Source organism: Acartia tonsa, chromosome 2 (assembly GCF_053477335.1).
Source record: "Acartia tonsa isolate MP-2025a chromosome 2, ASM5347733v1, whole genome shotgun sequence".
NCBI classification, from domain to species: domain Eukaryota; kingdom Metazoa; phylum Arthropoda; class Copepoda; order Calanoida; family Acartiidae; genus Acartia; species Acartia tonsa.
The window spans coordinates 59,614,949-59,687,037 of record NC_137261.1 but is presented as its reverse complement, the minus strand read 5'-3'; the positions used below and the strand labels follow the sequence as shown (position 1 = coordinate 59,687,037).

At 33.2% G+C, this 72,089-nt stretch overlaps 2 protein-coding genes across 3 annotated transcripts; both read left to right on the top strand.

Annotated features, from left to right (window-relative positions):
* Positions 1 to 32,756: 32,756 nt before the first annotated feature.
* Positions 32,757 to 35,379, top strand: LOC145312255 (uncharacterized). Of its 2 annotated transcripts, XM_080151487.1 has the most exons (4): positions 32,990 to 33,146; positions 33,912 to 34,081; positions 34,115 to 34,198; positions 34,554 to 35,379. In XM_080151487.1, exons 1-4 carry the CDS (start codon positions 33,099 to 33,101, stop codon positions 35,284 to 35,286), a joined length of 1,035 nt encoding a protein of 344 aa, XP_080007613.1. In that variant the 5' UTR covers positions 32,990 to 33,098; the 3' UTR covers positions 35,287 to 35,379. The 2 variants fall into 2 exon arrangements, with proteins under 2 accessions (XP_080007612.1, XP_080007613.1); XM_080151486.1 differs by having other exon boundaries at positions 32,757 to 33,146; positions 33,912 to 34,198.
* Positions 35,380 to 39,157: 3,778 nt separating this feature from the next.
* On the top strand, positions 39,158 to 42,437 carry LOC145312252 (2-iminobutanoate/2-iminopropanoate deaminase-like). The gene is made up of 6 exons (XM_080151483.1): positions 39,158 to 39,347; positions 39,752 to 39,821; positions 40,287 to 40,303; positions 40,729 to 40,863; positions 41,681 to 41,722; positions 42,253 to 42,437. The coding sequence occupies exons 1-6, from the start codon at positions 39,270 to 39,272 to the stop codon at positions 42,334 to 42,336; spliced, it is 426 nt and encodes a 141-aa protein (XP_080007609.1). The 5' UTR covers positions 39,158 to 39,269; the 3' UTR covers positions 42,337 to 42,437.
* The last annotated feature ends 29,652 nt before the right edge of the window (positions 42,438 to 72,089 follow it).

Here is a 72,089-nt window from a genome sequence, read left to right as displayed (position 1 = left end):
CAGATATTTACAAAAGCGTAAAAACTTATAATCCATTGTCCTTTATCCTGTGCCAATCAATGTATAATTACTTGGATGTTGCACCATATTTTCGCCTACTCTAATAATATTGTTCTTCCAACTGACTTATAAAACGATACAGTCATCCCACCCATTCCTCTATTAATAGATAAAATAACTGACCACTAAATAAGGGCTAAAGTAGATACCTCAATTGACAAAATTTCCCCGTGTCATAATATCCACGTATATTATAACCATTTCTCTACCGCTAAAATACTTTGTGTGGCCATTTAATCTGTTAAGTTTGCCTCTGGCTAACATTTTATTCTTATCATCATCCGGTCAATAGTATACCTGCCTTGAAGGGAGGGGGGGAGTTAAAGTTTTTTTTTTCATTTAAAGGTGTAGCAAAAATAATCAAGTCTAAAGTGGTTGAGTGTCTATATGTTGTGAATTATCCTATTTTGAAGTATTTGGTTGTATGTATTTGTGATAATTTGTGCTTGATACACCTGAGCTGGATCTTTAAATCGTTTTTATAGTGCGCTGAATCGGGGCGATTCAGAGGTGATTTGTAGGTGCGCTGGTGGTTAGCCACAGCGCGCCTATAAAACATTGATATTTAAAAGATTTTCGGCGCGGTGTTGTTAAATCGCTTGCGACACTCAAAAAAATATCGATCCGCGCCAGTACAACTTTATAACATAAGCCGTGTCAGTAAGGCATTTTATGTAAAATTCCGTGTCAGCATGGTATTTTATATAAAACATTAATATATAATTTATTTTAAAAATAACTATAAAAATGTTTTCACAATAGTTTTGCAATAAAATATTAAAGTAATTAAAAAAAAAATATTTATTTATTAAATAAATCACCCCGATTTAAACCGGCAATGCCACTCGGTGAGTGGCGTTGCCGCGCCGGGCCCGCGCCACTGCCCGATTCAAATCGCCCATGCAAATTCGATTTAAAGATTGATATTAATAATTTGATGGTGCGCCAAATGAATCGCCCCGGTTTAAATCACCTATAAACGATTTAAAGATCGAGCTCTGTGATGGCTGGAAAAAAAAACGTTATATGATTATTGTGTGAGGGTTCACGTTGACCCTTGAAAGGTGTCATAGGTGTATAGGGTAGACTCATCTAATAAAAATTGCACGGTGGGAAACAGAAAAGTACGACGAACCCCAAACTGTCCCAGTTTTGCGCAAGACGATTCCTGTGACGTCATATAAAAAGGTGAAGGGGGAAAAATCTCTTCCCTTTTCTCCCATCTCTTTTGAAGAGATTTTCTTCCCTCCTTCCCTTTTTCTTTCCCGAAACGTATATGACGTAACTGGAATAATTTTATAAAATACACTTTTTCAAAATTAAAACAAATTTATGGTTGGGGGGAGGGGCGGTTGAATGGTCGCTACGTATTTCAAAGTATACCGCCTTTAATAGGTTTAACCAATGAAACATAAAAGTCTCAAAGATAATTAAATAACATTTTATAGTGTCGTAGTACATTATGACAAATAAAATAAATATATTTAATTGTTTTCTATTGGTGTGGCAGGAGAGGAGCTGGTAGCAGGACTTTACAATTGTTATGGTGCACTTTTCCTTCTGCAACAATCAGGAGTTGCTGGATATGTAAACTAGCAAAACTTCAAAGAATAGTTGTTTGTCGCATCGATTTACAAACAGCTTTCAGGTGAGAGTAAAGGGTCCGAAGGCCCGGGCTAATAAAACTGGTATTAATTCTTAATTTTTATATTTGCGGAAAATTGTTTGTAATATGAGGCAATTCATAATTTTTCAGTATGCCTAAGAACCGGTTCTAATCCAGTGGTTATTAATTGGTTTCAGAGCCATACTGGAAAACAGTTTTAAGAGTATAAAAAATGATCAATTAGCACATCTTTTTCGACCATTTACCTTATACTTAAAGTTCTGATTTCATCCAAGTTAACAATTGACAATACAATGTACTTAAATGTTAAAAAGTTACTTAGTGTTCTTTCAATTAAACTTGGATAAGCCCACCTGCTGCAAAACTATCAAGAAGGGGAAAAGGTAACTTGGTTGAAACAAGAAAGACACATTGTAATATTGCATAAGCAAAATCTGCTAAACATCTGTAATATGAGATATATTATCACTTATATCTTACACCAGATTTTCATGTTGTCTAATAAAGTGTCATAATATCCAAGTATATTCAAATAGGTTATTCACTCAATTGACAATTACTGACTAAAACTAGAATATGAACACAAATTTAATCTAGCGTAATTTGTATAAAGTCAAAACATGAAATTCAAATAAGTTTTCTGTTTTTTTAAATGAGCTTTTACTCTTATGTGCTTAACAGTGTGTCATAATGTCCAATTTCGTTATTTAAAATTATAAATCAAGCTTTACGAAAATGAGATTCTAAGCTTAGAATGAATAAAAAGAAAATTTTTAGCACAGAAAATCCTACCTAACCCCCTTATAAATATTTTGAGGAAAAAAAACAAAATAATTTTATTAAGTCATGTTAGGTTAGGTTATAGTAGGCACAGGGTAGCCCCGCAGGTTTAGGTGGCTGTACGTAAGGGTTACACAGGGTTAGGGTTAGGCAAGAAAATGAGGGGGGTTTTGTGCTCGCTACGAACTTTAGGGGAAAGCACTAAATATTTTATCTAGTAGCAATGTTCCTCTAATCGTAATTCGACTGCAAACATTCTTTTTTGCCCTATATGCCTATTTTGTATAATATTAAGTATACCTGGAATCATAGACGTCCAAGGGGGGGGGGGTAAAGGGGTGATTACCCCCCCCCCCCCAAGTAAAAAAAGCCCCTGCCTGGAATAGCCCCGAATGAGTGCTTTGTAAAAATAAAACTTCCAAGGGGTAAGGAAAGTTATAACTCCCCACTGACTTTAACCATTTTGTTAAAAAACATTAATATTATTTATCGCATAATAGCAAGACAGCTTTCCGCAGATATCAGAATGAAAAATTATAGGAGTAAAATCAGTTTTGTTAGCCCTGGCATTATTTTTTATTTGTATATATGTGGAAAACTTTTTGTAATACAATAATATAAATGCTGTTTCAGTAAAATAATAATAGCAATAAATTGAAACGGTTGGTGGTATATGTAAGCTGAATTCAAATGCAACAATTTAAAAAATTTGTTTAAACGTTCTTCTGTTGCATGTACTGTGTGACAGGACTGACATTATAAAAAAATAAATTAAACTGTACAACACTTCACACCTACAAATACAACATAAAAATAAGAAATGCATAAAAATAAGGATTATTTCAATTCAATTTTTTTTTTTTTTTTTAATTTTGATTTAGTAGGAATAAAAAAGTAATTGAGGTAGTGAGACAAAGTGTTTTGAAAATCAGCTATGTGACGTCATAAAAATGAGGAAGATGAGAGGAAAAACCCCTAAAAAAGAGATGGATAATCCCATATTTCTTATGACGTCACATGGCTGATTTTTGAGACACAAATAGAGTTATAAAGAGTTGAGGGAATTTAAAAATAATGAATTTAATTTTATTTGGAATATTTAAAAACATTTCAGCAACAAATATATAGCATGTATTTTTTTTACTTGAAAACAAATAAAAACAAAAGGTAGACAGACATATGTACACCAGGGAACTAGAGGGATAATCCAATGGACGATAAATTTATGTACAATAATGATACAAAAAATTATCCCTTCTGTTATTTATAATTAGTGGTTTAAACGTTTGGGCACTCAACTTAATGAACTAACCAAATGAAATTCAATGAATTTTCCCTAAGTTGTAGAATCAATGAATAAGAAAACGTTATTATGAAACTTTGTGGACTAGTGTGATAAGCAGCCCAATGACCACTTCCTCCCTGGCATATGTACACAGTAACACAAAAGTGAATAAAACACAGACAGGAAAAAAACAAGAACAACTAAATTACAAAGTAAAGATTTTTGGCAATTATTTTAAGCTTGGAACAATGGATATAGATTATGTGTTAATATTACGATAGGGTAAAAATTGTCATCAATTTAGGTCTCAGGTATTAGTCAGTTTGGTCATCCAGCAGAAGGTAAGGGGTGGGGTGGATGGGGGTATCATTATTTCAGAACTGTATTAGAGAACATGAAAATCTGGTGTAACATCCAACAAATATTATATTTATTTTTTGGAACTTTTATTAACAGATCTATAGTATAGATGTATATGCAGACAACTACCTCCCTTTCTTTATCAAAGACCTTTTTCGTCTGCTTCTAAATTATTTTAAGCTACTTGGCAGTGGTTATACAGTGTGTTTTTTTATGAGAACTTTTTTGAAAGCAATTTTACCCCACTTAGAGTTATCAGAATTTAATGATTAACGGCTTATTTTCTTCGTTTTTTATAACCATTTATAGAACATCAAAAAAATATTTCAGTTTTTATTAAAAAAGTACAGTAAAATAAAAAATTCAAAACCTGGGTGTCAACATCTAAAAACAATTTTAGCGCATTTTTCTCATGCTCAAATCTTCTACCCTTTGCAAGTATGGCTGCAAAACGCTTCAAAGTTGAGATCCAGAGTTAAAAATTGATACAGATACTTTTGGGGAGATGTACTAAAACATATTAAAGTATCAAGGCCATATCTCAACCAGTGAGAGAGAACTGGACCCCCAAAGTGGACTACTGAAAATTCAATAACTCTAAGTGGGGTAAAATTGCTTTCAAAAAAGTTCTCATAAAAAAAAACACACTGTATAAGCGACACCATTGGTTGATTTTCAATGACCCATTAGAAAGGTTGCACAATTCGGTTGCGATGGGGAAATACAGTTATTTAACCCTTTCTCCCTCTAGTGTTTTACTCTAATCTTTTATTAACAAAATATTTTCATTTGCATTTGTTGCAGGATTTAATATAGTTTACACAGAAAATTATTTACATACAAAAATAGGAAATGGGATAACAAAACATTATTAATATTATTTATAAAAATACAGTATGTTTGTATGTCTTTGCATTTTTACCCAAATGATCTCGCCAACCGGTGGACTGAAGTGATTATCCTTAACAGTGAAGACTCTTATACGTCCTGAGAAGGTTTATAACTATTTTGGAGGGAGGATAAATTGACACGTCAAAAATAAATCACTCTAAGAAATGTAAATGTGTTTTAGAATGGACCAACATATGCAATATGTAGAGCAGCTTTGCTGCCAAAAAAATAAAGAAAAAAGATTTGCTTTGGTATGAAAATTTCCCTTTGTTGTTTTATTCCTTGCATTTTTGTGAGATTATATTCTTATACACAATATGGAATGTATAAAAAAAGAATTGGTCAGAAGATCACTGGATAAAGGAACAGTAAAATAAGCATAAATATTAGTTTTAACACTTTACAAATAAGCATTGCATAATAAAAGTAAATAGGTTGTCTGTCTGTATTTTAATATCTTCATAACCATTTAGGCCATGGAAAGCTAGTAACTATTAGGGGGAAATGTGTCTACACCCTTCTACGAGAAATAGCCCAAGACAAAAGTAGACTCTTTAGTCTTTAGTAGTTTAGCAGCTAGTGGTGATTAATATAAACTTTTAGGTACTAAGATTGTTTCTAAATAAGTTAAATATCATACAATTAAAGGATTTGTCAATTAAAGGGAGAAATGAAATATGAAATAAACAATAGGTAATAATATTGGATGGTTGTGATGAGGTCAATAACATCCAAAAATTATACAATTTCATGGTTGTGAAGTAACTCGACTTTTTAAAGCATAATATTAACACTGAACCCCTGAACATATTTTCATAATCTACATGGTATATAAGAAACAGTGGTGGCTAATCGTGTGGAAAGATATATTCAGATTCAAGATTGCATCCAAATATTATTGTAGTAACAGATCTATAGTATAGATGTATATACAAACAACTACCTCCCTTCATTATTCCAAGACTTCTATATTATTTTCTGCTACTTAGCTGTATAATATAAGCGATAGCATTGGTTGATTTCAATGACCCAATAGGAAGTTTGCACAAGTTTGCGATAGGGAGATACAGATATTTAACACTTTCTCCCTCTAGTGTTTTATACTAATGTTTAATGGTAGACTCTTAATAATAGATATAAACACCTATAGATATCTAGATACTGAGGAGAAGTTTTTAAAAGCTTTTCTATAAATTGCGTCGGTCCGTCCGTACGTCCGAAAATGGATAGCTTTTTTCGTTAATTTAGGCATGTTAGAATTGTCCTATTGATTTCAAACTTTGCATGGTGATTCCAATAGCAGTTAAGTACGATTTAGAAAGCATAGCAACTCTATGTATAATCATTACCAGAATGTCCGTACATCCATTTTAAGCATGTTGATTTTTCACTTTTTTAACAACAAATTTGTATGTGATCTAATTATCCGATTGTTCTGATCCAAAGTTGTTGATTTATCATTGTTTTGACAAAATAACTTTAAATGCAGTTAGCTTTAAAAAGGTGGAAAGCACATTCTTTGTCCGAAAATCGATAGTAAAAACATTCAATTCTTGTAAATATTAACAAAAAAACTATTTCCTGTTTTCTTGACTAATTATTACTTCAACCTCTAATATAGTAAATCTATTATCTACAGTTGGACTGATAAAAAACAACATACATCTTACTTATCGCTTCGGTTAAACACAAAGCAGAAAAAAGATACAAGTCAATTTATTTTCAATTAGATTTTATGCTTTACTTAACAGAGAAAAGTTTTTTTTCATAGTATGGACTGGAATCATGTATCGTATCGTTTTACAAACAATTTTCGACGAAAGTTGAAAAAAAGGTCATAAAATTAACAGCATTATTTCTTATAAATATAGTATATATGTCCAGATTCGATATAATCTCGCCAGGGGCGTCCAAGCTTTTTTGTTTGGGGGGGGGGGTAAAATGGCAATTTTTTTTAATTCACCCCTTTACCCCCCCCCCCTTGGACGTCTATGGATCTCGCTAACCACTTGACCAAAACGGTTATAAAATGAAAATTATCAAAGGAAAGAAAGGAAGAACCCTGTGAGTGCAGGAAAAAAAAACTTTTACTGGTCACATGGGGCGAAGCCCCTAGTACGTATATAATGTTTTAGCCAAAACTAGAACTATTGGATGTATGTTTAATATTCACAATGTATTCCACCTGACCAACTTTTACAACTATATATCAATTTAGTCAGATATACAGGGGTGTATGGATAGAAAATAAACAATAGTTTTACAACTATATATCAATTTACTCAGATATACAGGGGTGCATGAATTGGAAAATAAACAATAGTTTTACAACTATATATCAATTTACTCAGATATACCGGGGTGTATGGATAGGAAAATAAACAATAGTTTTACAACTATATATCAATTTACTCAGATATACCGGGGTGTATGGATAGGAAAATAAACAATAGTTTTACAACTATATATCAATTTACTCAGATATACAGGGGTGTATGGATAGGAAAATAAACAATAGTTTTACAACTATATATCAATTTACTCAGATATACAGGGGTGTATGGATAGGAAAATAAACAATAGTTTTACAACTATATATCAATTTACTCAGATATACAGGGGTGCATGAATTGGAAAATAAACAATAGTTTTACAACTATTTTTTTAGTTCGTATTTTACTAATTTTATCATGTATGATTTTTTTCTGTAAGAATAAATCATTTAAACAACAACAACAACAACTATATATCAATTTACTCAGATATACCGGGGTGTATGGATAGGAAAATAAACAATAGTTTTACAACTATATATCAATTTACTCAGATATACCGGGGTGTATGGATAGGAAAATAAACAATAGTTTTACAACTATATATCAATTTACTCAGATATACAGGGGTGTATGGATAGGAAAATAAACAATAGTTTTACAACTATATATCAATTTACTCAGATATACAGGGGTGCATGTATAGGAAAATAAACAATAGTTTTACAGCTATATATCAATTTACTCAGATATACAGGGGTGCATGGATAGGAAAATAAAGATTAGTTATTTATTGCATTATATTATAACCACCTTTCTGCGAACATAAAAATGTACAATTATAAGATTAAAGCCATTTTTAGCGCAAAGAGGCCGAAAGTACGGTCTAACAAAACTGGTTTTACAGTTATGATTGTATTTTTATATTCGTAGAAAACTGGATATAATACATAACTTGTTCTGTTCAGTATTCAGCAAAACAAAGACTATCCAACAACCATCTTTAATAATAATCTATGATTTTTATTATTTGTAGTATTAAACAAAGCATAAGTTTAATGAGTGCACTACTGGCTGCTATTTGAAATAGGCGTCTGAGATGTTTTGTGAAGATCCTCTTTGCCAATTCTAAGTATTCTAATAATACTTATATGAAATTATCGGTATGTTTTTCTGTGTGAGTGTAGCTTTAGATCTTGCTAACAGCTAAGGTGGATTCTTTAAAAAAAATCGTGACAAATCGTCCAAAATCACATAAAAAGTGTACAAAAATTAAATAAAATCTTATTTTGTTTAATTTTTGTAGATTTTTAATGTGATTTTGGTGGATTTTTCACGAAAACAATTTTGCCCCACTGCACTGAGAGATTAGTGGGGCAATTTTTTTTTAAGAATCCACCTCTGAACCAGCATGGTTCTGCTTTACAGTGAAGCTTCTTTTCGGTTCACGGAATGTTTCATGCTATTACTACCCTCCTAAGAGACATAGAAATAATGACCCGCCAAGATTATTTTTACTTTTTCTTTTTTCATAGAAATTTAAATGGAGGATCGACTTCCCCCCCCCCCCCCCCCCACAATCTTCACTCAATTTTCCCACGAAATCTCTAATGTCGTAGCCGCTAGTTCATTATGTACCTATATCTAAAACAAATTTAAAAAGTTTATTTATCCTTTATTTGTGTAGATGATAGAATGCAACATATTCAGATTTACCAAAAAATAGCACAAATATGATAAATCATCCATACGAATATTGTGGTTTTTTTTTAAATATTTATATTCTAGTGAAAACAATGAAAACCATATCAATGAAAACAAGGCTTAGTAAACAACCAGTAAGAAAAGGATTATACAGTAACAATGCTTTTAAAATTGAAATTATTGATCAGCAGAATATTTTCTAGAATAAAAACATTATATCCTGGATTAGGTACAAGAAAATCAAAACATGGAGAGAAGGGACATTGATATGAACACAACGTTTATGAAGCAAATATCTCACTCATTTTTTAAGTTAATTAAATTGATTTACTTATATTCAATTTTGATTGGTTGGTTTAAAATTGTTATACTCTTTACAAAATATGGAACAAGTCCCATAGTACAGAAATATTTTAATATTACATTTGTCAAATGCTTTGTTTATGTCTAGCTGTTGTTAATTAAAGTTGTTGTTTTTTAACAATCCATTGTTTTATTTGTTTATTCTAATATTTTGTTCTCCCTCTTTCTCTCAATCACTCTTTCTTTCTCTCTTCCTTTCTCTACTTCTCGATATATCTTTTTCTCTCCCCAAGTATCTCCCTCTATTTCTATATGAATCTGAATTCTAAATCCTTCTTCTAAGTTTTTTCTTCTTACTCTCTTAAATTAAATATATACATAGTACTGTGAAAGAAGTAAGGGATACTATATGAGATTTTTTTGGAAAATAATGTATAATTATCTCATTTTTAGCCTCTAGACTTTAGGGACTTTGTCCAGGGAAGGAGAAGGGGATCAAAGGATACACCAAAAATTGTTTTGTGAAAGATAAATAATGTTTTTGTAGATGAAGAAAGGGAGAATTTTCTTAGTACATAGTTTTAAGAGGTATAAGATAAACCTTGCAAAATACCATAAATATAAAAAAAGAATTAATTGTACAATAACTATTTACTGCTTACGAAATTTCAATAGACAAATAAACACAAACCAGTCTTACTTTTTAACATAGGATTAAACTATTTAGATATTATGTTAAAAAAAAAAAGCTGAACAATATAGTAGCTTCTAATTTGTACTCAAAAGTTACAGGAATCATATTGCTGACGTGTAGCAATAGCAAGAACAAACAGCTAAATATTCTTATAAAGTATATTAATTCAAGACAAGATTAACATACAATAATAATATTAATATTAAGACAACTGTTCACTTTTATGTTCGTGTCGTGTTGCAGAGCAATGTCTTGCTCCGAAACGGTTGACACAAGAACTAAAGCTAAACTATAAAATACATGCATTGCTCTTAAATCAGGAAGAAAGGGACTATACATCACATTTCTCCCTGGCTTTAACATGAACCTGGATTTCAAACTGTAATATTTCAGATTAAATATAACAATAGGTTTTTACATGTTAATTATCATAGATATTATAAGTAGCGTTGAACGCTTATTAAATAGATAATAGTTGATCTGGTATGACACCTGCCATATTTTTTTGTTTTTTTATATATATTTTTATTCCAGATCTTTAAACACTTCGTATACATTTTTTTTTTTATTGTGGTTCTTTAGAACTCTTTTTTTTTGTGTTTTTTTTATATTCCTTTTTTCTTTATGTGTTTTTTTTTTCTTTTTAATATTTTTTTAAGAAAAAAACATTGATTAACATATAATCATTGAAAAATGCATTGATTAACACCTAATGCATTAATTACATAGTTATCATAAATACATGATATAAAATTAACATTGGTTAACATATAACCATCAGATTTAAGCATGGTATTATAGAGCATTAATATGAAACATTAATTTTAAACTTTTTTGAGACTACTACTGCCTCAACAAATATTAAATACATAAAATTAAATAAAATATGAATTAATACACATAACTATAATTATTACTTTCTTTTTCCAGATGTTCTGCTCTTCTTGCCAGATTCTTCAATATCCATAGGCATGATAGCTTCATCATCATTCACTCCAAGTTTTGCGGTCTCATCACACAAGCCGTCTTGAGACATCCTTGCCTCAGTATCACCAAGCATATGAAAACATCTTTCAAATCCACTAGTAACCGCAACCGAAATCGAGGTTGCAACGTTATCAACCTCCTCCTGATTATCCAAAATCTTTTGATGCTTACGACTAACCTCCTCTCCAAATTTATCAAGCATCATCAATATTCCAGGCGTGTGTTCCATCCTCATTTCCTCCCTCACTTGTTCATCAACACGCCATTGCTGATTTGACAATTCAAGGTCCAGACAAACAGGAATGTTCGGATTTAAGGGCTGATCCATCTGAACACAAACAGGATCCCCAAACCGAGTAACCAATTTGAAATCACCTTCGAACCACTCATTTACTTTGTGTTCAGGATTAAACTTCCACTCAATATTGATTGTCAACAAACTTGTATAAACTTTTCCATCCAACTCCAATCTAATTTCCTTTACTACATTCTCTAAAGTGGTATCTGGATCACATAACAATATCTGCTTGGCTAGAGTCGGACGGAGACGCTTGCAGCGCATCTGCATTTCCCAGGTCAAAACTCTTGCATCTACTTTATCATTCAACAGACTACCTGCATATGTGGCACTCACCAGGTTATCAATTATTTCTCTTTGACCATCCAATCTAACATAACGTATCTCAGCTGGCATCTCTCCACTGGTGATTAAACTCACCGAATTCACATTTACAATGCGTGGAATGTAGACTGATAAGTTCATGTATTCATTCACCTGAATAGAGTCAATAAACACTTTAGCACTCAAATCCTGTTCAGACTTTCCATCAAGCCAATCTTTCTGTAACTCGAACAAAGTTGTGGATGGCATTTGCTTCAGAATAAAGCTTACTTTATTCACGACATCTTTCCAATGTGCCAGGAGCCGGATAGCTGACACAACCTGCGTCTTCAACCTCAGATCAACGCTATTGCCCACCGTTCTCAACACCGTCTGAAGACTCATTTTACCATCTGCAGGTATGACGTCAATTTTTGAAAGTTGATGCCAATCCTCAAGTTCCCCCATATGTTTAATTATGGGTAACAATTCGCCCAACGTTTGACAGCTTTTTCTCTCATCTCCATCCAGGTATTCAATCTTAGCAAGCAACACCAAACTTGGTAAAATTTCGCAAACAAGCTTAGAGAGAAATATGGTTGCACTCAACTTATTCAAACTAGTTGTCTCGTTCCATGACAACTTTCTGTTTATAGCTTTAGAATGCTCACCAGCCGCCATCAGGTTGAGGTGTCTTGAATTCTGGCTGGTAAAGATAGGGATCCTGTCCACAGGCCAGTCTATGGAGTTGATGCATCTCCCCATCTCTAACTGCACCGATAACATGTTTATTAAATTCAACTTAAACCTTGGTTCATTATCAATAAGACGAGCTAAATCTGCCAGTGGCATGTCCTCACTGCTCAAAAATATGTTCCTCGTCGCCCTGCCCACACTCAACGTGGGCAGCTCAACGCGCGACATTACCAACACCAGCCGGGATGCAGAGTTGCTGACCAATGCAGATACCGGTAGACCAGGTTTGACTTGATTTCCTTCATTGACAGATTGTTTGTGGCGGCCATCTTCTTCATTGCTCAATAACTTTTGATTCATTGTTGCCGCCGTAACCAACCTGCAAAAATACAATATAATTAAATTTCAGCATAAGAATTTAAGATCTAGCATTAAATTCTTCCTCAGTAAATCTTTTTTTATGACACCATGAACAACAACAATACAACAATGCCAACGTAGGAATTATACCTAGCAACAACATTAACACAATCAAAACAAACTTGGCAAACAATGGTAATATATCTTTGAACAAATGTTCTAAACCAAACCAAGGACCTGTAACCTGTTCGAAAAATGACAACTTATGATCAACAAAATCCAACTTAGAAGCTTGTCCATTAAAATCCTCAAAATCCTCTAATCCCTGATATTTAATAGTCTTATTAAAATCAGCAATAAACACCTTTTCATCGTTCAGAAAAATCTTTTGTCCCACATGTTCTGATTTTTCATTGGCAATGTGCAGAAGTTCGAGTCCCTGCCCCTGATTCCCAAGGAACAAATTAGCTGTTAACTTCAAAAATACCGGACTTTGCGAACAATTTAACAATTTTACATCCTCTACTGCAACAATCATTCTACTATATTCTTGTATTCCAACTGTCTCACCTTTATAATCCACCATCAAATGTCCTACTGCACATCCATAATCCACACTTAACTTTACTGGAATTTCAACCGCTGTACACTTTTCATACTTAGCAATTTCTCCCAGGTATATAATTCTGAACCCATGATGCATCTGTACATTTGATCTAACTTCTGTTTGAGCACATCTAGAAATACTAAAAAGTTCCATCATCCTCTCATTCCTTTCTCTGCTAGCCAAAAACATAGCATTCAAATCAAATCTAGCTTCCTGTTTTAACAAATCCCCAAAATAACTTCTAACAGCCGCCTTCGGTTCCTCTAAAAACTTGATACCCTCCAATTCTGTTACAAAAATGTTGAAATCCAGATGCTGCAAAGTAAGTTTCTCTGTTCCCATAATTTTAACTAAAATATTCCTTTCCAAGTTAGAAACAAAAAGTTGTTCATTCCATGTAGTTAGATTGAATGTATCTTGAAAAACTACCTTAAAATTACTGGCCGGTTTTCGTACTACATACGGAAAATATGGAGAAGTTGATGTTGCCCACAAATGATTATCTTCAAAATTCGCCACAATTGTCTTTTTATCATAATCCATAACAACATTTCCCTTGATCAAAACGGGTGTATTTTTTACTAAAATATGCAAAGTCCCAACAGCAAAACCTAAATTAAACCACATATTGTGTGCGTATATTCCCAGTGTCTTGCATTGAATATTTTCACCACCAACATCCCAGAAAGGTGACAATGTTCCATTAACTGTGAAACTGTGAACAGTTGGCAAGTCTATGTTTACTTTAAAACTAATACCATCATGCTGATACTTGCCAGAATGAAAAATCCTTCTACATTCGTCCATACTCAACTCTACCTGTTTTTCATGTGGCACGTCTAGTACGTGCACATGACTCGCGGTACCGCAAAACCAGTGCTCCAATTTTAGTCTAACCTCACAACTAATGGCTTCTGACAGTATAAAATCGGTTTCTGCTAACCCCAATAATTCCACAGATCTGACCGGTTCCATCCTATCATGCAAACAGGCAGCTGATCTAAGTTCAACATTACTTATTTGAGAACAATCATAAGCTGCTAACCGTGGATCCTGTGACGTATACATACCACCAACAACAATCAAACAATAAACCTGCATCACAACAACAAATAACAAAATATCCAAGTACCTGACTCCTCTATCATCCTTGGATTTCTTCACAGGTACTGGTCCAGCACGTCCACTCTTTGAACTACAAGCGTCAGGCGACCTCTTGCGCATACCACGATCTCCATCTCGTCTATTCCGGTCATGTCTATCACCACCGCCGCTTCCTCTCTTGTCATCACGCTCCCTACGGTTTTCGTGGTAATCTCTTCTCCTGCAAATATTATACAAATTATTACAGATATTATTTTTTAATCAATTTTGCGAGGTTCCTAGTTACTACATCTGCTACTGAATAACGTTCTAATCTGTCTTTTTCTCTGTTTTGTCTATCCTCTTCCAATTTTTGTAATTGTACTTCATTTGTAGAACCTTTAGGACGACCTTTAACAGGAATAGTCTCAGACATTTTTTGCAATTTTGCATTATCTAACGATCTATCTAATTCATCCTCCTCAACATCTCTACCTCGTTTAACACTTCCCCTTCGTTGTTCCAAGTTTACAATTTTACTTTGCAGTTTTGGAAAAGTGTCCTCTAAAATACTCATCCGAGAATCTAACTCTCTAGCAGATTCCATGTTAACATCCTCTACACCCAAACTGTTGTCTACTAAACTATTATCAGAGGCATAATCTCCATGAAAAACACTATCCTTACTAATAGTAGAATATGTAGAGTCTAACTTAGTTTTGTCAGTCATATCATTCGAATATACACTATCAGAAATATGAGTACTTTCCAAAGTATCACTAAGATCCTCAACTAAATCATCTAAATTTTCATTATCCTGAGATACATTTGACCTTTGCTGTGACAACCCAACACCCAAAAAAGATTTCTCCAAAAAATCTGGTGTTACCTGTCCATCCTTCCGCCTTCCAACCACCTCTGGACTAGCGCCACAACTATTCTCCTCTTCAGAAACGCCTGAACAAGTTAAATTTCTTAAAGTATTGGGAAAGTCATAGTTAACTTTCAAGGTATTATCCACAGAGAAAAACTCATCTGTAATCACTAAGTCAATCTTTTCATCTGGAGTCAAGTCTAAAGTACTCTCAATAACATATATTTTATCTCTTGGTACAATTCTTACCCCTTTGTCTTTCAATCTACACTTTTCTAGGGGTTGAACCTCGAATAAACTATCAGAAATTACTTTTGTCACTAGACACGGACCCACCCATAGCGAGCAGAGTTTACGAGCTACACCAATCGTTGTGACGTCATAAAAAATATAACAATAGGAATTTATAGCTATCGGCCGACCTATCCTTTCTGTATTTTCTACCTGTAAATACTTCTCAGTTCTTTCTTGTCCAGTTCTCCAATTTTTGTCAAGGCACTCCAATAACTCTGAAAAATTCATATGTTTAATTTTCGAGCGGGTTAACGGATCAAATGAGTCAAGTGGAAGCTTAGGGTTTCTTAGAAACATCTTAAAATACGGGGAACATCCTAACCTCCGATTGAAAGAAGTGTTCATACAAAATTGTGTAGCTTTAAGTTTATAAGCCCAATCTCCATCTTGAAAACGTAAATCAGTCTTAAGAAACGAATACACCGATTGGTTGTATCTTTCACTGTAATTCGAATTTGCTGATCTTGGAGGGATAAAAATTTGTTCAATTCCCAACCTTAAACAAACTTCCCTAAAAACTTTTGATTTGAAACTTTGTGCATTGTCAGTCCTGATTCTCTCGCATAGTCCCCAAACAGAAAATAAATTAAACTTCAAACATTCAATAATTGTTTCAGCTTTAACATCCTCAATAGCAAACAACCACACATATCTAGTACAACTGTCAACTACTATTAAAATGTGCTTACAAATGACTCCATTATATTCACACTCATTCAAAGGACCTAAAGCATCTATGGCCAACTCTGCCATAGCTTCCCCAGCCAAAGGAGAAAATTCTATATTATGATTATGTTTAGGTTTTTTACGTCTATTCAAACAAATGACACAATTTGCAACTGCCGCCGCTACATATTTAGACACATAGGGAAAAATGAAGTGACGATTAATCCTGCTCAAAGTTTCCAAATAACCCCTATGCCCCGCTGTAACATCTGCATGAGCTAACAAGAAAACTTTATTGTACATTCCAATAGGTACCACTACCCGTTCAATAAATTGAAATTCTTTCTGGAGCCGCATAGGTGAAGTCAAGATAATTAAACCATCTTTATAACTCAAATGTTCAAAAAATCTTAATATTTGTTTACCACGATAAGGCATTTGAGACAATTCTCTGGACGTAGGTTTGACATTATTTACAATAAATTTCCTCACCTCAACTAAAACAGGATCCTTCTCCAGGCTACGACTAAATTCTCTTGCCTTCAATCTGGATGATATTTGACTGGCCGTCTCTGCTCCAATTCCTGCAATAAGACATAATTTAGGATCTTCCAATTGATATACAGTATCCAATATTAACTCTCCTTGTTCGTCTGTCAATAATTTAGATATCCTATCTTTACTATCCTTTAATGCAGTACGTGACAATATATCAACATTAGTATGCATCTTGCCCTGCCTATGTACAACCTCATAACTGAAGGTGGATAAAAAGTTTATCCACCTTATGGTGAGACCAACAAAATATCCGTTCTGCCTCCAAGTAGATAGATGTTTCAATGCAGCTGAATCAGTTCTCACGATAAACTTCTTGTGTCTCAAATAACATTCAAATCTTTCAACAGCATTTACTAATGCACATAATTCTCCTTTATGTGCTGCATAATTGGCTTCATGAGTTGAACAAACACGTGACCAACACGATATCATCTTCTCTTGTCCATTTTGTTTTTGACTTAACACCGCAGACATAGCTGTAGATGACCAATCTGTATCCAACACAAATGGTTCAGCCTCCATCCTCCAATCCGGGAACGATTTACTTATTTCTTCACAGAACAATTCTCTAGTCTTTGTAAAAGCTTCCATACTTTTTTCATCCCATTCTATTTTACTACTGTTTCTGAATTTGTTCAATGGTGCCGTAATATCAGAAAAATTCTTGAAATATGAACCATAATAATTTATGAAACCAGTAAATCTTTGAATATCTTTACCTGTTTCAGGTACTGGCCAATTCTTAATTTTTTCAATATATGCTTGGTCCATAAATATGCCTTCTGCATTTATAATATGGCCCAGAAATTTCACTTCCTCTGCAAACAATGTACATTTTCCAAGATTAATTTTGAGGCCTGCTTCACAGAATGTTCGTAGTAGAGTATTCAAATGCTCTAGATGTTCCTCCACATTCATACTATATACAAGAACATCGTCCAAATAAACTAGGCAAAATGCCCTTAGTTCAGGACTCAAATCCATTACTCTATCCATCAACTTTACAAATGCACTTGGAGCATTGGTCAATCCGAACGGAAGCCTCTTGAAGCAATATTGCCGTCCATTAGAACAAAATGCTGTATATTTCCTGACAGATTCCTTCAAATGCATTGAATTATACGCTGAAGTTAGGTCAATAGACGTAAAAATCTTCTTTCCTCCAAGTTTGTCAAATAGCTCACCAATATTAGGCAAAGGGTAACAGATCTTCTCAGTTATCTCATTTAACGAGCGGTAGTCCAGGACAAAACGGACTTTCACCTCGTTAGTATTTCCAACCTTCTTCTTAACAGCAAAAATTCCAGAATTAAACGGTGAATTACATTCTTCTATCACATCTGTTTCCAACCATAAATCAATCTGTTCTTTTAGTTTCTCTGCATGATGAGGATTGAGTCTAATCATCCTATTCTTGAAAGGTTGAGCTCCAGGAACCAACTGAATATCATACTCCTCCAAAGTACAAGATCCAATATCCGTAGGATCAATCGATAACGCCTTGAAATTCTTTAAAAACAAACCAACAATTCTTCCTTTCAAAGAAACATTATCTTTTAAAAACGGAACTTTATCCAACTTCAATTTATCTTTAATAAAACGAATCTTCTTTAATGTTGTTGACACATCTTCTTTAACTCTGTTCTCTTGCAGCATTGCTATCTTCTCCGCCAAAAACAAATTTCCAACCAAAGTACCAGCAGGAACAGATTTCTTAACAGTTTCAAAATTCGTGATTTTAGTCATAATTTTACCGTTCTTTCCCACCTCAGTAATTCCTTCGTTTATCAACAAGTTGTTTCGGCTACAGTAACCTTGTCTAGGAGCTATATAACACAACTGTCCGTCATGCATATTTCCCTTAGTTGAAACTTCTACCACCACTGTACTCAATGCAGGAATTTCTATTCGATTTTTCAATGAGCAAATCCATTTTTGGTCTTGTAACTCAGCTACATTAATCTCAGGTTTCTTAGTTCTTGCTTTCTCCATTTTCTCCAAAACTGTATGAACCAAATTCTTCACTACAATTTTCCGTTTAGCTACTAAATTCACACTGATTCCATGCATCTCAATTCTGTTGCCGTCTTTGGCAAATATCGTCTTCACGTTATTTTTGTTCAGCCAATAACTGCCTAGGTTCATAGGTACAGTCATGCCGGAAATAACAAAACAATCTTCTTGAAAACTGTGACCTCCAATCTGAAATTCAACATTCCGAACAACACCATCAATCTTGATGCTGGAACCCTGCACGCCTGTTGCTTTTGAATCCGTTTCTTCAATCACACAATCAAGCTTTCTAGCCAATACTTGAGATATCAGGCAGCCTCTTGCATTGCCGCTATCAATTAAGGTCAGGATTTCCATGCCACCAATCTTTGTTGGAACATAGACTTCAGCCGCTCCAGCCGCCATCTCAGAATCTTCATGAAACTTATAAAACAGCTATCTAACTAACACCAACAGTTATGAGGTTGTAACTATCCAATTGTCTATCAAATAACTATCTATCTGTCCACAACAAATAACAAAATAACTGAATAAAACAATTCACTCACCGACAATATTTCATCCACCAACAGAAACGTCCAAAATATCTCTTAATCCACAATCAACAAGACTTCTCTCCGGCCAACAGAAACTCCCCAAATATTTGTTAATCCACAATCAGTAAAACTTCTCTCCGACCAATCTAAAATATTACAAACTTTTAGATGCCAATTGATGGATAAATCACTGTACATAAGAATTAATATCGATATTAATATATATATAACAAATTTTACAAGACTATTTTTCGAACAGCAATATATATATATATATAATCAAATGTTAACAACATGAAACAAAATCTTAACAACTCACCATCAAATAAATAATGATGACATTATCTCCCAATCACCACAAACACTCTTCTCAGCCAATCTGAGAGCACCTTCTTGCGCAGCTTTGCTTCTCTGCGCAGCTCAACTTTCTGCGCATGGCGCGCTCCACTCCCGATAATCATTGCAGCTACCTCTATACACCACCCCATTTTGCGCATACCAGCTCTGAGAGATAGTGCAAATTTCTTTGCAAATATGGTCACTCCCCCTTTTTCTCAAACAAAAGAGACAGCTCCCCCATATCTGCGCATACCAACTCTGAGAGGTAGTGCAATTTTCGTTGCAAATATGTTCACTCCCCCTTTCTCCTCCAACAAAAGAGACAGCTCCACCATATTTGTTCATACCAGCTCCGAGAGACAGCCTTTCCCTTCCTTCATAGAAAGAGACTTCTCCACGATTATATCTAATGCATTATAACAATTTTGCTTCATGAAATTCTAAACTTCATTAAAAATTTTGCTGAATCAACATTACTAAATCGCAATATAATTGTTTTAAAACCGAATACTTTAAATCACAATAACTGACTCATCTTTTAAAACAATTTTCCACTTTTCATCAAAATTTAATACTTTTCAACTATCTAATTTCACATTTTTATCAAATTTAATTCAATTTAAAATTCAATTTAATATTTTTCAATAGCAATTTTACAAAATTGTATTCCTAATTCGTTTTTCATTTTCACTTTTTTATTATTCTTATCTCTGTTAGACTCCACAACAGTCTGAAACAAAAATGAATTTTCCTAATTTCAACAAAACATAATCAAAAACTAAATTAATTATTTTGATTTCCATTATAACATAATCTCATAATTTCATATAGATTTATAAACAATATGTTATCTTTTCATAATTCAAAATAAACCATCAAAATAAATTATCACAAAATTAGAGTTGCTTCGTTCACTCTTTATCATTAATTTTGTTTTGTTGTTGTTTATTTACATTGCGCATAAATCAAAACAATGCCGCGTAACAAGTAGAAATTGGAATAAGGTTTTATGATTACAATACATTCAAAACATTAAAACCATAAAATGTCATCTATAATAGCATTATTCCATGCCTCGACCTCTGCTACAAGATCGTCCTCATAATCACTTGTCCCTAAACCATCGACATGCGCCACTTCCTGCGTATCCTCCCCTTCTTTCACCTCTCCTTCAATTTCACCAACCAATTTCTTTTTATCAATAATATTTTCATTCTTTTTAAAACTCTTTTGCCCCGTCTTATAAGGAACAAAAGGCTTGTTTCCCCATCGCAAAAAGTATTTTCCTTTAGGATTAGGCAACTTTTTATCTCTAATATCAAAGCAATCCCTCATCATGTGACCTTTTCTGTTGCAATAATAACAAATAAAACCACCTTGAATTGCGCCAATTAAAGGAATAAGCTCAGCTGGTCCACCAAATTCATCAGCTAAATCAATTTCACATTGATTTATTTCATATGACAAATTATCTTCATCACTAACCTGATCAATAGTTACAGGATTTGACTTGGAACCAATGCATCCAACCATCGTTTTAGCCAAAGCCATCTGGTTTGTTGTACATCCTCTAGCCATTGACCCTGAAATTTGATTAAATTGTAGCCCTTTAACAATCAATTGTGCTTTAACTATTAACTCTGTCCGAAACTTCGTTATCATTCGCACTTGTCCGTCACGCTCCAAATCCAACGCAAATTGACGCATCTGATTAGCCAAAAGTGGAGATAACACCACATTACACACTTGAGAATAGAAATCCATGAACATATCATCAGTTGGTTTCGGATACGCACGTTTCCAGAAAGATAGTATCTTATCAAAAAATGCATCAATCTTATCATTCTCATGTTGCTTAACACTCAAATACGCATCTTTACACACATTTTTCATGTCGGGTGGTAAAAATGTCTCTCGCATTTTACACAAGTACCCCTTTAATGTTAATTGTCTATTCTCCATGTCAGCAGGTTTTAGTGTATAACCACAAGCGGTTCTTACACCCACACATTTATCAAACAAAATTTCCTTACACACTTGATGATTAGTCATATGATAACGTCTAGTAGTCATCCAAAATCTCTCCAAATAATCATCAAAGAAAATCACATCATCGTCAACCGCAAATTCAGGCGCATTTTTTCTGAACTGATCATCAAGTTTAGCACACGTTTCATTGTACCTATGCACATTCTCCTCCCCCTGCGAAACATACAGAGATCTATCTGGTACATAAACAAGAGATTTACACCAACTAACCTGCGAATCACTCAGTCCAGCTTCAAAAAAATTGAGCGTATTAAAATCCTCCGCATCAACCTCAGAAAGGGCTGGCCACCACATGAGAACTCCATTGTAGATATTATCCACAGCATCAACCCTAGACAATTCCCAAAGTTTAATGATCTTATCTTCATTTCCCTGCAGACCACCAAAAATAGGCCGAGAACCACCAGCAAACAAGTTAGGCTTCTCTTCTGATCCTCCAAATCCTCCAGATCCACCAGCCGTCCTCTGCCACGGCATAGAGTTATTTAAACCATTCTGCTGGTTATACGACCCATTCTGCTGGGTATTCTGCTGGTTATTCGACCCATTCTGCTGGGTATTCTGCTGGTTATTCGACCCATTCTGCTGGGTATTCGAACCATTCTGCTGATCATTCAAACTATTCCGCTGGGCAATCTTTTCAAGAATTCGCTGCTGGCCAGTCATAAACTCATCCACAACGGTCACATTCTCAGTCTTGATATCATTATCAACACTAGGCTCAACCACCTTATTAGGACGATCTTCTAAATCGTCCATCCGAGTAGCCAGTCCAGTAACCGCAGCAACATTAGTATCCACATTATCCGTCAACTCTTGAATTTTCGTCTCCAGTGGCGCTATACGCCCACCCAGCTCCGCCGCCACATTATCAAGTTTAGTCCCAATAGCATGAATCTCATTCTTGACCGTACCCCAAAAAGTAATCATGTACTCATCCTTCTCCACCTGAGACATCTTCCTCCATTCAGAAATGTCCATCCTGGTCACTACAAATATCCTGAACAAAAACCAAAAGCAAAGAAATAATACAACTAAAAGAAAATCTGAGCTATAGATTCGTACTACACTACTGCGCCAAAATGACGTGTAGCAATAGCAAGAACAAACAGCTAAATATTCTTATAAAGTGTATTAATTCAAGACAAGATTAACATACAATAATAATATTAATATTAAGACAACTGTTCACTTTTATGTTCGTGTCGTGTTGCAGAGCAATGTCTTGCTCTGAAACGGTTGACACAAGAACTAAAGCTAAACTATAAAATACATGCATTGCTCTTAAATCAGGAAGAAAGGGACTATACATCACATTGCAAAGTTAAAAATTGATTCGGCATGGCTGAAATAAACTATCAGAGCTGCACATTACTAACGTGCAGACAGACGGAGCAATCCTAGATTTATAAATGCTTAGCTATTAATATTTTTATAATAAACTGCGAACCAAAAAAATAGGCAAATCTGAATTTGTAGAATGGTAGCTTTAATATTAATTTAGGATGATTTTACTGTAAATATAAAATGTAGATGCATCTTTTGGTTACAAGTTTCCACCGTTAATTTTTCATTAATCAGCACCACAGAAGCACAAGATCTCAAAAACAGCATTTTGGTTAAAAACTGGTGAACCAAAAAGATATGCAAATCCAAAACAAATCAATGGAAAAAACGATTTTTTGCACTTTTCTTCTGTTTTAAAGATTGATTCTGATAAATTAACAATTTTTTAAGGGATTTATGCATTAATTATTATTAAATGTAGTATAAGGTAGAAATTAATGATTTTTTAAAATAAGAAATATTAGAAAAAAAGACATTCGACCCCTATCACTTTAGAGGACAGCTGCTGACCTCCAGTCTTATGGATGAAGCTAAATACATGTTAAAGATAAAATTACTCCCAAAAGTATACAAAAATTATTTTTAATGTGTTAAAAAAATCCATTTTAAAATCTTGATTTTGATGATGATGGACTTTAAGATGCTCCTACGGGTAGTGATGGTGAGCCGAATGTTATCAAAATGCATGACCATGATGACAACTTATAAATTGAACTATGGTCCAATTTTTGTATTCATAGCAGCCTCCAGCAAAGCAATATTAAAAAAGAAAAAAATTTGCAATTTCAATTACTCCAATTCATAAGGTAAATACTGTTATTTTTAGAAGATGTTTATATTTCTTGTCGTGAGGCTCTATGGAGATTGCTATCACTACAAAAAATGGTACATAGGTTGTTAGACAAGTTGTTAGATAACATTTAACTCACCATCATCACCAACAGGAGCATCTGAAAGGTCATCATCCTCAAAATCAAGATTTTAAAATGGATTTTTTAAACACATTAAAAATAATTTTTGTATACTTTTGGGAGTAATTTTTATCTTTAACATGTATTAGGCTACATCCATAAGACTGGAGGCAAGCAGCTGACCTCTAAAGTGATAGGGGTCGAATTTCTTTTTTTCTAATATTTCTTTTTTTTTAAAAATCAATCATTTTTACCTAATACTATATTTCATAATAATTAATGCATAAATCCCTTAAAAAATTTTTAATTTATCAGAATCAATCTTTAAAACAGGAGAAAAGTGCAAAAAAAAATCGCTTTTCCATTGATTTGTTTTGGATTTGCATATCTTTTTGGTTCACCAGTTTTTAACCAAAATGCTGTTTTTGAGATCTTGTGCTTCCGTGGTGCTGATTAATAAAAAGATAATAGTGGAAACTTGTAACCAAAAGCTGCATCTACATTTTATATTTACAGTAGAATCATCCTAAATTAATATTAAAGCTGCTATTCTGCAAATTCAGATTTGCCTATTTTTTTGGTTCGCAGTTTAGTTATTTATCAGATTGTATTAAAGACAGTTTTCCGCGGATATTAAAATAGAAAATTGTAAGGATTAAACCAATTTTGTTAATTCCGAAGGCCAAAAGGAACGGGCTAACAAACCTGGTATTAATTATAAGATTCTTATTTTAAAAAATTCGCGAAAAATTTCTGTAATACGATGCTATACATGATTTTTCATTATGGCTGGGAACCGGTTATAATCCAGAGGATATTTTAATGATTTTACTGGGATGATCCTTGTCGCTTGTATTCGTGTGTATGTATATCTTTGTTAAAATGCGAAGTAGAAGTGGTTTTGAATTTATAAGACTCATTTTCAATGCATAAAATAACCATTATGAATGGAATTAGAATAAGATAGGAAAGAGAATATCAGGACTAAGGGAAAATTAAATGTATATATTTTCAGTGTCGCTTCGAAACTGATTAATATTCGGGGGATTAGAACCTGTTCTCAGCCATACTGAAAAACTATGTATAGTATCGTATTAAATCCAGTTTTCTTTGAATGTAACAATGTACAATCATAAGATTAATACGATGCAATACATAACTATTATTTTTTTAAACTTAGAACTTATTCTTAATACAATTAAATATTCCAGGTTTACTGCATTTAATTTACTGTTCTTTCTTTTTCTAAATGCTTCAATGTGTAAGGATAAAATTGTTTGTTTTGTCTTTGCTAATATCATCTAAATCAGGTAAAATACTTTAAACTCTTTCAGTACGGCTTCAAAACCGATTAATAACCGCTGGATTATAACCGGTTCTCAGACATGCTGTAAAATCATGTATAGCCCCATATTACAGCCAATTTTCTACGAAAACTTTAAAAATCTTAAAACTAATACCAGATTTGTAAGCCTTCGGCTTTAAAGTATAGTTTTAATTATATAATTTTTCTTTTTAATATCCGCGGAAGGCTGTCTATAATACGACCATAAACTTATTCCTCCATCCCATGGATAAAGAATATACTATGAGTATGATTCACAGGTAATGAGTGTACACTCAGGGAGGGAGGGGACATTAGGCAGTCCCCAAAGTTTTATAATAACGTTTTCTTATTAGTTTGCCAATCAATCTTTTGGATTTTTATTAAATTTTAATTGGAGGTTAATTTAGTTGGGTGTCCAAACGTTTCAACTAGTAATCTACAGAAGGAATGATTTTGTGTATCATCATTGGGGATGAACACCAATTTATCGGCCATTGTCTTTACCCTTATATTCCTGGTGCACAGCACTGATATAATTTAAATCCCCGCATGGCATGTTTTATAAAATTACAATAAAGTTCTCTTACATTACTTTACACCTAGTGCATTTTTAATAAATTAAATCTTGCAAAGTATCAGCTAAAAGAATTATTTTTTAAAGAGATCAAAATATTTAGGCAAAACCCTTAAAGTTTTTTAAATGCAATTATTAACTTAATAAATCTATAATAATATATCAGACAGAAGGTTTTTAACATATCTTGAAAATCAGAATCATTTGCAATAGATGTCCTTTTTAAAACTAAATAACTACACTTCTTACTGTAAATCAAGAGATATTATATTATTACATATTTTTAAAATCCCAACCATACTAACTTTATCTATAATATAGAACGATGTCTGTCCGTCCCTTAAGATCCCAGTAACCACTGAACCGATCGGATTCTACTCTTCAGGGAATATATCTAATGGTCCTGCGGTGGTTTTAGGCTATTTTCTTGGGGGAATGGGACACCCCCAACCCCCCAAAAAATAAAAAATCTTCTCCCAATTTTTTTTTCTTACTTAGGTACCTATTTTTCCACAATTTTTTTTCTTATGGGGAAGTTAGTTCACATAAAACTACTGACGGCAGCACAAGTAGTACTTAATTTTTTTAATTACATCTTGGGGCAAAGCCCCTAGAGGCTAAGGGCAAAACCGCTAGTTATTATATAATTTTACTATATTTCTTCACAATCTGTAACGTATTCATTACAAAACCCAGTAAAGGTTCCATTTAATGAAACAAAACAAAAAATAAGCGGAGCCCTTGTAACCACAAAGAGAGGGGACAATGGTATGTTCATTGTACTAGTCCCCAAAGTTTTATAATAACATTCTCTTATTTGTTGTCTTAACAACTTTGGGGACTTAAATGTATTTTAATTGGGTGGTTTATTGTGTTGAGTGTCCAAACGTTTCAGCCACTAACTGTGAAGAACAAAAGGGATGTTTTTTTTGTATTATTATTGGGGATGGGTGCATCCATATATCGGCTATTATCTTATCCCTTTAGATCCCTGACCTGTAACTTTCTTATAGAAAAGAAATTACATTTTATTCAAATTGTAAAATGGTCGCGGAATTTCTTAGAATTGATGAACAGACTGCAATTTTAAAAAGTCACGGGTCGCTAATTCTTTTCAATGATTAAGAAAATTGGCGATGAAAGTGTGCCATTTTACTTCTATATTTGTGTATCATAGTTTTATTAGCCTGATGTTACTGCACTCCTTGTTTAATATTAGTTCAAAAAATGTGTCTTTATAAACGTGTAAGTATAGATGGATAATCAGGACGACTATCTGGCCCTTTTTGTCGGCTAGAACATTGCTTGCTATTTTTTGTTGGGCTGTGTTAATATTTATGACCCAATTGAAAGTGGGCAAATGGTCCTAACCCCGCCCGTGGGTAGAGTTATTTATAATACTATTCTTTTATTTTATAGAATGTTATATAAATGTTATTGTAGCGACTAATGCTAGATAAATATTATTGCAGCGACCAGTGCTAGATGAATATTATTGTAGCGACCAGTGCTGAATGAATATTATTGTAGCGACCAGTGCTAAATGAATATTATTGTAGTGACCAATGCTAGATAAATATTATTGTAGCGACCAGTGCTAGATGAATATTATTGTAGCGACCAGAGCTGGATGAATATTATTATAGTGACCAATGCTAGATAAATATTATTGTAGCGACCAGTGCTAGATAAATATTATTGTAGCGACCAGTGCTGGATGAATATTATTGTAGTGACCAATGCTAGATAAATATTATTGTAGCGACCAGTGTTTGCATGAATATTATTGTAGTGACGAGTACTAGATGAATAGTATTGTATCAACTAGTGCTGGATGAATATTATTGTAGCGACAAGTACTAGATGAATAGTATTGTATCAACTAGTGCTGAATGAATATTAGTGTAGCGACCAGTGCTTGAATGAATATTATTGTAGCGACGAGTACTAGATGAATAGTATTGTATCAACTAGTGCTGGATGAATATTATTGTAGCGACCAGTGCTTGAATGAATATTATTGTAGCAACGAGTACTAGATGAATAGTATTGTATCAACTAGTGCTGGATGAATATTTTAGTAGCGACCAGTGCTGGATGTATAATATTGTAGCGACCAGTGATGAATGAATATTATTGTATTGACCAGTGCTAGATGAATATTATTGTAGCGACCAGTGCTTGAATGAATATTATTGTATGCATGCAGGATGCAACATTATTGACACTTTATCATAACTTTTTTCTCTTTTCAATTCTAAATTTCAAAGTGTTCCAGGAATTTATTTTAAAAATTGTTAAATTTAGGTTTTCTAAAATATAAAGCCTTTACATAATATTCAAGTTTTATATTTCACAAGAATATGGTTAGTATAGTGAAGCAGCTTTTAGTGTCATATTAAAAAAAAGACGTCATACAATACCAATGATAGGCCAGAATACATTTTACCATTGGTCAATTTAAATGTATACTTGCCTATCATTAATCATCTGTATTGTATGACGTCATTTTTTATTAGGCGTCTTCTAAAAAAGACTTTTATGAAAACAAGTCCTTGTAATAGATATAAAAAGTATACGTCGATATTAAGACAGGGGAAAATATTTAATTCAATTTAGGTTGCTTACATGGACATCATTTATTGTTACTTGAGCCAGCTACAAGTTTCACTTTATAGAGTACATGATATTCTGGTGTAAGATCCAAGTAATAAAATGTCCGTTGTCCTTGTTGTGTAATCAAAGTTAAAAGTATAGTAAAAATATTTTTTAAAAAACATTCAATATAATGATAAAAATGCACATTTTACATGTATCTAAAATTAGGGTCCGTCAGTACGTTTTTCTATCCGTAACTGATAGCTCTTACAGTTAATTTAGGCATGTTAGCATTGTTCTATGAATTTCAAACTTGGTGTGGTGTTTAAGAAAGCATAGCAACTCTATGCTCGCTACCAGAATGTCTGTTTGTCCATTTAAACATGTTGATTTTTAACCATTTTGACAACAATCTTTATTTGATACAATTTCCAATTCATCTGATTTTTGGAATACTAATTCTTAGGACAAATTACAATGTTATAAGCGAAGCATCTCTATAATCAAGTCATAAATATTTATGTATGGTCTTAAACAGTATTCTGGATTTAAGCAGTTTACTACAAATATTCGTTATAACAAATATGTTAATATTCGTTTTTCTACTGTATCAGAGCTCCGCTTATATGGATGTTGTCATCCTTGTTTTCATATATTTTATTCTTTACAACTATTCCATCAACTAAACTAAAACAAATGCTGGAGCCTGGAAAATAATATATATAAATAAGTTTGTTACCAGGGATTTAAAGGGATAAGACAATTGCCAATAAATTGATGTATATCCTCAAAGATGATACATGAATTATCCCTATACAATTAGTGGTTGAAACGTTTGAATACTTAACTTATTGAACCAACCAATCAAAATTTAAGAAAATATACCTAAGTTGTTTATCCATCGAGTATGAAAACTTTATTATAAAATGATGGGGACTATTGTAATAAACAGCCCAATGTCACTCTCCCTTCTTGGTTTGTTTAAGATTTAAGAGATTCAGCTTATAATTTGTTGATTTATTTGCATCTCATTAAAATACTAGCGGCTACGCCCCTAGAAGCCTCTAGTGGCACTTAAGGTAGGAGGGGAAAAGGTCGACCCTATCCTCTTTTATATTTGAGTTTCAAAAGAGTAAAAAAATATTTTTTGGGGGGAGAGGGGTTAGGAAACCCTCCCCAAAAAAAGTTTAAAACCTTCCCAGGACCTATAAGAAGCTTCACTGAAAAGGAGAACAATATCGGTTCAGCGGTTAGCAAGATCCTACTTTATATTAGGACTAGCGGCTTCGCCCCTAGCCTCTAGGGGCTATGCCCCAAGAGGTTTAATCAAACCAATTTTTCGTATTTTAGATTTAAAAGAAAAATTATAAAAAAAAATTGGGGGGGGGGGAAATTTTTTTATTTTTTTTGGAGGGGGGTAGTCGACCCCACTATTATAATTTTAGTTTTAAAAAGAAAATAATTTTTTTTTTGGTAGGGTGGGTATTTTTCAATTTTTGTGTGGTTGGGGGTGTCCCACTCCCAAGAAAATAGTTATAAACCTTCCCTGGACCTATGAGAAGCTACCCTGTAAAGGAGAACCCGATCGGTTCATTGGTTAGCATGATTCTTCGGGACAGACAAAAAACGCTTACTACTTTTCATAATAGGATAACATTATTCCCTATAAAATTAGTATAGGTATTAAATGCTTGAAGGGATATTATAAAATTTAAAAGGAACATATCCCTTAACCATGGTTTGTTGTATTTTACAGGTTCAGTAGAAAACTTTAAATTGAATACAAAAACTTAAATCAATGTTTCTTACAAAGTAAAACAGAGGTGAGCGTATGACGGTAAAAAAGGTAAAGCGAAAAAAAAACTTTTTCAGATATTTTTTTAAAAATCTGATACTCTCTAGCTTCTGAGATCAATGAGTTTTCTTTTAAATATCTTACACTAGCGGCTACGCCCCTAGAGGCCTCTGGGGACCCTTGACAGAGAAAAAGTGTTGAGGTCGTGATACTCACCTCCAAAATAGTTATAAACCATTCCAGGACCTATGAGAAGCAACCCAGTAAATGAGAATCATATCGGGTCAGTGGTTAGCGAGATCCTTCGGTACAGACAGAGATCCTGTTACTGTATTATAAGAATTAAACAACAATCTATGAAGGTGTTGGAATGTATTGGGTAAAAAATTACCTATATTTATAATATCATTCTATATATTGGTTTTAAATGTAATGAAGGTTGCGTGATTTTTGTAACTCTCGTCATGTTAAAACATAACTATTTTATGCAGTGTTCTTTTTCAGGCAAAAAAGTATTGCTTAATTTAACTCACTTACTATTGATATAAATTATTTATACCTCAAAAACCTGTTTACCATAGTAATATTTTTGAAAGGACCAAATGTGTATAAGAAAATTATTGATTTATGTCAAAGGTAATTTGGTGAAAATTATTTTTTCCCATTAAAAAAACACTGTATATACATTTTATTCAAAAATTCAGAGTTAGATATCAAAGGTTGATAAGAATATAAAGTTTTAATAATTTTTCTGTATTCATTCGAATCCGGTGGATAGGAACCGGTTCTCATCCATACGAAAAAACTATGTCTAGCACCGAATTATATCCAGCTTTCTACGAATATAAAAATGTACAATCATAAGATGAAAACCAGTTTTTTTTAGCCGGTGCCTTCGGCACCTCGGGGCTAAAAAACTAGTTTTAATCTCATAATTGTACATTCTATATCCGCGGAAAGCCGTTTATAATACGATGCGAGAAAAAACTATTACATATTTTAAGAATTCAAGATTATTTAGTTGAAGCTTTTTAAAAAAAAATTATTTTCTTTAATAAATCTTCCAAAAAAAGGTGATTTCATAAGCAACGTTATAAATGTGTGTACATCAAGATATAAGAGTAAGTTAAATGGTGGAGAAAATTTTCAATTTAATTCTTGCCACCCTAATCTTTCAAATAGCCAGTCTGCTAAATTGATATATTAGTACTTGGATGTTGCACCAGATTTTTATTAACTCTGATAAAGTAATACTCTAAGCTGGCTAAGATAACGATACCCCCTATCCACTCCTTTTACCTATTACCCATCCCCGACTACTACGAAAAGAATTGGCCAATTAATGATGACTAAAGTAGCAACCTAATTGACAACAAAATTTCCCCTGTCTTAATATCCACGTATATTATATATCAATTGTCTGCCCTTATCACCAATGTGTCAGGGAAAAGACGTCTGAAAAGATATTTCAAACTAATTTTCCTTTCAATTTTTTCACGACTATTGGCCGTCATCGTCCTTGTTGATATCTATGTTGCTGCGCTACCCCTAGCCAATATGATTCTTGTTTTATAATCGGAGAAGTTAATAAAATTTAAGCGGCAAATAAATAATAAAACTTATTAATAGCTCTCCACCATAGATTTCTAGTGCCGCTAGCTACACTTGATAATACCCAGGGAGAGAGGGAGGGGTCATTAGACTGGAAATTTTACTGGAACCTGAAGTCTTATAACCACACTCTCTAACATGTTGGCTTAAAAACTTTGAGGTTTTTTTTTATTGGTTGGTTCAGACTAGCAGTGTCCAAACTTTTCAATCATTTAATTTATTGTACAGAAAGCGGAGGGATATGTGCATCAATTTTTCAATTATTGTCTTATCCCTTAAGATCCCTGATGTTTCATAAGCAGCCCTTGGATACAGCTATATGTCAATGGACGAAAAATTGATCTTAAGTTACCCATTGTTCAGATTTATGTTATTGGTTAAAAAGTTTGTACATCGTTACTTTGTACATTGGTCTTTCTTTGAACGAAGCTATTCTATAACTAGAGAATTGAGTAACACTGTTTGTCTGACATGCAGCTTTGTAATATCAATATAACAAAAGGAGGGAGAGAGGACATGTTCTTACATGTGTTGGCAATTATTTTTTATAAATTTTGGTTAGGTTGTACATACTAGCAGTGTCTAAACTTTTCAACTAATAACTTAATTTTACAACTTTATAATTGTGTTTCATTAGGAATGTACATAATAGTTTTCGTCCATTGCTCTGAAATTGTCTGCAATATTATGTATATTTAAAAGTTCTTCATTCATTTTAAAACTAGCTGTAAATTAAGAAGTTTGTTAAGTAATTATTAGCAATGACATGTTTTTAGAAATTATATTTATTTTATGTATGAACTGTATATATTGTATATACCGGAAGCTTGTAGAAGGGGGTTATGTATCCCCCCCCCCTTCACAGGTAAAATTAAGAGGGTTTAGACACACCCTTAGGGGTCTAACCTCCTTAATTAAAATTAGGGGGGTGTAAAAAAAATTTCAATCCATTATGTTTTTTTTTACATTTATCTTATTTTTAAATCTGTTTTTATGTCTGACCTCTAACACTTACACCCCTTGAGGATTATATAACACCCCTCGTTTTGTCTGTAATACACCCCCTCCCCCCCCCCCCCCCTACATTTCTCTCGATCTTGGTTTCAGGGAGTGTCAAAAATCGTATGATATGTTTCAAAAAATTGTAGTGCGCTACGTGCAACCTCCTAGCAAATCTCTGTGGCCGCCACTTATTAGGTATGTATATTATTATGTATATTCAGTAAGATTTTCCTTTAAAAAGAGATGACTGAGATAAAAGGGTATAGTCTTATTTTACTATCCTTATCATCAGCATGTTGAAGCTTGGGCTTTCTGTTCTTCTTTTAGCTGTTGCCGTTCAGGTGATCTTTTTGTGCATTAAAATTAATATTTATTCTTCAGGTTTAATGATCTAATTGTTTTAGTAATGATTATTCTGTTTTATAAAGTCTATATAAATTTTTAGAAGCGAAGCTACTCAATAATTCAAATTGTCTGCATTTCTGCCTGTGCCGTCTGTTTGAAACAATATGAAGAAAACGAATTTTCCGTTTATTTTTTTAATATTCCCTATACCTAAGAGCATCTAGTATATAATTTCAATGACCCGTCAGTATATCAGAAATGCTCTGGGGTTTATATTATTTTTACTAAAAAAAAATTTGATCTACTCTGCTGCTGTTTAGAATAGACTGTTGTTTTTTTCGGCACAATATTTTCCTAATTGTTAAGCAGCTACTCTATATCTTACTGTATTCTTGTCGTTAATTCACTAACTGTTTTTTTATTTATATTTAAAAAATTTGGTTTACTCTACTGCTATTCTACATATATAGAAGGCATATTTTTTAAGGTAAAGATATCTCTGATCGATGAGGATCTATTCTATATTAAAATTGGTCCTCCAGTCTGTCTAATGACCTTTATCTATAGTAAATTGCTTTTCTCTTTACTATTTGGTGTTAATTTTGCTGGCCAATGCTCATCTACTTTATAAATCATATTGTTCGTCGTCCTAGTTTTACTTTATTAACATTTATATAAAATTATTATGGTGCAATTAAATTGTGTGATAGTCACCATTTTTGTAAAGATGTTTGATGCATTGACTGTGTTCATCTTTTTAGGCAAACTACTATAGCTATGGTGGTTATGGAGATGGATATGGCGGTGGTTATAGCAGATATTCCCCTAGCTATGGCGGTTATGGTGGATATGGCGGCTATGGAGGTTACGGAGGCTATGACACCCGTCTGAGCACCTCCTCTTATGGAGGTTATGGTAATGGATATAGTAGATATGGCGGGTATGGTAACAGCTATGGAAACAGCTATGGCGGCTATGGTAACAGCTATGGAAACAGCTATGGCGGCTATGGACATGGGGATGGTTATGGAAAGGGTTACAGCAATAGGTAATATTTTATTTATTAATTATATATAATAATTCCTATTTGTACATTGTATTTCTCGAAGCATTAATAAATCTTTTTTTCCTGATTTTAAAAATCTTTTAAATCTAGCTACCATGTAGCAAATCTAATTTACTTTGGCTTTTCTCTTACGTAATTATCTCTTATCTCTTTGAGAGTAATATTTGTTGTTTTTTATGGGATAGGACAATGGACAATAAATCATTGTATCTAGATGTATATTAATGTATGAGTATCAATTGGCAGAATAAACTCTAAATCTTTAGTGTCTATAGAATTCCAGTAGATTTTTCCCTTCTTCCCTGGGTGATATTTTTAATCTTTATGATATTCCTAGGCGTTACAGACGTAGTACTGATGATTATTCTGCCCCTACTCCTACCCCCTTGTACAACCATGCTGCCCATGCCTACCAAGCTGGCCCCGCCTACACTACCACTCCCGCCTACACTGCTGCCCACGCCTACACTGCTGCCCTTGATTACATTGATGCCCCTGATTACACTGCTGCCCCCACCTACATTGATGCCCCCGCCTACACAGCTGCCCCAAAATACACTGCTGCCCCCGCCTACACTGCTGCCCCAACCAACACTGCTGCCCCAACCTACACTGCGGCCCCCGCCTACACAGCTGCCCCAACCTACACTGCTGCCTCTGCCACTGTCTACTCTTATGCTCACAACCCTCTGATCACCTCCTCCTATGGAACATCTTTATACGGATCTCCTGTTGATGGAGGCTATGGTGGTGTCTATGGAGCACCCACAAATGGAGGATATGGGTACACTGCTCCTGCCTCTTATGGAGGCTATGATTATACTGCACCTGCCCATGGAGGATATACCGCTCCTGCTTCTTATGGAGGTAATGAATACACTGCTCCAGCCAATGGAGGTTACAGCTCCTCTGTGTATGGAGGTTATGGAGGACAATGGAATGCTCCTAATTCTCCCTATGGAGGATATCTGACGAGTGGAAATTATTATCCTAGTTATGTCTACCAGAATATTGGTTATGGACCAGCTGTACATGGAAGTAGCCCCAGCCCTATACGCAAGGGATATTAAACCTAACTTCTAGTTTTATAGGTAGTAATTATTATACTATTTTATTTTATCAAAAATTTTATGGAATTTTAACAATAAATTTTAAAAATAGTATTTGTATTTGTTTATTGTTGAAATTAGGTTTTATAACTGTCTAGTATACAATACACGATTTTTCAGTATGGCTCAGAACCGTTTCTAATCCACGGGATATTGATCGACTTTGAAGCCAATAGAAATATACATAATTGTATTAGGTTAGATAAGTTTAGATTCCTTTATTCATTAGTAAAGCTTTTCCGGAGGGAGTTTTGAACTTTTTACTTTAACACACTGCTTGGTTTTTTAAATGGAGTGTAGACCCTTATCAATTCTGTGGACATCTATGGGGGTGTATCCACCAACCTTATTTTTGTCAGGAGGGGCATATACACCCCTCCCTTCTACACGCCTCTGATGAGGATATCATGTTTGTGTATTAAACATTATAAGTTAATGAAACAATTTGAATAAATTAAATAGTTATTTCAATCTTTCCCTCTAGCCAGTATCCTACAAATTTTTAATAATTTTAAAAGGAATAGTCATTTATTACATCGTATTATAGACAGCTTTAATGACAAAATTTTAAAATTGAAACTTATTTGTTTAATATTCGTTCAAAATTGTCTGTAATACAATGTTATACGCGATTTTTCAGTATGGCTTATAAGTGGTTCTAACCCAGCGGATTTCTCCAATCAAGGTCGGTCCGTACGTACGTTCTTATCTAAAAGCTCTAGTTCTTAATTAAGGTATGTTCGTACTGTCCAATCGACTTTAAACTTTGCGAGATTATTTATAAAGCATATTAACTATATATGCAACTTTCTATAAAATATTTATATATTTCTAGGGGGTAATTACCCTCAAATAGGTTTTACCCCCACCCCCCTCTGTTAAGATCGGTTACCCCAAAAACGCGCGATATTGGATTGGATTTTTACATTGTTTAACCCTTACAGATCGGGGGGGGGGGGGGGGGGGGGGGGCTCAAAGAGCCACCTCCTCTAGTTTTTTCAATCTCATTTTTTATGTAGGCAAGATGGAGATCTGTAACTTCATGACTTTTTAAGTTTAGTAATTATACGTCGGCAAGAGTTGATTTTATTAGGATATCTGGTCTGTGTCGGTCGTGGTGTCCGGTCAAAGTCGGTTGGGTAGCAAAAAAAATTAGAAAAAATTCTAAATAAATCTTAATTTCTACACTATGACTTTTGTGTATAAGGTAGAAACCTAAAATTTTTTTGGTGAATACTTAGATAACAATGACCTTCTGAGAAAAGTGGTGTTATGACCGTTTGACCGCTCCCTGACCGACTTTATGACCGATTTTTGTCCGGCTTTTACTACAGATATAAATCATGAATATCGTGGCTTCTATCACAGCTAGAGACTTATAATTTTTTTTGGTAAATCCTTGAGCAATAATAAGCAGATAAAATATTAATTTGCGCCGCCAACCGCCGTTTTACCGCCGTAACCGCCGAAAATGGCGGTTTCCGTTATTTGCCGTTTTTCGGCGATGATCAGAAAAAGTAATTTTTTTGTTATGAAAAATAAAAGTTCGTCCTAAAATTTGGTCATCCTAGCTGCAAAATTAGCCGCTCTACGTTTGTCGTTGTACCATCAAAAATGCTTTGACGTCCTTGATAACTTATCATACTTTTTTTATTAATGCGCTTGTGTTTTATACTCTATGAACCTATAAACTGTATAACATTAATTTAAATGAATATCAAATTTAATTATGATGATTAAATATATTTTAACATTTTTAAAATTAAAAATTTCTCCTCTATATAGCTGTCTTTTGAACTTCAATATATTATTTTAAATATATTATGCTTATTTTTCATAATGAATATTTTTTTCAGTGGGGGGGAAGAAACATTTGGCTGTTTACGAGTCTCCAAAGTTTTAAAATAACGTTTTCTTATTCATTTGCTTAGCGGACTTTTTAGGAATTTTGATTGGTTGGTTCATTAGGTAGAGTGTCCAAACCACTAATAAACCACTAATTGTAATTTATTGAAGGGGTAATTATGTGCATCATCATTGGGAATGTAATGAATTTATAAGCCATTGTCTTATCTCTTTAGATTCCTGGGTTTTCCTACCTGCAGCTATTTTGTTAAAAACTCTGTCATACTAAAGACTTTTTAAAAAGCTACCAATTTCTCTAGCAAGTGATATCGCAAGGGACGTGTAAGAGGAATACAAAGCATCAGCGTTTGGTGCGGCTCAGGCTCCGGCTCCAGCTCCGACCTAAAATCAAAAAAAACTCGACATATTTTCATCCCCCATAAAAAAATATTTTCTATTTTTGACTTTTGAAGGTTTTAAAAGTTCAATTTTTTTTTATAAAAATGGACTTGAAAAACTTAAAAAGAGCATTTGCACATGACAAAACAGAGTTACCAAATTATAATTTATAAAAATATCTTTATTTATCTAGTCCGGAGCCGTTTTTTAACAATAATTACGGCTCCTGCTCCAGCAAAATATGGCGGCTCTACGGCTCCCGGCTCCGGCTCCGAAACACTGCAAAGCATAATACCCTTTCATGCAAACAAAGATCGTGAAATTAAAGGGTTGGCTTTTCTGCAATAGTTAGGCTATTAGTGCTTTAGAAATAATATGTTGCCATCAATAAAGCAAGAGGTATAAATTAGATTGGTAATAATTTTAAAATTTTAATTTAATTATTTATTTATTTTTGAACAAAGTATGCTTAGGAATAAACTCGAGTGTGTTAAAGTAATGTAAGTAAAATGGATATAGGTTGTACGTGGATATATTGACAGGGAAAATTTGTCGTCAATTTAGCTTACTAATATGAATCTCCTTTATGGTGAGTTTGTTTATTCAGTAGGAGAGGAAGGGATGGGGAAAAGCGGCTAAATAGGGAGTATCGTTATTATAGCCAGCTGCGAGCATCACTTGATTAGAGTATATTAAAATCTGATGCAACATCCAAGTAATAATATACCGATTGTAAGTGCGCACAGACAAAGAGAAATAAAATGGAATTATCTCAAAGTTTGTTCAAAGTTATCCAAGATAACAAAAACTTTGAGTTTTACAAATTTTGCACAGAAAATTTTCAATGTTCAAGCAATCTAAAACAGGGAGCCTGTGATTGAAATGTTGGCAGCTGCGCCCCTTGCATCTAGTGGCTCAGAATATTAGAATAAAACACTTGAGAGGGAAGGGGTTAAATAACTGTATGTCCCCATCCCAAGTCTTTGAAAATTAACCAATATTGTCGGGTATATTTACACAGCCAAGTAGTAGTGAACAATTTGCTAGCAGATTAAAAAAGGTTCTTGGAAAAGGGGAACAGTTAGTTATCGGTTTGTAATCTATACTATAGATCTGTTCTCTGTATTCAAAGGTGCAGAAAAGTACTGCTAGAAAAATAGCTTTAAATCATCCCAAACCTAAAAAAAACAAGAGACCATGTGAAGATTGCCTTAAATTTAGATATTAAGCTTCAGAAAAAAAACATAAATTCTCCATATAAAAGATTGAATCTATAAAAATAAGAAAAAGTATCCGATGAAAAATCACGATCCATGAAAGCGAAGCTCTAAAACAGTAGAAAACGAATAAGTGGCAGAACTGAATTAGCAGAATATAAATGCATAAGTAGAAACAACATTGTGTAAGTTATAAATTAATTGCTAAACTGCTTAAATAAGGGATACTGTATAAGAACATACTTTCATCTTTATGGCTTTATCATATATTTGCTTTACTTATAATATTCTATTGTGTTGTCCTTAAAATTATTTAATAGTAATTTGTAATAATGACTTTCCTTGTAGATATTAAATTTCATCGTTGTTATCAAAAAAAAAACTTCCTTTCATATATAATGATTAATAATTTTTAATACTATTTTTTAGTATTATCAGTTTGAATTTGCGCTTACAATAAAGTGTTAGTTAAGCTGAATTACAATGTCTGACGAATTAACGAATAGAAGGTTAATTGTTGAAACCCCTAATGCGGCGGGCGCCGTAGGACCTTACAGTCAGGCAAGGCAGTTTTATCTAAAAACAAGGAAGACAACATTCATAAGTAGTAAATCGCAAAATAAAATTGAGAGACAAACGGACAAAGTAAATTATAAAGTAGATGTTCATTTTTCATAAAAAAATTAGAGGAAAAAGAAAAAATTCAACAAAAAATCTCGACCTATTTACGTGCCTTAGATTAAAGACTTTTGTAGCATAACAGACAGACTAACAGACAAACAAAGTTGTAAAATGGAAGCTCTGAAGTAAGGGTTATCTTCACCAAATAATGCAGTATCTTAAATATCCCACATAGTGACACGGGCGGACGGACGTACGGAGAGAAAATGTAAAATATAGAGCAGCCTCGCGACTGCTTTTAATTAAGTAGCTTTTGAGCCGTTTTTAACTTTATATTTATTTAGGCTGTTTTAATCAACAATGTGATGTACATTTCTGGCACCATGGGAATAAATCCTAAAACAAACGAACTAGGAAAGATTTCTTATATCCATAGACGTCCAAGGGTTAGGATAAAGGGGTGTTTACCCTTCCTCAAACTTTAAAATTCATCATTTTACCCCCTTCGAAATTTTAGAAAGCTCTGACGTCCTTTCTTACTTCAATATCTTAAGTAGCTAAACTACTCTAAGGTTATGACACGTCTGTAAGTCTGTCTGACAATAAAACCAAGTAACATAGAAGGTTCTTAACCAAAAAAGTGTCTAGGACTAGAATTTTTTAAAGTAGAATCGCTATTTAGAACTTAATGTGTATAATATCATTTTCAGTATGACCTAAAATTTATGTAGTTTTAATTTTTTTTCAGTGGCTTCGAAACTGACTAATATGCGCTGGATTAAAACCAGTTACAAGCCATATTGAAGCATTATGTATTGCATCGTATGACCAAATAACTAATATTTATCGCTTAAAATGTTGAGAAATCTTTTAATTCAGTGAAAGGTGGTGTACAGGTAGAAATTTGAATTAGTATCAGGAAGGAAAGGGACATTTAGCTGTTACTTACACTAGTCCCCAAAGTTTATAATAACGTTTTCTCATTCGTTGGCTTGACAACTTTGGGGATTTTTATTAGATTGTGATTGGTTGGTTCATAAAGTTGAGTGTCGAAACGTTTAAACCACTAATTGTTATCTACAGAAGGATCAATTTGTGTATCGGCCATTGTCTTGTCTCTTTAGATCCAAGATAACTAATATCTTTTAATTATATGAATTAAATTTAATGATTTTTAGTCGTATAATAAAATATTAGAATTGTTCCTATCGATTTCAAACTTTTTCATGATGATTTCTATAATAGTTAGGTAAGATTTGGAAAGCGTGGCAACTCTGTTTCAAAGATTTTATAGATGTTGTCAACCTTGTTTTTATTTTAGCCAGAGACGAAGCAAGCACTTGATAACATCAAGGCAATCCTGGAATCCGTGGGGGGAAGTTTGAGCAACATTGTCAAGTGTACAGTTCTCATGACAGATCTGAAACAGTTCAAACAGATGAATGATATCTATCAGGAAGGTTTATTTTAATACAATTTCAAAAAGTTAAAAGTTTTGAGTATAGTCCCTTTCGTGGCAACGCTCATTAAGGGGCGATTCTTCGTTTTTTTCACATTAGCCCTTCTCCTATTTCTAGCCCCTGCGGGGAGCTCTAACCCTGCGGGGCCAATTGTCGAACCCTGTGGGGCAATCACCTAACCCAATATATCCTAACCTAACCTAAAATAACCTTTCAAATGCCATTTTAAAAATACCACGAATCGCCCCTTAATGGGCGTTGCCACGAAAGGGACTATTCCCAATTTTTTTTTTAATTGAAAGAGCAGATGTTTAGTGTTAATAAATTTAGGATAAAAATCACGAAACTTTCACATATGTGTATTAATATTTTTTCTAGTTTAACTGACAGACTGAGTTAAACAAGTAAATGTAATTGATCCACGAGGTTACTAGGAATCTTCATAAAACTACATTCGGCTGTCTATTTTGAATAACAGCTGAGAAAATCACATTTCCCCCATAGCATTACGGACTGATGCACGTGAATCATAGAGTAGCTTCGCTGATTGTTTGTTAATTGTTAGATATTTTCTTGTGCAACAATTTCCTGTACGGCTTTGAAACCGTTTTAAATCCTCTGGAATAGAATCAGTTCTTAGTTATACGAAAAAATCTTGTGTAGTATCGTAGTACTACGGTCCCTCCGGGCTAACAAAACTGATTATAATCTCATATACTTTTTATTTTAATATCCGTGGAAAGTTGATATTTTTTGTATGTTTGTCATACCTTGGTGGAAATATTTAAAATAAACCTGATTGTGTTTGCACAGACCTATTTCAAGTCTGAACATCCAGCTAGGGCTGCTTATCAGGTACACAAATCGATTTAGGAAATACGTGGATATAATGACAGGGGGAAAACTAGATTACTAATATATACCTATAATACCTCATTTATTGGTCAGTTGGTTCATCCAGAAGGAAGGGTAATGGGTGGAAGGGGGATAGCGTTATTTTGGCATAGTACATAAAAATATATTAATATATCGATTGGTACAGAGGGGGAACACCAGAAAGTGAAAAATAACTATTAATAGAGAAAAAGCTAGATATAAAGGGGTGGGTATAGGGGGTAAAAACTACTTTTCCCTTCCTCAATAATTAACTTTTATTTTTTTTAAATGTAAAACAAAGATACTTTTAAAAAGAGGTTATCATCAACAATATAAATTAAAGGATTGCTCTATTCAAACTACTTACAAAATAATTTCTATTCAAAAAACTCTTATTTGTATTTAATAGGGTTGCGCCGGATATCCGGCATTGAAAATCAGCCGGATATCCGGTTCAATCCTAAAATTTAATGATCCACTTATGAAAATAATTGTTCTTATTTACTTAGGTTGTAAAGCTTCCTAAAGATTCCAATGTAGAGATAGAAGCCATTGCAGTTATGGGAAAAATTGAAGATTATGAAGCAGTTTAATCAATCATTATGATAAAATACATATTTCCGTAACAAAATAGCTTAGTTTGGTCTTTTTGATAAATAAAAAAATATGATAGAAGTAGAACTACAAAAAAGCATTTTCCTTTCAATGTTTCTTTGTAGTGCAGCTACTCTATATATCCGAGTGTCAGTCTGTCCGTTAACTAGAAGCAAAAGACAAAATTTGGCTATTTCGTTGTCTATGACGTTCAAGCTTTTCAGTGTGGGGAGGGGGGGGGGGGGGTTGGAGTACGGAATCTAAATACAGGGAATAATTTAAGTTTTTTAGGGGGTGGGAAAATACACACTCAATTTTACGCCGATTACAAACCATTAGTACCCCATTTTAGGGTATTTGAAAACCATAACATATGAGATATCTATGACAATGGATATATGATATACGTGGATATATTGACAGGGGAAATTTGTCGTCAATTTAGCTTGCTAATATGGACCTTATTTATTAGATAGTTCCATATCCAGTAGATGATAAGAGGATTGAATAAAAGGGGTGAATGGGGGTCCCTTTATTTTAGTCAGCTACGAGTATCACTTTATCAGCGTACATGAAAATCTGATACAACATCCAAGTAATAATTCATCTACATCAATGACTAAGTACAACTTATGAAAACCTAAATCTATCTGAAGTGAAGTGTGTTCTGTGTTCAAAGTAATTCCTTCTTTTGATGAGAGCTCTCCATCCATCCATCCATACTCTCATATTATTCACACCATCACAAAACAAACAGATAAACAATTTAGCAAAATTTTAGGGTTTGAGGGTTAAGGCTTAAAACCCAATTTAGAGGTGTTGGTGAGGGTCTTGGCAACCCTCAACCCTTACATTAAAGTAAAATTAAGTAAGGGGGGAGGGGAGTGGACCTTATGTCGACTTTCAATTGGGTCTTTTAATATCAGCCAATAGCGTCGGCAATATTAACACAACCACGAAAGATAAGAAAGCAATTTGATAGCAGACGAAAAAGGTCTTCAATTTATTGCTTAATCCACATAGTTTATGATGATGACGTTTTCTTATTCGTTGGCTTAACAACTTTGGGTACTTTTATTAAGTTTTAGTTCATTTAGTTGAGTTTCCAATAGTAAACTATAGAAAGAGTATTTTTTTGTATTGTCATTGGGGATGTAAATAAATTTATCGGCCACTGTCCTATCCCTCTAGATCCTTGGTATCATGTAGTGATTAAGTAATAAGAATGCGAAAAAGATAGATTCATCTTTGCAATAAATTCCAAAATGTTTATAATTTTTCTAGTTTCAAAAATTTAACAATGGGGTCACTTCTTTGCATAAACTATTCTTAATAAGAGCATTTGTCTAAACGTTAAAACCCAACTTTACGGAAAATATACAAAAAAATGACCCTCTTTATATAATTTTTAGTTTCAATTTTTGTTTTGTATTGTACGCACATCTATTTCACTCGTATGAAATGCATTATATTCCTTACTAACTTCAGTTAAGGACAACAAAATTCTCCATATTTTTGTTGGGACAAAGTTCTAATTGTGCCAAGGTGAGCTAGATTGTCCAAGGCACAAGCTTCATACTTTTAAAAGCAAACTTATGTAAACTAATTTCCCCTTTTAATGCTATGTTATTCCTTTTTAAAAGTGAAGATTTTATATTACTAGGGTCGGTCCGTCCGTAACGTTTTGCTTTTTTCGTTAATTTAGACAATTTAAAATTGTCCTATCGATTTCAAACTTTGCATGATGATTCCTGTAGTAGTTAGGTGCGATTTAGATAGCATAACAACTCTATAATCGTTACCAGAATGTCCGGACATCCATTTTAAACATGTTGATTTTTTTACTTCTTTAACAACATCTTTTTATTTGATAATATCATCCGATTGATCTGATTTTTGATTACTAATTCCTATTACAATGAGGTACAATTTTTTGAGCGAAGCATCTCTTTAATCAATTATTAAAAATCTAATTATATCCTAAAACAGTATTCTGAATTTAATCATTTTTGCAACAAATTTACTTACAATTTTTAAATAGCTTTTTTGTAGATAAAATAATTGAAAGTGTTTTTTTCATACTTTAAAATCGTGTTCACATTCCTAAGTGAAGTAAAGGATTTAGCCAAAATATCCATTATTGCATGAAGCTGTGAGCTAGAAGGAGCACAGAGAAAGTCTTGGCAGCCGCCAAACAGCCGCCAAAACACAGAACAAAAGATATAATATATCAATATAATCTTTTTATGATCAATTGAATGTAACACAATTGCAAAAAAGTAAAACATTTAATTGTGTTTTAATTATTTATCACATCGTTTTATATTCAGCCTAACGCGGATATTAAAATGAACATTTTATGATTAAAACCAGAGAGACCGAGGCCCGGGCTAACAAAACTGGTATCAGTTTCAAAATTTGTATTAAAGATGATTAAAGTCCCGCCACAGATTATGACGTCATACGATAGAATAGCCAATGAGAGGCTAGCATAAATTTTACCATATTGGTCAATTACAGTGTATACTGGCCTCTCATTGGCTATTATATCGTATGACGTCATAATCTGTGAAGGGACTTTCATCATCTTCATTTTTATTTTGATATTCTTGAAAAATTGTCTTTAAACGATGCTGTATGGCTGGGATTCGGTTTTAATCCAACGGATATAAATTGGTTTCGAATCTGTACGTTTAGGAGCTAAAAAATTGATGTTAATTTGCCATACAACCAAATCTATTGAAATTCGAAATATGTGTCATACAATTTAACTTTTTCTTGTGGTTGTATAACAACTGAATAAACGGATTATCTACTTTACTCAGCTGTCAAATGGCAAGTAAACGGCTGCTGGTAGATGGTTGAAAGGAAAGTTGCTTGTAGGCGACTTGCTGACAGCTGATGAACCCTGCAGCACATAGCCACGGCTGGCTGACAGCTGGTGAACCCTGCAGCACATAGCTGCGGCTGGCTGGCAGCTGGCGCACCTTGCAGCACATAGCCAATTTTCTGGAAACAAATTTTGTGGAGAAGATGTGTTTATATTTGATATTGAGAACACTCAAAATTTTTGAAACTTTCAAATATTCCACTTTGTGTCCATACATACATATACATATACATAAGATAATATTTATATTTGTTCCCTCCGCATAATAGATTTATTATTACTTGGATATTACACCAGTTTATCATGCACTCTAATTAGGTAAAACTTGTAGCTAGCTGGCTGTAATAACGATCCCCCCACCCTTTACCCCATAACCTTATCTCCTACTGGTTGAACGAACTGACAATAAGTGATGCCCATGTTAGGAACCTAAATTGCCAACAATTTCCCCCCTGTCATAATATCCAAATATATCCTAAATCCATTCTTCTACTCCTCCCACAAATATTTTCTTGTTTTCACTATCTCTATCTTTCTCTTTCACTTAAATAAAATTTAAAATCATTATTTTAACTATTGCTTCACTTTTCATTTTTATTATCTTAACTCTTTTATTAATAACTAGCTGCTACGCCCTAGTATCTAGGGGCGCTATAATGGGTAGAGAAGAATAGAAAAATAGCCTTAAACCATACCAGGATTTCAATCATTCCATTAGTTTTCGATATCTAAACAAAAACCTTTTTGCTTTATATTATAGGAAAACACATTTATAATTAGTATACTGATATCTTATGTTAATTTTATGAATTTACAACGAACACGAACGTCCAAAGGGGTAAAGGGGTGATATATTGCCCCCCTAGTTTTTTAAACATATAAAAAAATACCCCACAATAGGTTTTTTAAAGGTTTATTAAAAAACGTGTCCTGACTTTTGTGATTTTTATTGACCCATTCGTGACGAGCTCCCAGAGTTTATTAAAGTTTTGATTCAACGGGTTTCAACAAAATAGATTTTTTCAATAATTACTCAACAGAATTTAAAAAGTAAGGTGTCAAATTAAAGATCTTACTATTTTTGTTCATAAGGGCATTTTTTAAAATTTTGCTTATAATGGATTCAGAATAGTTTCTCATTCTAAAGGTTTATATATGAACGCATATTTTTTAGAATATATTTAAGTTCAAAGTTTTCATTTACCGAGGTTTAAAAAAATCGATATTTCAATAATTACCCAACAAAATTTAAAATTTAAATTAAAAAAATATTTTAAACTTAAAATACTTCAAAAATAAGAGATCTACAACAAAAAAACGATTGCATATATACATCCCATGGATAATTCTACATCTACTACTAACTAAAAACACAGACTAGCTTTTTTTTTAATCAAAAAAGTTAGGACAAGTTCTTTAAAATATTTTTTAGTTTTTTATTTTTTAGTCTTTTTTTAAAATATAGTCTCTAATTAAAGTGTTTAAAGAATAAATCTATAGTATATGTGTAAATACAGACCTTCCTTCCTTTTTCAACGACCTCTTTCATCTGCTTCTAAATTATTTTCTGCAACTTGGCTGTGTTAATATAAGAGCGACACTATTTGTTGATTTTTAATGACCCAATAGAAAGGTTGCACAAGGCGGTTGCGATGGGGAGATACAGTTATGTATAACCCTTTCTCCCTCTAGTGTTTTACTTTAATGTTTAAAGTACAAAAATGATCAGAAATATAAAAAAAAATAAACGAATCTGGATTAATGAAAATCTGACCATGAAAAAGAATATAAATATATATTTTGTAATTCTTAATCACGTTGCATTTCTCATTCTTTTTCTCGTTCCCCTCTTCAAAAGAAATATGAAGCACAGTTCCCGGATAAATATTATTTTTTCTCAAGAAACCATAGAATACCAATTGATGATTATACGTGGATATTTGATAGGGGTAATTCTTTCGTCAATTTAGGTTCCTTATTTTCTGTTCATTTATTGGTCAGTTGGTTCCTTTAGTAGGGTAGGAGAGGATGGGGTAAATGGGTTGAATGGGGGGGGAGGGAGTATCGTTATTTTAGCCAGCTCCCAAGATTACTATCAGCATAGAAAAATCATCAAAATTGTACAAGAAATAAAAAAGATTTAATACTTTTCTAGTATAGCTTTGATTAATATCCGCTGGTTTGGAACCGATAATCATCCATTTAATATCCGCGGAAAGCTGTCTTTAATACGATGCGAAAAATAAATGTTATGACCAGGATAGGATTGACCAACCAGTTTACTCATTCTAGAAGGATTAAATATATCAACCTTTTTTTGTGATCAGTAGATCATAGTTAGTCTAATGGTCGATCACATTTAATAACAACCACATTATAACTATATAACTATAGCTATGCGCATTAAAAATCTTCACCTTTTTATCTTTTTTTGTTTGTTTTGTATTGGTCTGCTGTAAGACCATTAATTTATATGTAGAGGTAGTGCAAATATGTTTAAAATGTCAAAAAAGTTTATCATGTATATGTTTTATTATTGATATAAATTAAGAAAATTTTATTAACATTTTTAATTACCTAACTTTTAATAAAGGTGCAATGCATCTCTACAATGCATTAAATCAAAAGGAAAAAAGAAACGGTAATTATCTTACTCAGATTTTTTTTTAAATAGACTTTTTGTATCTATTTCTTACTAATTTGTGTTTTTTCCTTTACAGGACGATTGAGAATGAAAACTTTTGTTTTTGAAATATATATTTGGCCTGTACAAAGATGTTAGTTTGATAAAGTAGTCTTGGGTGGAGATGAATCAATGGCTTTTAAAACTGATTACATTTAAATTCTCATAATGTTACGTACAAAGTGAGATAATCTAAGCCTTTTAGAACAGGTCACACATGTTATAAACAAGGATGACAACATCCATAAAAGCGAAGCACTGAAACGGTTAAACAAACGGACATTAACACTTGTACAGTGTCAGAACTGAATAATCATAATATAAATGTATAAGAGTCAAAGCAAAATTGTAAGTAAATTTGTTGAAAAACTGCTTGGTTCAGGATAATGGACATACTAACATTTTTAGGACTTGATTATAGAGTTGCTTCGTTGATTACATTATATTTTGTAATAAAAACTTGTTGTTAAAAAAGTAAAAAAATCAACATGTTTAAAATGGACGTACGGACATTTTGGTGATGATTATAGAGTTGCTACGCTTTCTAAATAGTACCTAACTATTAAAGGAATCACCATGCAAAATTTGAAATCGATAGGACAATTCTTTATTCTAACATGCCTAAATTAACGAAAAAAGCTATCCGTTACGGACGGACGGACGTACGGACGGACTGACCCTAATTATGGAAAAGCTTCGCTTTAAAAAAATAAATTTTAATTTTTTGCAACTCCCTACAAAATTTGGCAACTGTATGTAAAAAAGGTTAGCAGAGAAACTCAAGGATATAAATGGATAAGACAATGGCCGATAATTGATTTACATCCCCAATAATGATTACCCTTTCTGTAGATTACAATTACTGATTGCAACGTTTGGACACTAATTTAATGAACAAACCAATCAAAATTCAATGAAAAATCCCAAAGTATTTAAGCCAACGAATAAAAATACGTAATAATAAAAGTTTGGGGACTAGTGTAATAAACAGCCCAATATCCCCTCCCTCCCTGGGAGAAACTGAAAGGGGAACTCAGCAAGTCTTTTCTTCTTTTCTCATTGGAAACTGATAATTCGATACTTTGTATAAATGCCATGCAGCCCAGTCGGGGGTTTACTACCAGGGACAACAGGGAGTGGTACTAGATTATATTAGTATTATAGACAGCTTTCCGCGAATATTAAAATTAAAAATTATAAGATTTAAACTAATTTTGATAACCCTGAGGAACCTAAGTTCCGGCTAACAAAATTTAGAATTGTTTATTTTTGGTTTTCTAGAGGTACTGGATGTTTGTTTCTTTTTCTGTATAAGATAAGATAAGATAAGATATGTTTGTATATACTTAAAAGGGTGGGTCAATATTCCGTTCCCCCCTCCCTGAAAAAAACATATTTCCTATTGAATTTTAGCACATAGTATCTTAAAAAATATAGTGTGAATATTTAATTTAATGACAGAGGTATAATTGTCGTCAATTTAAAATTCTACTATGGACATCACTTATTGGTCAGTTTGTTCATCCAGCAGAATGGATGGGGATTGGTTAAAGGAGGCTAATGGTGGGCATCATTATTTTAGTTAGCTACAATTTGTACTTTATTAGATTACATGTTAATCTGGTGTAAAATCAAAGTAATGATAAATCCATTTATTTTAATGAATCTATTGGCTATCCCTTTATACTTGCTAAAAATACCACTCACAAAAAGGAGTTAAGATGTATTGTTGATAGGTAGATACACAAAGGAATAAGACAATGGCTGATAAATTTATAATACACAAATTACCTTTTCTTTAGATTACAATTAGTGGTTGAAACGTTTGGACACTCAACTTGATTAACCAACCAATCAAAATTCCTAAAGTTGTTGAGCCAATGAATAAGAAATGTTATTGAACAACTTTGGGGACTAGTTAATTAAATAACCAATTGTCCCTTCCCTCCCTGAAGAGGTACAGTTAACAAGAGAAGATTCAACGTTCTTTTGATTTAAGATTTAATGCAGGTTTTAAGTTTCTAATGTAAGCTTAGAACAGGTCTAGTATATGGAATAGTTATTTATCGCATCTTATTATAGACAGCTTTCCGCGGAAACCAAAATGAAATATTTAAAGATTTAAACCAGCTTTGTTAGCCCCAATAAGCCGAAGGCCATGGCAAACACAAATGGTATGAATTTTATTTTTTTTCTATTGTTGTACGAAGAAAATTGCCTATGATACGATGCTATACATGGTTTTTCAATATGACTCGGAAGCGGTTCTAATCCAGCGGATATTAATCGGTTTCGAAGCCATACTGAAAAGAAGCTTCTGCAGGATCTACCAATAAATAGCAAATAAATTAATAAATGTTAGTTTGACTTTAGAAAAGATTTGATTGGATATACAGAAATTTATTTATCGCATCGTGTTATACAGCTTTCCGGGGATATCAAAATGAAAATTATTAGATTAAGATAAGACCTGTTAACTTCGAGGGTAAGAAGGCCTGGTCCAACAGAACTAGATTAATTATCTATTTTTTTTTATACGTGGAAAATTATCTGTAATACGATGCTGAAAACCGGTTCTAATCCAGCAAATACTTAAAAACTTAATAAATTTACTATGTGTAGACAATCAAAATTATTAAAATTACCAATTGAAAGGACATCAAAAAAATTTAAGATGGGTGTAAAATGAGTAATTTTTAAGTTTGAGGGGGGACAAACTAATGTATTTTGCCCCAGTAATTTTCACCAGCCTTGGACGTCTATGGTATATTGTATTAGTTTTATTTACTAAAATATTTGCAACCTACTTATTTGAAAAGTTAGGTATAGATAGATAATTAGATGATTGTCCTATATGAATAACCCAATAAAACATTAATGGATATACAATATAAATGGATATTATAACCGGGGAAAATTGTCGTCAATTTAGCTTGTTATATACCTTATTTATTGGTCAGTTCGTTCATTAAGAAAGGCTGAAGGGGATGATGTAAAAGGGGGTTTTATGGGGGGTATCGTTAGTTTAGCTCCCTGCTAGTTTCACATTATTAGAGAACATGAAAATCTAGTGTAACATCCAAGAAGTAATATATCCATTAAAACATTTGCCAATATTTTTATTTTCGTCTTATAACAAAGTTATTTTTACTCTATCTACATTCAGGGATATAAAGGGATAAGATAATGGACGATAGTTGATTAACATCCCCAATAATGATAAACAAAATTACCCCTTCTGTAGATTAGAATTACTGGTTGAAAGGTTTGGCCACTCAAAATAATGAACAAACAAATCAAAATTTAATCAAAAAGTCCCCTAAGTTGTTAAGCCAACAATTAAGAAAACGTTATAATAAAACTTTGGGGACTAGTGTAAAAACAGCCCAATGTCCCCTTTATTCCTGCTTATAACGAAGTTATTTTTACCATATCTATATGTGTACATTTTTTTCCTAAAACATGTATGAATTGTATATATACGAAACGTGAAAAATCTTTTGTGAGTGGGGACGCCTAAAATATTTCTGCTGTCTTAAATCAAGAAACTGCTGAACCGATATGGTTCTCTTTTACATACTATAGATACTGGGAAGGTTTAAAACTATTTTGGATTAAATTTTTATTTACTTTTTCTTTTTAAAGCTAAAAAATGCCCTTTTTTTCTTCTGAAGTAAAGTATACCATTTTTTTATTCGGTTTGTAAACTTAAAGATAAATTTTAGTTATGATTAATGTTTCATATTCTTTATAGTACATTTTTAAAAGTGAAAAAGTTGTTTCTTTACTTTTCGTAGGGAGGAAATAGTATTTTTATCATTCATACTATAAATAAACAAGGATGACACCATCCATAAGTAGCGAAGTACAAACATCAGAAGGAAGGACAAACGAACGATAACTGTTGTAAAGTGTCAGAACTTGATAAGCAGAACATTAGTTTGTAGGTCTAAACAAAATTGAACATTAATTTGTCGCAAAATATAGAATACAGTAAAATTGCTTACTTTCATTTATTTTTAGGATATACTTATAGTGATGTCTTGAATTTAGAATCAGATGTATAGGATGATTATATCATACATTTCAAAAAAGTTTAAAATCAGCAGCTTTATAATGGACTTAAGGTAACGGTAGAGTTGTTACGCTCCTAAATCATACCTAATTGTTTAAGGAATCATCATGAAAAATTTGAATTGATAGAACAATTATGACATGTCTAAATTAACAAAAGAGCTATCCGTTACGTATGGACGGTCGAACTGACGGATAGAACCTAATATTAGAAAAGCTTCGCTTCTAAAAATATTTAGTTAGTATGATAGTGATCAATAATAAAGGGTTCTTATGTTTCGCTGTTGCCATTAGCTAGATTACAGTTAGTTCTCTATATAATACATCATAGCAAATTCAGAGGTATCTCTAACCGCAGTTATATCCGCAGCTACAAATATTTCCGCAGAAATATCCGCAACTGCAGCCGCAGCAATTAGCTAGATCACAGTTAGTTCTCTATATAATACATCATAGCAAATTTAGGGGTATCTCTAACCGCAGTTATATCCGCATCCGCAACTATTTCCGCAGACATATCCGCAACCGCAGCTGCAGGCATTAGCTAGATTACAATTAATTCTCTCTATAATACATCATAGCAAATTCAAGGGTATCTGTATCCGCAGTTATATCCGCAGCCACAAATATTTCCTCAGACATCTCCACAACCGCAGCTTAGTTTACAGTTAGTTCCCTATATAATACATCATAGCAAATTCAGGGGTATCTCTAACCGCAGATGTAACCGCAGCCGCAACTAGTTCCGCAGACATATCCGCACTCGAAGCCGCGGCCATTAGCTAGATCACTGTTAGTTCTCTCTAATTCAAAGCAAATTAAGGGGATCTCTATCCGCAGATATATCCGCAAATGCAGCCGCAGCCATTAGTTCCGCAGACATATCCGCAACCGCAGCCGCAGCCATTAACTAGATTACAGTTAGTTCTCTCTATAATACATCATAGCAAATTCAAGGGTATCTGTATCCGCAGACATAGCCGCATCCGCAACTATTTCCGATGACATATCCGCACCCGAAGCTGCTGACATTAGCTAGATTACAGGGTATCTATTTCCACATACATATCTGCAGTCACAATATTAGATTAGTTACTTATCGCATCGTATCATAAGCAGCCTTCATTTTAAAAAAAAATATAAGAATTTGAAATGCGGCGGAGCATCCAGTAAAACAAAAATAGCCAGTGTGAATGTAAAACTTACTAATATAAAGTTAGCACATATTTAGACTGAAATAATGGTGGAGTCTAAAAGGGTCCTGAATGTAATTTGGTCTATCTCAAAAAACGCAAACTCAGTAATGTGCGACATTTTTAATGAATTAAATTAATCAACTTTTTTTTAAAGAAAGCTTTTCTATAATCACTAAAAGTTTAGCTTTTGTATAGTTGAGGTTGGTCCGCCTTTCTGTTGGTAACAATTATCGCTTATTGTTAATAAAAAATCCTTGCGTCCATGTACACTTTTTAATAACATTTTTATGATACTTGTGTAAATAAAAAAAAGCTTATAAATGGTCCGTTGGTTGATCTGTTCATAACGGATAGCTTTTATTGTCATTAGGAATTTTAGAGTTGTCTTATTGATTTCCAACGTAGTAGTAGGGTGCCTGTACGATATAAAAAGTCAACCAGAAATTCCAGACGTTCATTATAAAATGCAAATTTTTTCTTTTTGACAACATTTTTTATGATTTTATGATTGGGGTTGGGGTGGGGTGGGGTTGCGTTCAACGCTACCCTCTATTATCTCATTTCCTATTAGAGCTAGAGGGCTAAAAAAAAATTCTGCAGGTCCCCTGTTTGATAATGAATTTCTGACCTCAAGTGAATCAAAGTCAATTTTCGCTTCCTTCACCCTTTTATTAACCAACCTTTGTTTTTAAGTCCTTTTCTACTTAAAAATTTCAAACAGCTGTAATTTTTTTATTTTTGTAGCAAGAAGAACAATTTTTTTGCAGAAAATGTTTATCTTTAAGTAAATTTTATATTAGAAATATCAAAACATAAATTCTAGCGGCCGCAGCTGTACTTGGTAGCTGCAAGCCGCCGCAGTCGGCGGAAAATGTTGGCGGATCTTTATGAAATTGTAATACATTATGTAGACATGTAAGAAAAGCAATTTGAAGTCTCTAAGTCAAAAATTGCGGTCACAGGAATCTTTTAAAGATTTCTGGAGACCTGGAGGATCAGGACCTGAAGGATCATACCTGGAACCTGAAATTGACTTGAACACCAGTATTTCATCTGAGGATGTATCACTAGAGGATATTTCAGTATTATGGTACGATAAAATGCTTTCTTTAAGTCACAAAAATATATTTGCTTTTTACCTGGATGAAATTTCCAGGTTTGCTGGCATCCTGTTCCTGCCAGGATGGAGATATTCAAAATGTTTTAACTCTCAGTTATGTGTCATACCCATACTTATAAAAGTCATACTTATAAGATAAGGGTTAACAGTCGGGCCCCTTTTCAGACCCTAATCTGTAGGAAGGGAGGGGGGGTGGCATGAACACCCTTGCTTTTATTTCAGCTCTTTTCAGAGCTAGAGTCCTAAAAAGAATTATGCAAGGCCACTGTTTAATAATGAATTTAGACTATAAGTCAGTCAAAGTATTTTTTTTATTTTTAAGGTAGAAAAGCAAATATTTATGAAAATGTTTATCTTAATTATACTTATAATTCATATAGGGATTTACTGAAAGAGGATATTTAGTATCTTTGTAAGGTAAATTCTTTGTTTAAGTCTCTGGTATATGTTATATCCATATGTAATAAGTCACTTATTTATGGTTTTCAATCTTTTACACATGAAAAACTGAAGGGGGGGGGGCATTTAATAACATAATAAAATTTCATTATGATCTGCCGTAGTTTACCTGATGACTGCGGCAGCTGGCAGCTGCCAAGTACAGCTGTGCCCGCCAAAATTTATGTTTTGAGATTTGTAATACAAAATTTACATAAAAATAACATTTTCTAAAAAAAAATAGTTTTCTAGCTTCAAAATTTAGAAAATGGCAGCCTTTCAAAATTGTTTAATAAAAAAGGACCTAAAAACAAAGATTGTTAAATAAAAGGGTGAAGGAAGCTGAAATTGACTTTGACTCACTTTTAGTTGGAAATTTATTATTAAACAGGGAACATGCACAAATTTTCTTAGCTTTCTAGCTCTAATAGGAGCTGAGATAATAAGAGGGGGGGGGGCGTTGCACCTCCCCCCCCCCCCCGACTAATAGGTGCAGCAAGGGGCCTTACTTTTAAGGGTTAAGGATGATAAAAACAAAGGGTTATCATTATCAAGAAATGAAGAAATATGTGAAATAAGAAAAAGTTACTTGCCCTGTCATCTACAGATACCTTACAATGATGGAAAATTCAATTTTAATACCCTTATTTACTGAAGTTTTTAAAATCAGACCACAAAAGATACAATCGGGAAATGTGAAAAATATAAAAATAGCCGAAAAAACCTATTAAAGATTTAATCTAAAAATACTAAAATCGCTTAGATATTGAAAAAATAAAATTAATAGGAAATTTTAACATGTCTAGATTAACAATAAGAGCTGCTTGTAACGTACAAACTGACATACAGACGTAAGGAGGGACTGATCCCAATTATAGAATGGCTTCGCTTTTAAAATTATCTATTTTACGTTTACTTATCATAAAATTGTAAGTAATGTATCTATTAAATAACAAATTAGATGGTGGGTTCATTTCCCCCTTTTTGTTTGACTATAAGTAGAGCCCCCAGTCTTGTCTTTGTTTCCATGAAAAGCTAATAAAGTACATATTAATATTTTTAATAAAAAATGTTATTGCATAATAATAGTTAACCGAAATTCCGTATCATAATAAACAAATAATTTTGTCACTTATAATGTTTTTTTTATCATATACTTCTTTTTTTTCATCTCTTTATTTATGAAAAATTTACGTTATTTCTTGTTGGGAAAATTATAAAAAAAATTTTTTAATTTAAGCTTTTCTAAATTAAGATTTTATTTCATCAAAATTACCTACAGTTTAATTGAAAAAGAAAAGGTAATAAATTAATAATTAAAAATGTTTTGATTGATTTTTTCATTTCAATTGAAACACCTTTTCTCCGTTTCCCACTGTTCTACATGCATAGTTTGAAATAGATAGAACAATAATGGACAGACGGAGCAATCTTAATTGTAGAAAACTTCGATTATAACAAGGATTTCATATTTAAACATGTGAAGCTTATTAAATTAGACTGCCTGATAAGCGAACTCTTTAAAACTAAGAATATTGTTGAGAAAAATAGATATATTTTGACTTAAGTCCATGCTCCTAGCTAGTACCTCTTTAAAATACCTATTCTAATATGACTAAATCTAACCTAACCTAAATTAATTGTTGTCCAATTAGGTTTTAGGATTTTATCTTATATTATAAAGCTTGATAATAGAAATTCTTTGTATTATAACATAATGCCTGACCTACAGTAAAACAATTATGACAACATCCATAAAAGAGAAGCTCCATAACAGTAGGACAAACGAACATAAACCCTTGAGTGTCAGAACTAAATAAGCAGAAGAATATAAATGTATATTTGTCAACAAAATTGTAGGCAAAACTGCTAAAATACAGACACTGTTTAAGGACATACTTACATTTTTAGGACTTGATTTTGGAGATGCTTATAACATTATACCTAGATGTAATAGGAAACGGTATTAAAACAAGGATGACAACATCCATAAAAGTGAAGCACTGAAACGGTAGGATAAACGGACGTGAACACTTATATAGTGTCAGACCTGAATAATTAGATTATAAATGTATAAGAGTCGGAGCAAAATTGTAAGTAAATTTGTTGAAAAACTGCTTTATACAGGATAATGTTTATGGACATATTTACATATTTAGAACTTGATTATAGAGTTGCTTTGCTTATAATATTATACTTTGTTGTCCTAGGAATCAATATACCAAAAATTAGATCAATCGGATGATTAGATCACATAAACATTTGTTGTTAAACAAGGATGACAACATCCATAAAAGCGAAGCACTGAAACGGTAGGACAAACGGACATTAACACTTGTATAGTGTCAGAACTGAATAATCATAATATAAATGTATAAGAGTCAAAGCAAAATTGTAAGTAAATTTGTTGAAAAACTGCTTGATTCAGGATAATGTCAGGACATACATACATTTTTAGGACTTGATTATAGAGTTGCTTCGCTTATTACATTATGCTTTGTTGTCCCAGGAATCGATATACCAAAAATCAGATCAATCGGATGATTAGATCACATAAAAATTAGTTGTTAAAAAAGTAAAAAAATATTTATGTTTAAAATGGACGTACGGACATTTTTGTGATAATAATAGAGTTGCTACGCTTTCTAAATCGTACCTAACTATTAAAGGAATCACCATGCAAAATTTAAAATCGATAGGTCAATTCTAACATGCCTAAATTAATGAAAAAAACCATCCGTTACGGACGAACGGACCGACCCTAATTATAGAAATGCTTCGCTTTTAAAAGTAAAATTTGTTGTTAAAAAAGTAGAAAAATCATTATGTTTAAAATGGACGTACGGAAATTTTGGTAATGATTATAGAGTTGCTACGCTTTCTAAATCGTACCTAACTACTAAAGGAATCACCATGCAAAATTTGAAATCAATAGGACAATTCTAACTTGCCTACATTAACGAAAAAAGCTATCCGTTATGGACGGACGTACGGACAGACTGACCATAATTATAGAAAAGCTTCGCTTTTAAAAATCAGATATAAATATTGATTATAAGATATAAAAAAAAAACATTATAAAGGTTGGACGTGCGGACTTTCTAGTAAGGATTATAGAGTTGCTACGCTTCATAAATCTTTACTTAACTGTTATAGGAATTATCATGCAAAGTTTGAAATCACTAGGACAATTCTAACATGTCTAAATTAACAAAAAGAGCTAACCGTTACGGACGGACTGACGGACAGACTGGCTTTAATTATAGAAAAGCTTCGCTTTTAAAAACAAACAATAAACTACCCCGCCTTTTTGTCAAATAAGAGAGAGTTTTGTAAAATTAGGGTCGGTCCGTCCGTAATGGTTAGCTCTTTTCGTTAATTTTGGCATGTTAGAATTGTCCCATCGATATCAAACTTTGCATGATGATTCCCATGACAGTTAGGTACAATTTATAAAGCTTAGCATTTTGACAACATGTTGTTGTATAATATGCTTCTCCTATTCATCTGATTTTTGGAATATTGATTCTTAGGACAACAAGGTAAAGTATTATAAGCAAGGCAAATCTACAATAAAATCCTAAAAATGAAAGTATGCCCTTTTATTTGATCCTATATATGTGGAATTTTGCAACACATTTATGTATAATTTTGTTTAGACTTAAAAATTAATGTTCTGCTTCTGAAACTCTATAAGAGTTATTGTTTTAAATAGTTAAAATAGTTAAAACCTTCCCTGGACTAATAAGAAGCTACAGACAAAAAAGCTTACTACTTTATACAACAGGATACATCTGTGCTTCGCTAATAACGAATGTTGTCATTTTTGTTAGTTGTCAATTAACATTTTTAGTAGCGAAGCTACTCTATAATTTGAAATGTCCGTCTGTCCATCTGTCCGTATGTCTTAGTTTGGGGGAAACATGATTTTCTCGGCTCCTATAAAAGATAAAAGGCTAAAACTTCTTGTCAACATTCTTATACTTGATTATTAGTAGCGAAGCTACTCTATAATTTAAAATGTCCGTCTGTCTGCATGTATTAGTTTAAGGAAAACGTGATTTTCTCGGCTCCTATAAAAAATAAAAGGCTGAAACTTTTTTTCAACATTTTTATACTTGATTATCAATTTGCATTAATTATTACATTGTTCCTAAACGTCCTAAAAATCAACGTTTTAAAAATCATGTTTGAAAGCGACATACAGACATTTGTTAAAGATTATATAGAGTTTTTTAGAGTTGCTACGACCTATAAATAATAAGATTAAGAATGATAATACAAATTTTGAAATTCATAGGGTAATTATAGCATGCCTAAATTAATTATCGGCGTTTTTTCTAGCTAGGCAGGCAAGGGGGCCGAGCGCTGCGGCTAGGCAGGCAAGGGGGCAGAGTGCTGCGGCTAGGCAGGCAAGATGGCCGAGCGCTGCGGCTAGGCAGACTAGGGAGTTGAGCGCTGCGGGCTTAGGGCAGACAAAGTAACCATAATTTTAGAAAAGCTTCGCTTCAAAAGATTCATAATGATATTAATTTTTCTATTCATTGTCCTCTTTCAATATTAATGCGATATTCTTAAATATCTTATTCCCATTATTATTAAATTTTCTTTAAAAAAATAGCTCATAACTTTTTAATAGAAAGTTTGCCCATTTCGTCCATAAAGTGTTAACACACTATTATATTCGTGTTCCCCACCCAACTATAAATTCCAAGTACACCTCTCATAGTACAAAACTGTATAAAAAGTAGTCAAAAAAGGAACACGTAAAAATTCAAGATATCTGACAGTACAAACAGGACATTCAGGACCCTTTTATTCTCCACCGAAATAATATATGTATAAGATATCCTAATATATCTGTAGTCTAAGATTTTGAAAACTAGTAAAGATCTCCATTTTTAGAGCTTCAGATATTGATGGTTTTAGACTATTTTTCTGACCTTCCCTTGCCTTTTAAATATATTTTAATCAATTTACTAACAGATAATGAGACAGAAAAAACGGATGGTTGGGTGACGTCCCCTAAATCCCTCGTCCGAAATTCTTAAAAATAATACGCTATTAACTTTTTATTCAATTTTGTAAAAACACTATTCGTATTTGGTCTATATTTGCCGAAATATACAAAGAAAACTATGAGAAAAGTATCCTTTTATGTATTTACTAGTGGATTCGCTCATAGCATTTAGATTTTTTCTGTATTTAAAGCAGAAAAAGGTTAGCAGAAACATAGCCTAAATCCTTCACAAAGCCTAAATTAAATAGTCTAAAACCAACCCGGGACCACTGTGAAAATTTTTCTTAAAGGGGAACACTCTTCGTTTAATGACTATTGAAATCTTAAGCTTAAAAGGACTCTCCACAGAAAAATCAACTTTAGATTTTTGAAAATCTAACCTGAAATTATTATTCTCTGTTCAATTTTAGGCATTTTTTGTTTTTGTGGCATCGCGATCGAAGCCCTTTGAAATTTTTTACCTCCTTTAAGTGAATCCTCCCGCCATTTAATTTGGGTCCTACCCCAAACGTAAGAGTCCCAAATGTCAGAGTGGACAAACGCAAGAGTCCCAAACGCAAGAGTCCCAAACGCAAGAGTCCCAAACGTCAGAGTGGGACAAACGTCAGAGTGGGACAAACGTCAGAGTGGACATTGCTTAAGTAAAACATCAGAGTCTATGCTATTTTAATTATATGACAAAAAATAGACAGTTAGGCCCCCTAGCCTGCCTAGCCGCGGGCGCTCGGCCCCCTAGCCTATAACCTAACCTAACCTAATCATAAAGAAAATGACTCTGGCTGCAGCACTCAGCACCCTGGCCTACCTAGCCGCAGCGCTCGGCCCCCTAGCCTGCCTAGCCGCGGGCGCTCGGCCCCCTAGCCTATAACCTAACCTAACCTAATCATAAAGAAAATGACTCTGGCTGCAGCACTCAGCACCCTGGCCTACCTAGCCGCAGCGCTTTAATGATTATAAAATCGAGACTCATACGTTTTACTTATAAAATGTCCACTCTGACGTTTGTCCCAAAAATCCTGCGTTTGTCCACTCTGACGTTTGTCCCACTCTGACGTTTGTCCCACTCTAACGTTTGGGACTCTTGCGTTTGTCCACTCTGATGTTTTTCCACTCTGACGTTTGGGACTCTTACGTTTGTCGTGGAACCTTAATTTGTGCTGCTTTAGTGATTTTTAGCTTCTATTTTTGCCGCCGTTGCCGCATTCATCGCCCTTCTCCGCCGCTACTCCGCTGTACGTCGCTTTTTAATACATGCTCCCCTCTCCCTTGTTCAGAAATTAAATGGAGGCTGGGGGTGTTGTGTATAGCTACGTACGCAATGTATAGCGGAGTAGCGGCGGAGAAGGGCGATGAATGCGGCAACTGCGGCAAAAGATGGTTATATTTGGTTATATTTGGCGGAGGCGAACACAAAATGGAGGCGGCAGGATTGTCCAGTCAAGGAAGAGGATAACTCGTAGAGCGGCCGGTTGCAATGGAGCAAATGTTCTTTAGCGGCGAACACATATTGAGTGGAGGAAAGTGTAGTATATATTGTTATGGCGGCAGTACAAATAGGCGGCGGACAAAATTTTCAAAGGGCTTCGATCGCGATGCCACAAAAACAAAAAATGCCTAAAATTGAACAGAGAATAATAGTTTCAGGTTAGATTTTCAAAAATCCAAAGTTGATTTTTCTGTGGAGAGTCCTTTTAAGGCAAAAAAAACCTGCACCTTTATATAACAGTATTATTTCCAATTTTAATTAACTTAATAAAACTATTTTTTCAAAAGATTTAGAAATGAGCCTAAAAATTATGTTTCATGTTGTTTAAGTCATTTGTTAAGACAAATTGACAGACAGACAGACAGACAATGGATTGTCTTTTACTCTGGTTCCTAAAGTTTCTTATTCGTTGGCTTAATAATTTTGGTGACTATTGTTAAATTTTGATTGGTTGGTAAATTAAGTAAAGTGTCTAATAGTTTCAACCACTAATTGTAATCTACTTACGGTGAATTTTGTTTAACATCCTTGGGGATGCACATCAATTTATTAGCCATTGTCTTATCCCTTTAGATCCCTGTCAACGGACAGTCAGACAAAATGTTACTTTTAAATAAGGAAAATAAAGATTTATACAAGGAAAATAAAGATAGAAAAACAATGACGTCACAACCAAAGAAATCATTTTCCCTTTCAATAAAAATTATTGTTGAATATAAATACTAAATAGAGCTTGGCATGAAATTATGTATACAATGGGAAATAGGAAATAGGATTTACGTGGATATATTGACAGGGGAAAATTTAGTTTGACAATATAAACCTTGTTTATTGGTCAGTTCGTTCATACACTAGAAGGAAAGGGATGGGGGATATCGTTATTTTAGTTGCAAGTATTACTTTATTAGAGTACATGCAAATCTGGTGCAACATCCCAGTAATAATATATCGATTATCAAATAGAGCTTGGCATGAATTTTTGTATACAAAGCTAAAATTATAGAAATAGTATTTTATTCAGCCAAATAATTCATTGCTACAAAGTGCATTTTTACAAACTAGCGACTTCGCCCCTAGAGGACTCTAGGGGCACTTTTATTTTTTAAATAAAAAGTAAGGGTTTTCTCCCCCCCCCCTCCCACACACAAAAAATGTTATAGTTATAAAAAATGCCAAGACCTGTGCAAATCTAGTAATAGTAAAGGAGAACTATATGGTTCTTAAAGATCTTTAGCTTCAGACAAAAAAAATACAGGATATACCTCAAATCTTAATCATGGAGGGCGTTTTTAGTCAATTTTAGGATACTACCGTCCAATAGCTATCATTGTGCTTATCTATGAGAACTTATGTCCTATATAAAAAAAAACTGTGCCTGTCTGTAATGAAGGATCTCTGTAACTGTTGCATATCGGTTTATATCGCAGAACCGATATGGTTCTCCTTTACAGTGTGGCTTTTCATAGATTCTTGGAAGGTTTAAACTATTTGTGTGGATTGCCCTAGAAAAAATGCACCTCCTACAAAAATTCCTTACTTTTCTAAATAAAATTTAATGTAGAATGGTCGACTCTAGTATAGGAAATCAGCTTATATTAACAACGAAGTTAATTCGGGGGAAAATTCAACTGTCGTTCGGGGGCAACACATTGTAAAATTGACAACCTCTCCATTTGCCCCCAAACATTATTTCAGATTTCTTTCGCTTGTTGGTTATACCTTAAACCTGATAGGAAATATTAAATTGATAAGGTATAAAAACATGTTCAATACGAAATTCAGTCTAATTATAGCAATGCTCTAAAAAGAAAAAAATAGATATATCTAATTATATAATTATTACTCAGAAATGTATATATTTGTAATAGCAAATACAGTACAATCTAGTTATTATTGACTTTTGGTTCCAGATATTTGTTCTAGGTGCACTGTATCTTTCATACTAGCCTGGTTCAATACATTTCTTCTATGTGCACCATATCTTTCATACTAGCCTGGTTCAATATATTTATTACAGATGCACTGCATCTTTCATACTAGCCTGGTACAATATATTTGTTCTAGGTGCACTATATGTTTCATACTAGCCTGGTTCAATATATTTGTTCTAGGTGCACTGTATCTTTCACACTAGCCTGGTTCAAAATATTTGTTCTATGTGCACTGTATCTTTCATGCTAGACTGGTTCAATATATTTGTTCTATGTGCACTGTATCTTTCATACTAGCCTGGCTCAATATATATTTTCTAGGTGCACTGTTACTTTCATACTTGTCTGGTTCAACAAATTTGTTCTAGGTGCACTGTATCTTTCATACTAGCCTGGTTCAATATATTTGTTCTAGGTGCACTGTATCTTTCATACTAGCCTGGTTCAATATATTTGTTCTAGGTGCACTATATCTTTCATACTAGCTTGGTTCAATATATTTGTTCTAGGTGCACTATACCTTTTATACTAGCCTGGTTCAAAAGATTTGTTTTAGGTGGACCATTTCTTTCATACTAGCCTGGTTCAATATATTTGTTCTAGGTGCTCTGTATCTTTAATACTAGCATGGTTCAATATATTTGTTCTAGGTGCACTGTATCTTTCATACTAGCATGGTTCAATATATTTGTTCTAGCTGCACTGTATCTTTCATACTAGCCTGGTTCAATATATATATTCTAGATGTACTGTATCTTTCATACTAGCCTGGTTCAATATATTTGTTCTAGGTTCAATGTATTTTTTTATGTTCACTGTATCTTTCATACTAGCTTGGTTCAATATATTTTCTAGGTGCACTATATCTTTCATACTAGCCTGGTTCAATATATTTGTTCTAGGTGCACTATATCTTTCATACTAGCCTGGTTCAATATATTTGTTCTAGGTGCACTATATCTTTCATACTAGCCTGGTTCAATATATTTGTTCTAGGTGCACTATATTTTTCATTCTAGCCTGGTTCAATATATTTGTTCTAGGTGCACTGTATCTTTCATACTAGCCTGGTTCAATATATTTGTTCTAGGTGCACTGTATCTTTTATACTAGCCTGGTTCAATATATTTGTTGTAGGTGCACTATATCTTTCATAATAGCCTGGTTCAATATATTTGTTCTAGGTGCACTATATCTTTCATACTAGCCTGGTTCAATATATTTGTTCTAGGTGCACTATATCTTTTATACTAGCCTGGTTCAATATATTTGTTTTATGTTTACTGTATCTTTCATACTAGCCTGGTCTAATATATTTGTTCTAGGTGCACTGTATCTTTCATAATAGCCTGGTTCAATATATTTGTTCTAGGTGAACTATATATTTTATACTAGCCTGGTTCAATATATTTGTTCTAGGTGCACTGTATCTTTCATACTAGCCTGGTTCAATATATTTGTTCTAGGTGCACTGTATCTTTCATACTAGCCTGGTTCAATATATTTGTTCTAGGTGCTCTGTATCTTTCATAATAGCATGGTTCAATATATTTGTTCTATGTGCACTGTATATTTCATACTAGCCTGGTTCAATATATTTGTTTTAGGTGCACCATATCTTTCATACTAGCCTGGTTCAATATATTTGTTCTATGTGCACTGTATCTTTCATAATAGCCTGGTTCAATATATTTGTTCTATGTGCACTGTATCTTTCATAATAGCCTGGTTCAATATATTTGTTCTATGTGCACTGTATCTTTCTTAATAGCCTGGTTCAATATATTTGTTCTAGGTGCACTGTATCTTTTATACTAGCATGGTTCAATATATTTGTTCTAGGTGCACTATATCTTTCATACTAGCATGGTTTAATATATTTTCTAGGTGCTCTGTATCTTTCATACTAGCCTAGTTCAATATATTTGTTCTATGTGCACTATATCTTTCATACTAGCCTGGTTCAATATATTTGTTCTAGGTGCTTTGTATCTTTCATACTAGCATGGTTCATTTTTTTTGTTTTAGAAAGTCTACAAAAATTATGTCTGTATCCTTTTGTCTTTTATCTATCCATAATTTCATAATATACATAATTAGCATTTTGAGTCTCGCTGAAATATATTTATACATACAAAGAAATGGATGTAGAATATTGCTGGATATTATAACAGGGGGTAAAATTTTCGTCAAATTAGACTACTTACATGAAACTTGCTTATTGTCACTTCGTTCATTCTGTAGAAGGGGAGGGGATTGGGTAAAAGGGGAAGGGAAGAATCATTATTTCAACCCGCTGTAAGTTTCACTGTATTAGAGAACATGAAAATTTGAGGTAATATCCAGGTAATAATAAATCCATTGATCAAGATGAACCTCTCTAAATATACACTACACTCATCCATTACTTGATTACAAACTTTTATTCATAACCTTAACCAAGGTTTTTTAAACATGCATTTCTTGTTCTAAAAAGACAAGATTACGTTGCTCTGTTTTTTTATTTATTGGAGGTTTTAATCATGGTTTAATTGAAAGATTTCGTAGTCTATCTCTATCATAACTTATTTACAATTAATATTTTACTGTAATTTTTTTGTGTTTATCATTAGCGAAGCAGCTATATAATTCAAAGTTGCCGTACCTCTGTAAGAAAAGGAATTGGGGAAACTTCACAGCTGCTATTTGAGATAGACAGCTTAATTGTTTTAACATTACCTGCACCAATGACCATCCAGTACGTTTATTAAGTGGCCGATTTGTCATATTTGTATTTCTATATTACATTTCTTGATTTTCTATTTTTCTTTTTTTTATGAAAATCAATGGATTATTTTGTTACTGTTTGGTTAGCCTGAAAGCCTGCCCGGTCTGTTTTTTCTTACATAATAAAAAAATATTTACTAATAACCAGGGAGGGTGGGGACATTGGGCTGTTATTACACTAGTCCACAAAGTCTTATAATAACGTTTCTCGTATTCATTCGAATCCGGTGGATAGGAACCGGTTCTCATCCATACGAAAAAACCATGTCTAGCATCGTATTATATCCAGCTTTCTACGAATATAGAAATGTAAAATCATAAGATTAAAACCAGTTTTTTTAGCCGGTGCCTCCGGCACCTCGGGGCTAAAAAAACTAGTTTTTTTAGCCCCGTTTCGTTTGCTGAATAACCTAGGGACTTTTACTAAATTTTATTAGTTGGTTCATTTAGTGGAGTGCAGAAATGTTTCAACCACTAATTATAATCTACAGAAGGGTAGTTTTTTGTATCATCATTGGGGAATTACATCAAATAATCGACATTGTCTTATCCCTTCAGATCCCTGGAATATTGGTCTGTTTTTTTTCTTACATAATAAGAAATAATCTACAAATAACCTAAACTTTTTTTTATATTTTAGTATGTCACTCTTTTGTCTGGTTGTTTGTTTTTATGATCTGTTTGTCGGTATGGTATCTCATTCAACCCTCTCATAGTTGGAGGGCGCAACGTAATACTATGCAAGCCTTAAAAGACAAAGGACGTGCAATCAAAGAGTCACTAAGACCTGATGAGGATAAAGTGCCATGGACAACAGTCTGGCTTGTAGTAGGTAGGTGTCCTAGTAAGTACACTTACGTTACGTACTACGTAGCACAGATTTAGTTTTGATTATTCCTGAGTTTTGATAAAGTTTTAATTAGGAATTTAGATGAAAATGTCCCAAAGAGGCAAGACTTCCGAAGATTTGATAATATTTTCCACGAATCGCCAAACCCATTCAAAGAAAAGAAAACTCTTCGGAGATTTTCCTATATTAAAAGCAGTAAGGTTTCTTTGGTCTGAAACTTAGGATATGGGAAAATGCTAGTCCGAATTGGTTATACCTTTCTGTCTTTATAAATGTTTTTTTTTGTGAGTTTTAGGTTTTTTTATCTATACACTTGAAACTTGGGGCGAAGCAATTTGTAAATAATAAAATAAATATAAAAATAAAACAGAATGTGGCACAGACAGACGAACGGATGGACAAAGTAAGTTATAGGTTAGAATCTTAGTGATCAAATATTTTAAAAATAAATGAACAGCTAACTAATTAACAAAGTTTCAAATGGCCCAAACAGACATTTTGAATTATATTTCCAGTATGGATTCCAAACAGATTAATATCAGCTAGATTATAACCGGTTCTCAGCTATGCTGAAAAATCATGTATAGAATCGTATTGCGTAAATCTTCCACGAATATTAAAATAAAATTATAAAATACCAGATTTTTTTAATAACCGCGAAAAGCTGTTCATAATACGATCCGATAAATAACTAATATAGCTTCGCTTCTAAAAACTTTAAAACTAGTTTCCGTCTTTTAAAAATAAAATCAATCAGGAAGGAAGGGGATATTGGGCTGTGCATTACACTAGTCTCCAAAGTTTTTTACCAATTTTTTTATAATTGGCTTAACAACTTTGGGGACTTCGAACTTTGATTAGTTGGTTCATAAGTTAGTAACCAAATGTTTCAACCACTAATTGTAATCTACAGAAGGGTATTTTTGTGTAACATTATTGGGGATATACATAAATTTATCGACCATTGTCTAATCCCTTTTTATCTCTGAAATTCCTATTTTGCTGACTGCTCGTTTCTGTGCATATTCTTTTCAAATGGTCAATCTAACTTGAATACAAAAAATTAAACAAAAATATTTCTTTTCAATATATTTCAATTTGGGTTTAAAATGTTTCATAACTCTAATTAAAAATTATAATGTACAGCCAGTTAAAAGATGTATAGTCCAGACAACCTAGCCCTTTTTGTCTGTTGCAAATTACCTTCTGTTCTTTTGCAGGGACTCGGTTGTGTTTATATTTCAAGCGCTATTAGCTGATTCAAAGACCCATACAGGACATGGACCCTACCCAGTGGTTAGAGTTATATAGCTCGTGTCCCCTCTATTCTTTTACTTTCTTGGGTGAAATCTGATATCCAATATGACTACGAGAATCCAATTGAGTTTAACATAATCAAAATCATTTCTATGCCATACTAAAAATGTATTTTATATATCGTAAAAATCGATACCCCCAATGAACCTCCTTTACCCCATCCCCTACCCTCAAACTAGTTAAACGAACTGACCTATAAATGAGGTCCATATTAACAACTTACATTGACAACAAATTTTCCCCTGTCAATATATCCACGTAAATTCTAATGCATTCATAGTTTGTAGGTTTCATTATTTTTAATAGCGAAGTTTTTCTATAATTAGGGTCGTTCCGTCCGTAAGTCCGTCCGTCCAGAACGAATAGCTCTTTTCGTTAATATAGGCATGTTAGAGTTGTTCTGTCAATTTCAAATTTGCAAGGTGATTCCTGAAGTAGTTAGGTACTTTTTAGAAAGCTTAACAACGCTATAATCAATACCAGAATTTCCGTACGTCCATTTTGAACATGTCGAATTTTAACTTTTTAACAACAAATTTGTATGTGATATTATTATCCGATTGATCTAAATTTTGGAATACTCATTCCTAGGATAACAAAGTACAATGTTATAAGCGAAGCATCTCTATAATCAAATCCTAAAAATATGAGTATGTCCTAAAACATTATCCTGTATTTCAGCAGTTTTGAACAAATTTAATTACAATTTTGTCGACTTTTATACTTATACATACTGATTAACGAGTTCTGACACACCAAAAGAGTTAATGTTCGTTTACCATTCCATTTCAGTGCTTCGCTACTTATTGATAATGCCATCGTTGTTTTCCCTATAAAATACATCAAGTTAAAGGAATTGTATCTATTTCTTATCTAGTTTCCCCTTGCCTAGACTTAGAAAGATGATTTGTGTTCTGTGTAAAATTACTCTTATCAAGGTTTCCTGTCATAATAAGAAAAATCATTTCTACTTACTACTCGGGCTTTGCTACACAGTTTTTAAAAGAAATATTTTTTTTTTAAATAGAAATACAGTGAACTGTGGTATATTTTAGATAAAATATATGTAATACTATGACTTTACGGTTAATAAGTATGATGTATATCTATTATTCAGCAATGAACTGGCGACAGAAAAAACACCTTAGCACTGTCCGATGGAGTGAATGACTCGGAGTTTACAAATTCTTTTATTCAAAGAATGAAAACTGTTTTGCCTAAAAAAAATATAAAATACATGAGATAAAATGATACATATAAAAGCAATAATCAAATTCGGTTAAGCATAATAAGATAATAGATTGTTTTGACGAATACAAAAAAAGGTTATTCAAGCCTAACACAACATAATTAACATATTACATAGGTACGGTTGGTCTTTTATTAAACAAAATAAAAGAAAATAATTTACTTTTTATTTGCTAAAATAAAATACTTTGCAATTAAAGCCCTATATTCATCACGCATGGAATAAATCATTACCTGGTCAATATCCTTGCAAGCAGGACAAAACAATATTTATAAAGTCCGCTAGGCGTCGCCACTGTATAAGTTAATGGTTTCCCTTCTTTTTTAAACTACAATTGAAAGATACTAATTGTAGGGGGGCAACCAATGGCCCCTAGAGTCCTTTGGAGGTAGCCGCTAGTATATGACAAAGTGCTGAGTATCAAAGTTATTTAAGGTAACTTTTTTGTACAAAATTAAAGGACATATAAGTTAAAGATCAGAAGAGCTTTTAAAGTAAGATAATTTCATAAAACAAATTTTATCTTTTTAAGATAAGATAAGATAAGATTTATTTTCCTCAAAGGTACAACATATTTTTATTTGATATATGGCATTTTAAAGGTTACTATGCTTTGATTGGTTTGGTTCTTCTGGTTTGGTTCTATTGCTTTCGAGTTTGAATAAAAAATAGTATAACGAACTGCATAATAACAATTATTTAGGTACCTAGCATGGAATTGGCCGAACTTCGTCTCCACCTAGTTGCCAAGCCAAGTTCATATAGGATACAAATATCATTTTACAAGAAAAATTCCATGCAACATTGTACCAGATAGTTGGCATAACCCTTTAAGGGTTGTGGAGCCACTGGTGTACTTTGACGCTTGCCAAGCCGATACAATGTTATATGTACAAATACAAATCTTAACAATAGATAAATACGATATCTTGCTGCGTGATTCAGACATCCTCCTACTATTAGTTGCAACTCCTCCAAGCGTAAGTTTGGAACAATTAGGGAACCAAAGCCTTCGTGAGAAGTCGCTATTCCCGTTGTGATCCCTTGGCAAACCTGTCTTGACTGGTTCCTGTATAACAAATTGTTTGATTTTAGTGTGAAATTCTGTCCGTGTCTAAGGATAATTTCACACCAATAATTTCAGGGCAACGGTAAATATCCCGACAACGATGGTCCAACCCCGGAATCCTAACGGAAAAACAAATAAACAAAGATAAAAAAAGATAAGAATGAAAACCTAGGTAAGTACCTAGGTGAACAAGGAGTAGGGTGATAATGGTTTCGATTCCTACGGAATCTGAGTATTTATTCTTGAGAAAGGATACAGAGAATCCTTATGTATATAAATACGAGTCATATGCGATTCCTACGGAATCTGATTTTGGTTTTTTGAGATATAAGGGATGTATATCCCTTAGTATGTTTGGGTTCGATTCCTCCGGAATCTGATTTTAGTGTTTTGAGAACTGTTCACAGCGTTGCTGTGATGGTAGGACAGACAGGGGGGGGGGAGAGTGAAGGGTAAAGAGAGCGATGGGGGAGGGGTGGGGGGGCTCCATAATATACTTAAATGTAAGCTAAAATAAAGTTAAAATTAAGATTAAAATTAGATAAAGAAAAGAAGAGAGAAACTCTCTGGTTAATGTGCACCAGAGAATATTTGCCCTAGAAAAAAATGTTTTATGGAACTCACTATTTTGTATAGAAGGTAGAAAAAAGGTGAAGTGAAAGTAGGCCAAGGTAAAAAAAAGTGAGAGTGAATAAGACTGCGGCGCGTTGGCGCGCACATTGGTAGTTTTATAGTCAATCATTTAGTAAAGTCTAAACCTTACTGTTGATTTGATCAAAAATGTTCAGAGAGGAGGAATACCAACAAATGTGGCAGCCGCTGCGTGACCGCTTAACTGTGACCCATCAGCAGCTTCTCAGTAAAGTGAGCGGTGATGGTGTCAGTGAGGATGTTCGTCGAGAGGTAGCCAAGCTGCTTTACCAGCAGGGCTACCTCGAGACCGAACTAGTGCTCCAAATGAGAACATGGAATACCATGTAAGTAAGTTAGACGCTATTGCTCAACAAATTACTGCTCAGGAAGGAGCATGCCTCCAGCTATAGCTCCAGAAAGTGTCCTGTACTGATCCAAGAACCCTTACTGGTCAAATTTTCTGCGACATCCCACACGAGATATCCACAAAAAAAGCATTAGTGAGAGGAAAAAAATATTATTAATTTTGTTAATTTTGAAACAACTGTGGTATAAATTGAGTGATAAAAATGAGAAATAAGAAAACAATAAGTAATCAAAGAAGAAAAACATTATTTAATATTTCATTTAGTATTTCATTTTAATACGCTATTTGTTTAAACCTTAAACTATTTGTTCAAACCATAAACTAATTTATCTCTGACTTTAATGAATAAATCTGGCCTATCTTGTTATCTTATTGATAATTACTGTATAAAATATGTAAAGTAGTTGGATGTATGTTGCTATGTTGCTATGGGATGTAATTGGCTATATATTGTTGGCATCAATTTGTTTCAAAGAAAAAAATAAAGCAAGAACGAATGAGAGAAATAAAAATAAAGATAAAGATAAAGAAAACGGTTAAAAAAAAATCAAGGTGTAAGTCTTAGTTTAAGAGGGAGGGAAGCATTTACTGTTTAAACTGAAAAGGGATAGGGGAAGGGGGGAGAGAGTTACGTATGATGCATTAAAAAAAGTGTTGTATTTG

Excerpts from the sequence above, each read along its gene's own strand:
- LOC145312252 (XM_080151483.1), top strand. The coding sequence starts at position 39,270 with ATGTCTGACGAATTAACGAATAGAAGGTTAATTGTTGAAACCCCTAAT. Across the intron at positions 39,348-39,751 it reads CCGTAGGACCTTACAGTCAG|GCTGTTTTAATCAACAATGT; the intron begins GCAAGGCAGTTT and ends ATATTTATTTAG. Across the intron at positions 41,723-42,252 it reads CAGCTAGGGCTGCTTATCAG|GTTGTAAAGCTTCCTAAAGA; the intron begins GTACACAAATCG and ends TTATTTACTTAG.
- LOC145312255 (XM_080151486.1), top strand. The coding sequence starts at position 33,099 with ATGTTGAAGCTTGGGCTTTCTGTTCTTCTTTTAGCTGTTGCCGTTCAG. Across the intron at positions 33,147-33,911 it reads TTTTAGCTGTTGCCGTTCAG|GCAAACTACTATAGCTATGG; the intron begins GTGATCTTTTTG and ends TCATCTTTTTAG. Across the intron at positions 34,199-34,553 it reads GGAAAGGGTTACAGCAATAG|GCGTTACAGACGTAGTACTG; the intron begins GTAATATTTTAT and ends TGATATTCCTAG.